We start from the raw sequence: 69700 nt of genomic DNA on the forward strand, positions 1-69700 counted from the left end.
TGTCATAATGATATGACATTTTTGTCACATTTTGGACGACATACTAACCAATGTTCCCTCTAATTTTTCGTGACTCTGAGCAATCACACAAACTCCCTGAGCGTCCCTTGGACCACTGTGAGCAACATCAGACGTGTGCACTGTGGTCACACCAGCATCACATCCATTCAAGTTACATGGTTCATTAAAAGAATCAAATTACAGCATTTACATTTCTGTAAAAAAACACTTTGTCAACAGGAGCCAGTTGAAGGCTGCAGTGATTTTAGTGACACTACAATGTATAAGAGTGAAGTTATTGAATATTTGATTCTCTTTACTGTTGCAGCGATTTTGCAAATTGCAGACGGACCCTGTTCACTCCACAGACACCAATGTTATTCCTGTAGCTTGAAAGACAGTTCTGTTAAAGTTTGTGTTCTTGTAAGTTTAACTCCAAGATTTTAAATACTTTTACTATTTACTGCAAATGAATATCGACTTCAAATGTCTCACTAATAATCATTATCAGCTTTAAAAACCCACAAAACACCCCTCTATACTCGACCACACTTAGTACAGTCCGGTTCCCCCTTCTATAAATCTGCTTGGAATCCTCCACTTCCTGTTTGTCAAAGCGGCCTTCTACCTGGACAGGTTTTGTTGGAGCTCATGCAACAAACATTTTGGGTAACTGCACTTTAATATGGATGGATGACACTGAATTAGAGTCTGTTTTAATGAGACTGAGTTAAGATGTGTAGCTCTGTCGTTAAATAGGAAATTATTTCTCAGAATTCACAGAGAAAAGTCTGAAATGTTTGCTAGGTTAGCGGCCCACATGTTCTTTGGCTCAGCTAACGCTAACTCTCTCCAACTTCTGGATCTCTTCAGTTGCTTGTTGTTAAAATATCTTGCTAGAGGTGCTGAAGCTCAGAAAGTCTGAAATGTTTGTTCAAAATAAGCTCATTCTCAAGTCTTATCTGAACTGTCCTCTTTTGTTTTAACTTTCCCTAAACTTAGGAGTTAATGGAAGAGCAGCACATCCAGACTCAGTCTCATTTATGTAGAGATTAAACGTCAGTGTCATTCATTGATGTTAAAGTGCAGTTTTTCAAATGTTTGTTGCACATGCTCCCGACCAAACCAGTCCAGGTGGAAGACGATGTGAAGAGAAAGCTCCAGAGGATGAATATCACACATTTACGTTGGAAATAAATGTCCTTTAATTTGACATTGTCACGCAAATGATGTTCAAATCTTTGAGTGTTTTGTTGATGTTGGTTTCCAAATGTTTTTTGACACTCGGCCCCAAAGATTAAAACCTTCTACAGATCACAAGCTGCAACAATTCACATATTATTAACTATCTTTCTGACTAAACTAAGATAAAAAGTGAAAAACTGCCTGATTCATGCATCATGAATGTAAATCTTTTTGGTTTTTATGACAGTAAACTGAATATATTTGGGTTTGACATTTTATAAACCAAAACAAGAAATGAATTACTGGAGAAAACGACAGATTAATGGACGAAGAAAATGTGTTTTCCAACATATATGGCTGAATTACTCCAACATTACAAGATACATACAATTTAAATTCTATTTTATTTACGCCAGTTACAGGTCAAATTGTCTCAAGATGCTTTATTTTTATATTTTTTTTGTCATACTTAAAATATAACAAAGTAAGAAATTTAAAGCTCTTGACTAACCCAATGTATTATTTGGTTTTTAAGAGATTAATCGACAAATAACTTTCTCCACTAAAACTAATAAACATGAGGTCAAATAGAAGGAAGAGTTTTAAATACTGCAGTCCCACGACGACAAGAATAAAGTTTGTCAACAAAAAGTAAATCTGCTGGTGGATTCCATTAAAGTCCTAATAAATGATAATAAAGTGTGATACTAAAGGTTTGTGGTGCTAAAAATGTCCAAGTAAAGATATGAAGTTGAACATGTGGATGGAGGTTGATAAAAGTTGACCTCCCTCCATTTCTCTGGAGCGACTCCATGGATTTTATGGATGGTGGTCAAAGACCTGCTCTTCTAGTCGTCGTCCTTCTCGTCACTGTAAAAAGTCAGTCCATCCTGGCCGACTTCAACGCCTCTTCATGACAACTTGTTCTGCCTCCGACCTGGTGGAAACATCAGAAACTCGGGAAAACCCATGGAGACTCGAAGAACTCGCAGTGACTCGAAAAACTCGTCGGGCGGGGGAAGGTGTGGTGGGCGGTGGGGGGAGGTGGGGGAGTAGAGGGGGGAGGCCGCCACCCACCTCCCCACCTACTCTCCGCCCTGACTCCACCCAGACTCCGCCTTGGCTCCGCCCATGTGGTCACTTCAGGAACTACGATGCCAAAGGGACGACGAATTTATTTCTTTTCATCTGATCTGTAGCTCAGTGAGTTAAGGATTTACCTATGGAGCTGCAGGTCGCTGGTTCAAGACCAGACCCTTCTTAAATTTTCTCAAAATCCTGACAAAGACAAAGAAAGAAAAAGGCCAGTGGCTGGTCTTGAACCTGCGACCTTCCACTTGGGAGTCTGTCTTCTTATCCCCTGAGCTATTCGCTCAGATACTAATTCTTCTTTTTTTTGCGCATTTATCATCTATTTTTTGCTGTTTTCGAGTTTTTTTTTTAATTGAGTCTCGACTCGACCGTTTTTCTCAGGAGGTTGGACTTCAGCCTTTGGGCTGGAGGGTTGAACCCTCAGTTCCAAGACTTTCCAAGCCTCCACACCTCCTGAGTCCTCAGGACCTGAGCTTTCACACAGTCTGAGGGCTGAAATTTTCTAAGTCCCACAGTAGTTCTCTGTTAGTTTGAACCTTCAGACAGTCCAAGGACTGAAATCCTCTAAGTTCCTGAGTAGTTCTCTGTTAGTTTGAACCTTTAGACAGTCTGAGGACTGAAATCTTAAAAGTTTCTCAGTACTTCTGTTAGTTTGAACCTTCAGACAGTCTGAGGACTGAAATTTTAAAAGTTTCTCACTACTTCTCTGTTAGTTTGAACTTTATGGTTAACAGAAGCCTTAAAACTTGTGACCATGAGTCTTGATTTCACATTTAGACCATCCATCTGAGTTCTTCTCAGACCTTCACCTGTCGGTTTTTGAGAAATCCTCAACAAACTTTGATTCTCTTTACTGAACAGTAAAGTTTGTGGAGATCAGAAGGTAACATTAGTTTGATCAATGCCTTCAACTACTAGTAGACTTTATCTGGAAAGCAGTTTTCTGAAATGAGTTCTTAGTAAATCTGTCCACAATCAAACCAAGAACATAGAAAAAGGAAATGTTTGAAGAAACAACTTGATGTTTTCGTTTCAGACAAGAAAACGCTTTCAGACCTTTATCTGTTTTTGCTCTTTTTGATCGTTTTGTCTCTTCTGTTTAATTTGATCTTCTAAAGTCTAACTGGTGTCTTTTGACATGTTTTGTCTTTAGTTTGATTCTTCTTAAATGTTTAGTTTTGCTCTTTTCTCACCTTTTCTTCTTTTCTAATGTCTGATGTGATTTCGAAATGTTTTGTCTTTTTAATGTCTAATTGTTTTTTCAAATGTTTTATCGGCTTGTTTGAATTTTTTTTCTTTCCCAATATTAAATTTTTCGATTAAATCTTTGTTTTTCTTTTTAAATGTTTTACCACCTTTTAATGTTTAATTTTCTTTTAAAATGCTTCATTGTATTTTCTGTTTAATTCCTATTTGAAGTTTTATTGTCTTTAAGATGTAATTTTCTAATTAAACATTTAAATTTTTAATTAAATGTTTTGTCTTTTTAAAGCATTAACAATCTAATTAAATGTTTTGCATTTTTTAAAATGTTTAATATTCTTCTTGTTTAATTGTATTTTTTAAGTGTTTAATTATCGAAAATATTTTATCTGTGATTTTTAATATTTGTATTTTAAAAATTTTGTTTAATTTCATAATGACATGTATTGTATCTTGTTGAATTATCTAATTCAATATTTTGTCTGTTTAATATAGTTAAACATTAAATACAATTAAATTATATTAAACAGACAAAATATTGAATTAGATAATTCAACAAGATACAATACATGTCATTATGAAATTAAACAAAATTTTTAAAATACAAATATTAAAAATCACAGATAAAATATTTTCGATAATTAAATACTTAAAAAATACAATTAAACAAGAAGAATATTAAACATTTTTAAAAATGCAAAACATTTAATTAGATTATTAATGCTTTAAAAAGACAAAACGTTTAATTAAAAATTTAAATGTTTAATTAGAAAATTACATCTTAAATGTCTTAAATCTTTTTAATAATAAAACTTTTTAAAAGTTTTATTTTATTAATTTTTTTCCTTTGATTTAATTGCTTTTTGTTATGTAGTTTATTTCTTTAATCTTCTTTTTCTGTCAAAATTTTAACCCCAACCTTAAAAATGAAAGAAACCCTTAAATCACAATGAAAATACTTCTGTTGTCACAATCATGAGTTAGTCAATTATTCAGTTTATCAATTCAACTTTATTTGTTTAGCATCTTTTACACATGACAAAACTAAACAAGCAAAGAGAAAAAAACTATGCTAAAACTATGATTAAAACATTTTTTAAAAAAAGATTTAACATGGTAATAAAATATGTTGTGTCCAGGGGATGGAGGGAGTTTATTGAAGTCTTCTTGGGCTCACATGGTAAACCATTTAAAATATAAACTTGATATTCAGTCTAAGGAAGCTGCAGAGCGACAGAAGAACCAACAATGTCTCCTGTTTTCTCCTGTAATGAGTCGACTCTTCTTGTGCTTTCAGACCAAAGAGCTACAGATTCTTCACAACCTGCTCAAACTCTTGGTACAGGACCTCACCACACGGGTCAAGAAGGTTTCTGTCTCATTTCTACTCTGAAGCTCACCTTCTCCTGCTCAAACTGCTGACAAATGTTTCTGCTGCTCTAAAGTCTGGTCTCCAGAACTTCCTAAAAACTCTCAAAGTCTCTTCTGCTGCAGGTTGCTTTGTAGAACTGTTGCAGAAAACCTCACTAAACCACATGGAGGGGCCTCAAGATAGTCGTCCAAATGAAACCATACAAAAACCAAACTAGCACAACCCAAACGCTAAAGTCTCCTGCAGCCTACCAGAGAACCTCTGAGAACAGAGAATCAGGACAGGAACTCTTACCTTCTGGACAACCAACGTTGGTTCTCAAACAAGAATACAGAATGTGTCTGACCAAAAACCTCTAAAGACTCACTACAGCCAAGATAAAGACACAACTCAGCTGCACCAAATCCACTAATCACTGCACACATTAGCACCATGTGCTAACTGTGGCTAAAGAACCACATTTACCAAGACAACTATCCAGTACAAAGCCCTAAAACACACCAAGAAACACATTAAAGACGATTTTACTGCTGGAAGCTGCAAGCCAACGCCTAAAGAACAAACTAAAGCAATGGAGCCAAACCCGGTTCAGTGGTGAAGAGAAGCAGAGGAAATGTTTGTCTGCAGCTAAATAAAGCAGGAAGACACTGAGCTGCTCAGGTGTTCCTGATAACACCAAGCAGCCACCTGGACAGCCAATAGGAACACAGCTTACTGGAAGTCCAGAGGGCTGGGTTAGTGAAGGAAATTTAGTTTAAAGTTGAAGCAGAAAGTTAACAAAGAAAGTTGAAAACCACCTTCTGATACCTGAAATCTCTGAGTTTTCACACAAAGAACCTGAACATGTCAAACTGGTTCCATAGTAGAACCATCATTGTAAAAACGTCATAGTATGGTGTGTTGCTCAAAAAACATTACGACCCGGCTGTCTAGGGTCGCCGAGGAGCAACACAAAAACAGGACAAACGCTGGTTTCCAGGGGGTTAGGCGGCTATTTATTTGAAAGAGTAAGTTTACAACAACACAACATGTGAGCAGAAAAATCACAAAGTCTGTCTTTAGTTCAGCTGAAAATATTAGTTTTTGTCTTTTTTATTGACCAAACTTTTCAGGAAGTAGATGAAGAATAATTAAAGCTCTCATGTAGAAGTCCAACTTATTTTGGATCCTTGTGGAGAGTTTAATCTTAGAGTTTGTAAAGCTGTTGAGTTTTTAGAGTCACATGGATTGTTTTGACATTTAATAACCGAGTCCTGAAATAAAATTACAGTTGTGGATTTCTGTCATTTAGTCTGGACTAAACAAATAACAGCAGCATAAATCTCAAACGTCATTATGAGGAGTCTGGATTGAGGTTTCTCACTTGATAATGATCAAAACATGAAATTTAGGTTGGTTTAAAGGAATATTCCACCTTAAATCTTTGAATGTTGACCTAAAAGGTTGGTTTCAGGAAGTATTCCACCTACAAGGTCCTCAAACATCCACCTTAAAGGAACATTCCACCAAAAATCCTTGGACATGCACCTAAAATGTTGGTTTAACCGAGTATTCCATCCAAAATCCTCAAAGAGACCTGAGGGGCTGGTTAAAAGGAATATTCCACCTAAAACCTCAAATATAGACCCGAAAGGGTGGTTTAGAAAAAATCCTTCAATGTAGACCAAAAAAGTTAGTATGGAGGAATATTCCACCTGAAATGTAGACCTGAGAAGTTGGTTCGGAAGAATATACCATCCTAAACATCCTTAAATGTAGACTAAAAGACGGTTTGGAAGAAAATTCCACCTAAAATCCTCCAATGTAGACCTAAAAGGTGAGTTTAATGGTATATTCCACCTAAAATTCACTACTGTAGACCTTGGAGGTTGGTCTGATGGTATATTCCACCCAACATCCTTGAACATAAACTTAAAAAGTTCGTTCAAAGGAATATTCCACCTAAAATCCTTCAATGTAGACCAAAAAATCTTGGTGTAAAGGAGTATTCCACCTTAAATGTAGACCTAAAGGATGGTTTGGAGTAATATTCTACTCTAAAATCTTCCAATGTAGACCTAAAAGGTTGATCTGATGGTATATTCTACCCAACATCCTGGAACATTTACCTAAAAGGTTGGTTTAATGGTATATTCCCAGAAGAACCCTTGAACATCGGGCTTAATGGTATATTCCACCCAAAATACTTGTACATATACCAAGAAGTCAGTGTAAAGGAAATGTAGACCTAAAAGGATTGTTTAAAGGAATATTTAAACGATTATTTTCATTATTTAATAATCTGTTATCAGTCAGAACCCTGGCAAACTTATTTTCATCAGTTTTTTTAGTGGAAGTCACAAATAAAGGAGCTCTTGGTTTTTACCGGCGTTACTGAGTCAAAGCTGCTGTTTCAACACAGAACGTTCACATGCATCCACAAACCTCTCAGCACTCAAACACCCACAGACAGGAGGCCGGCTGGACCGAGGCTCGGCGGCGTCCTCAGACCCACGAGTCGGGGAGTCGCTGAACTTGTTGGTCCGGTTTGAAGGCCTCCATGTGGTCCAGTAGAAGTCCACGTAGTCGGTGTTGGCTTTGAACCGCAGCGACTGGCCACCATCAGGTGGACCGGCTCGTCCTCGTAGGGCTCCTCCTGTAGCCTTGAGGGACCACAGGAACATTCAGTAGCTGTTGGAGTTCTTCCTGTCAGGCTCGTGGTAGAACGGCTCTGAAGAATCTTGTACTTGTCTTATCTGGAACAATCTAACAGCCTAAACTGTTAACAGCGTGTAAAGAAGCAAACACACAGGCATAGATTAGGACTCAAACTAGATTTATTTTAGAAAACAAATCAGCTTAGAGGCATTTGTTCACCATGTGGCTGAATAGGAGGCCGTCCAATCAGATTTGAGGTCTTCACTCTGTAGGTTGTTTGTTTGGTGAGACTCTTGGACCTCCATCAGCTGACGTGGATGTTTGATGGTCTTCTCTCTAGTGCCAGATGATTCATCCATGAATTCAGCAGCTACAGACTGAAATGAAGCTCATGCTGCCGTTATTGAATTCCTGTTCCAGATCAAATGTTCAGAGCTCACCTTGAATGCAGCCGTCTGCTGTCTGATAGTTTTTCTCATTGTAGTCTTCAATAAAGTCTTTTTCCTCATGTCAGGATGTGGTGAGACTCTTTCTCAGTCTCTGCAGACGTCCCTCATTGTGCATCTCCAGAGAAGAAACAGAAAAACTGTCACTGCTTCAGCATCACAAACGCTCTCCAGCATTGAGAGTGTTTTAGGAATTCATTCATTGTGTTGTGAACTTTGAAGGAGCAGAAACTTTACAGCTGCCAAAGATATGAGCTCCAATTCTGGATGTTTTAGGAAATGAAGTTCATCAAATGAACACTTGATTATTGCTGATAACTCATTAAATTACTGAAGAAATCCAACATAAAAACCTGTAAACTCTCAGGCAGCTTTTGTTAAAGTTTGTCTATAATTCTATCATCATGTTCTGGAACCAGGACTCTGCAGAAGTTCCTTCAATCAGATACTTGTGTGTTTCTATTTAAGGCCTCAGGTTTGAACGTACAGCAGAGGATTAGAAAGGAGTGATTTTAATATTTAAATCAGTCCAGTAAATGTTTGGTGTGAAAATTATTAAAATTTTGATTTAGATAGATTTGTGTCAAATAATATTGTAGAGTCTCACTTAAATATATCCAAATGAGTTCAGTGTATTTACATTTTATAGAATATTTGATTTCTTAATCTCAATACTGTAGGGTCTGACCCTAAATATTATAATAATGATGTCAATTTAAATAATATTTTAGTGCAGAGTCATAAACTTTAATCAGCTAAACATAATAAATATCACTGTACAATCTTAACCTGAACATTCATATTATTGAGGTAAATTTACATAAATCATGATATTCTAGAGTCTTAACTGGAATATTTCTAACATTAATCTTTTTGTATTGTGCTGATAAACAACAATAACCCGACTTTCAGATAATATTTGTTGTCTGTGATTGTGAGACTAAATTCCTCCACATTCTGGAACTGGACTGCATTTCCCAAAATGGAAACATGGACAGAATTTAACACTCATGTATCCATGGCAACGCTAACGTTTCTGCTTCTTACCAAAGTTCACAACACAAGTAAAGATTTTAATGTAAAACTTCAGGGATGACTGCTAACCATAAGTATTCTGATCAATACTTCATGATCAATATCAGGACAGATGTTACAACTCCAGCTGTTGCATTAGACTGCAGTTATTCACAGAGAAATTAAAACATCACATTCCTCATAAAAACTAGATGGGACTTTTATTAAATAAAGTGTTGGTGAATAAACAGTGTAAAAAGTGCAAAGCAGCTCCATTAAATCAGGAGATGTGAGACTTCCACAGCATGGATCACCATCTGCTGTGTTGATTCATAGCTGAATGTCAGAATGAACTGAGATAGAAAAGCTGCTTTGAGCTGCAACATTACGGTCTGACAATCCAACACCATCACAGTTTTCATCTGGTTGTTTTGCTCCAACATGCTGTGAAGTTCAGTTTTTACCTGAATCAATACAGAGATTCTATTTCCAACCAAGACTGGAATAAAAATTAGAATGTTATGAGGTTATTAATGCAACTAAATCCTTTCAGATGGAAGGATTTACTTCTAAGTTCTAATTCAAGTTTCAGTTGGAGCACATTGCATTCACAAAGAAAAACAGCGATACCTTCATAGCAACATTTAATAAACCTAAAGCTTCCCTGTTGGCTCATTGGTGGAGTTTGTTACTGAGCATCTGAACCTTAAATCCAGTGAGACGACCATCTTCAGTCGAGGCCAGTCAGAGAACTTCAAGACCTTCCATCAGCTGGACCAGATGTGGCATCATCTCCCTCTGAACATCTGGATGACAGGAGAAAAGACAGAAATCAAACACAGATCACAGAAATACAATTTATTCACTTTCATCATTTTATAAAAGTAGCATGAACTTTATTAAAACTTGACAATATCAGTAATGAAAGTAAATGTTTTTATCTCGTGTTGAAGCTAAATTTAAAGTCAATTTTAATGACAGTTTATCCTGAGAGGAGTGAGAATGGAGCTTTTCTTTCCTTTTTAGAATATTCCCTCAAAATATTCTGTTTATTATTGGCTTTAGAAGCATTTTTCTTTATTTTTAGATACCTCAGACTGATACACTTTGCTGGTTTGCAGATAATTTCATGTACAATGACAATAAAGATCTTCTATTATAACATATTTTGCTAAAACAAGAACTGCAAACCTTCTCAACCATCTCTCAGGCTGCAAAATTCCAACTGCGACCAAGAATTATCTGATGTAGTTATTATTATAATCTTTACTGAACCAGCCCTGGAATTAATAAAAATCTGTATATGGATATGATTTTCTCTGATGGGACCACTATGGAAGCCGTAGTAACAATTAACTATCCTTTGAAGGGAAAGATTAGGTCTTCTTCAGGTGGATAAAAAAAATGCTCTCCCTTAAAAAAAAAAAAAAAATGCATACAATAAAGTAAATCTCTTCTGCACTGCACACATACTACACTTTTGTATAACTCTGGATGTCAGAGTAAAGGCAGACAGATCCACCGATCAGCCACAACATTCTGACCACTGACAGCTGAAGAGAACAACATCCATCATCTTGTTCTAATGCAAACGTTCTGCTGGGAAACCTTGACGTTCATGTGGATGTTTGACATGTACCACCACCTAAACACTGCAGGACAAACAACCCCCTAGTCTCCATGGCAACAGCAGTACTTGATGCCAGCTGCCACCCTCAGCAGGACAAATTAAAACTGCTCAGGAGTGGTCCAAGGAACACGACAGAGCTAAGCTGTTCACCTGGGTTCCACACTCCCCACATCCAGATCTGATGGAGCATCTGTGGGATGGTCCAGGATCAGCCTGGTCTAGGTAGGACCCACCCTGCAACCCACAGGATCCACAGAATCCACAGGACATCCCCAGAGGTTCTGATGAACCACTGGGTCAGAGGAGTTTTAGCAGCATAAAGGGACCAACACATTATTAGTCAGGTGGTCAGAATGTTATACTATTATATTGTCATGCTGATTATATGATCAGTAAATGTTACCATCAATTATAACGTCCACATTGATCGGGAAAAAAAACAAACTATCAGTTCATTCAGAAACTGTGGGGTTAAACCTAAAAACACAGACCTCAACAGCAGTTTGTTTCAAAGCAGAACACCAGCTGGTTTTCACTAAAGAAACTTTCAGAGAAACAATTAAATGACAATTTTGTTCTCATTAAGTTCAGAGTCAGCCAAAATAATGTACACACATCAGGAAAAGAAAAACTTGTATAAATATTTCATTTGTATAAGTACTTCTACACATATAGATTCCTCTTTCTAAGTTTGATCAGATCACGATAACTCTGTGTCCTGTTGTACGATGTTTTCCCAACAGATGGCGCTACCCTCATGAATGGAGCATCAACAAGTGACGTCTACAACACAGCAGAAATGTCTGGAAGCCAGTGGCCACCACTTTGAGCACCTCTTGTAATTGTAGAGGCCAAAGATTACTTTTATTAATCTCGTGATGTCTGAATAAATTTGGTATTGAAATATTTCTGCAAGTTTTTCTTTTCCTGATGTGTGTAAACATTATTTTGGCTGACTCTGTATAATGGGTTTCTGACAGGTCACCAGGCAACATCTTTTTATAATAATGACAAACATACCTGCATTCTACAGGAGTGATTTTCCTCATGTGCAGGTAAAGATGTGTGAGGAGCTTAGAGATGACAGGAGCAAGAGTCATCCTCACTAATTCAGCTTCCACCTAGAAACAGAAAGACCACAAACAAACACACTGATGTACTCTCAAACGTTCAACCTCACAGCCTCAAAATATCTGTTTAGGAAGTGTTGTGTTTCTAAATTCTGCTGAAAGCATTGACAGACATTCTCTTACAAGGTTGTGTAAAAAGCAGCCTGTCCTCTGAGCTACTGAGAAATTTTCCTGAACAAAGTTTCTATGTGTAAATCAGCTCAACAAAAACTAAAGCCTCAGTCAGAGATAACAGGTATCACAAATTATAAACAACTTTCTTTGTTAACTCAGACTTTCTGCTTCAACCTCACATAAAAAGGGGAGTTTAACTCATCAGGTGACTGAAAATGAACGGCTTGTGCAGTTCTAGATCCAAAAGTAGGTTTCAACTCATGTTTTACTACAAACACATACAGTAATAAATAAATACAATGGCTGGTTGTTAGTTTATTCATTATTAATGTCATTTTATATACTGGATTGAACTTGAGCAGTGGAAGAGAGAAGGAATTTAATGAAATTATGGAGATTCAGAGAGGTAATGTTGCGCAATGTTAAGTTAAGCACGGTTTAATTCAAACCAGCTGAATGTTAAACTTCAGTGCAGCTCAACAGGTTTCAGTTAACCTTAAAGTAAAATAACTTTTTTTAAAGCTAAAATACACAGCAGAGAAATACAGGTTGAGAAGGTCATTCTAATAATGAGGACAGCTGCTGCAGCAACTAACACAGGTGTTCAGCGGTAAGTTAGCCACCTGTGTTAATTAGCCCGCTAGCTAACTTAGCCGCTTAGCTAGCTAACGCGTCCGGACCAACTGCTCAAACACGACAAAACACAACTCTTCACAAGTCGCTGACTTAACGTACAACAAAACAACGCTACTGGTTAAGAAATATTTATCTTCTTACCGTGTTTTACTCCAAAAACAAGATCAACAGCAGCCAGAGATGCTACCAGACGTGCCGACCATAGATATACATAGACTAGATACGCTAGCGTGCTGTCTTCTATATTATCTATGGTCTGACCAATCGCTGCTCTCTGGCTCCGCCCTCTGAGAGTCTTGTTGTCGTTTGGCTCCACACTTGCTGATGACCACTTCCGGTCTCAGAAAATGAAAAAACGGACCTTTTTTCGTTTCTGTCTCTTACTGATTTTACTTTCTTGTTATTCTACATATAAAACGAAAATCAAAGCATTTTAAAAAAAAATCGTATATCCCTTTTTGATCATGAAAAGGAAAAACGCCTTGTATTTCAATTTTAATTTTTGTATTTTAAAACGAAAATCAAATAACCACTCGTTTTTTCTTTTTCAATACCCGTTTCAGAACGGAAAATCCAATTACCAGATCACACATCTTTGACACACTTCCACACATTAGTTGAGGAGTCGCGAAAACCTGGTCGCGCCAAACTATTTTACATCTGGCGTGAAGCTCTCCAGCAAACTACAGCGTCGGATGAAGAGTCCAGCCACTCGTCTGGCCCGGATTCTGCCACCAGCGCGGATGAAGCCGATCTTATCGAAGGAATTGATCATTCCAGTGACATGTAAGTCTGTATTCATGAGAAGTTGTTTGTTTTGAGTTGGAGAAAAGTAAAGAAAGTATAATATACATGGAACGCCGCCGAAAGCATTCCGCGCAAAATACGCATCATTTTTACAAGTCATGTGCTGCGTACAGCTAACGTACCACGTAACTTTTTCTGTGTGCAGCATTTACAATGTTGGGAAGGAGGAGGAGGAGGAAGAGGAGAGAATGGAGGTCTCCTGCTGTCCTGGTACCCAGCGAGAGGTAGAGGGACAGACCGTCCTCCAGCCAGGAGACGCTGCAGCAGCCGCTCCACCAGCGAGCGCTCCGGGCCAGAGGCGCTCCCTACAGCTGGCTGGAAAACTGAGAAGGAACCTGACAGCTTACCTTCTCTGCCACATTTCCTGCCGAAAAGGAGGCCAGGTGTCCAGCCACCTCTGTCAGAATATGTGGACAGCCCTTCTCCATCAGACCTGTCCAAGTATTCGGACCAGGAGACCATCAAAATACTGTTTCTGATTCAACTCAGTAAAAACGATTTTCTTTTATTTTCAAATGCACTTTTTATGGTCTGACCATGGTTTTGTACATAAAGTATGTGTGTTCATAAGTATCTGGCACATTTAGAAATTTGATTGCGCTATTGTAAATAATTTGTTTTGATGTCTCTTTGCAAATTTTGCAGTTTTGTTTATTTTCGTTTTTTTTTTTTACAGGTTACAAAATTGACCATATCTCAAAAAGCAAATTATGTACAGACTCCAAATAAATTTCCTGTGGTTCCAAAGGATATTGTGCAACTTTTTTACATTTATAAATTTGAGGGATACAGCTTTGCAATTTCTGTATTTTGAAATATATGTGAAAAAAACAAAAACGATTTTCATTTTTTTTAAGGTTTATTGCACCTTTAAGCAATTTTTTGTACTAGTTACGACATAAGTCAATACATATTATTAAAATTTGGGATATCAGGGTTATTTTGATGTAAATCAAATAAAAATACTCCAAAAAATGGCACTACAGCATGTAAAAATGTAAAAATATGTCCTGGCGGACTTGCACAATGGTGGGTCTTAAAGGGTTAAAAGAAGTTGCTGGGTAAGGTTAGAGGACCTTCATTGTCACAGTTACAGTAATAAAGTTACATTTATAAAATAGCTATAGGTAAGCAAGACAATGTGTGGCACATTTGCAGCTTTGTCAGTATGTCACCCAGGTCCACCGCTGGTTCCTGTCATTTATATGTATGAACACTAGACAGCATGGTCATTTGATCAAAAAACATGTTCTCACTATTGATTGTACATATGGGTAAATAATTACATATTTAAAATCCAATATCAACAACTGCAGACTTCTTTGTCTTACTAGCTCAGACGAGAAAGCAGAGAGGGTCAGTGTCTGTGTCAGTTTTATGATGAGTTGGTTTTATGGTTGAAATGAGGTAATTACAGCGCAGGAGAAGTGCTGACGCTCTGTCTCACACCAGTTAATGACCAACACTGGGGACAGGCGTTCTGCAGAGTTTATATGGCGACTGTTAAAAGGCACTTCAAATGAATAATGGTCATGAGACAGTCTAGCATGGTTCTCCAGGTGTTCTTAGGACACCCCCACACCAATTTGTCATCACCATCCATAAAAAAGAAGAATGACTGCTTGCTTCAAAGCCATATTTTGTTTTAATAGATACTCCTAGCCCTGCTCACATACTAGTTTCTTTTTGTTTAATTTAGAATGGCTTTTTCTATCAAAAGAAACACCCATTTTTTTTTAAATGAAAGCATCGAACAAGTACACAATTGAAATTTCAAAAAAATCAATTTAGAAACCAAAATATATTTTAAAATTTTGACTCATCAAAGGAGCCGTCTTTGGTTGATAGAACAGCTGAACACACTCGTGGCATTCTTTCCACAATGGAAATGAAATATTCTTCAGAAAGTTCTTCCCAACTCTGTTGCAGAAATTATGATTTCAAACTTTGATTCATCAGTCCACAATACCTTCTTCTAGTCTTCAGTAGTCCATTGGTGGTGTTTCATGGCCCAGGCAAGTCTCTTTTTTCTTACTCTGATGTCTTAGCAATGGCTTTCTTGATGCAGCTTCACCAGTCAATCCTGCAACTCCAAGTCTTCTCTACACAGTTGAAACTGAGACTTCTTACTACGACTATGATTAAGCTGTGCTTGAAGCTGTTGTCCTGTGAGCTGCCTATCACCAAGCTGGTGACTCTCAGAAACTTGTCCTCTGATTCTGTTGTGGCTTTAGGTCTTCCAGACCTCTTCCTGTCAGAGTTTCCTCCAGTTTCTGAGCCTTTTGATGGTGAAGAAAACTGTACTCACTGACTCCTTGCCTTTCCTTACAATTTCTCTGTAGAAAAGACCTACATTTTTAAGTGTTATGTTGGCCTGTCTCTCTTCTATTGTTAATCACATTTTCCTCATCATTTTTACAGCAACACACTACTTTCTGTAGTACAACACTGTTCAAATAATGCTCTGGAGGGTATGGTACTACAGTGTGTTCCAGCACTACTTTATGCAGACAGAGGGGGTTGTAAGTCATCAAGAAAAGTTGGAACACCTGTAGGATTTGGTAGCACCAGCTTTCAATCCTTGATCAACCTCCATTGCTACAGAAGTTGTTAAGTTGTTAACCGATTTCTTGTTCCCTGAAAAAGGCCTTTTTGAATAATTCTGAAAAGTACATTATTTTCAGTTTGGGAACCTTACTTTTTTTGTTTGTTTTGCCTCTGGCAGTTCACCACTTTACATTTGTACCATTTCAAGCTATTCATCGGACTTGAACTACTTGAATTTCAGTTTTTTTAAAAAATGGAAAAATTGGGGCATTCTAAAACTTGTGAATGATACTTTATATGTCAGATGAACAGAACAGTGTTGATGATAATATATAGTATATATATTTTACTTATAATTCCAGTTACAACATGACAATGTGACGGGAATGTACAGTCGTCATGCATTTTTATTTTTTTATTTAACATACGTGTGCAGTTTGAAGTATAAAATAGTTGTGGCACACAAAATAGAACTGAACAAACAAAGCGTGACATATATTAATACTACATATCATATACACACTTTTGTCAGTCCTGCTGCTGACATGGCTTGTGTTCCAGCCGTGTGTTCAGCATCTGCTATGTCACAGATGTGAAAAAGACTTCATCGAGGACGCAGGAAGGATTCTGTGGATCCTTGCTCATCGCGCCTCCTCGTTCCTCCATCCTTCCTGCACAATATGCATTTATGAACTGAGGCATCCTTTGTTATGATGTACCAAGTTTGACTTTCAGGTCACGAGCTGGAAGACAACATTGAGAAGTCGAGGAGGTTGAAATTATTGAAATGAGATGAACATTCTGTCCAGTGAGTGCAAGAGGATCCCAGAGGAGGAGGAGCCACAGTGGTAGATAAAGATGTGTGACTTTACCATAAGTTTTTAGTGTTTATCATTGATATTTAATTCTATTTAATGTGGCAGATCTGTCAGTGGGATCTTTGCTGCTGAGTTGTTGATACTGATGTGGGAGGTTATGAGGTTCAAGTTATTTGTGCAGCCCTGATCCTCTGAATGGTGGCTGGAAGAAAGATTAGGAAATAGAAAGAAATCTCATTAGTGGCTAGATTTGCCTCTAATTCCCATACATATATCCCATAAAATCCTCTTTCACCAGTGCAGTGTTGTTCTCAATACAGACCAGAATGAGGGACTGCCCAGTGTAAAATTCTCCCCACCAAGCCATCACTTCTTCTACATTGCTTTTAATATATATATATATATATATATATATATATATATATATATACAGTCATGGAAAAGATTGTCAGACCACCCTTGTTTTCTTCAAATTCTTTTTCATTTTAATGCCTGGTACAACTAAAGGTACATTTGTTTGGACAAATATCATGACAACAACATAAATAGCCCATATGAGTTTAATTTAAGAGCTGATATCTAGTCATTTTCCATGATTTTCTTGATAATAACCAAAATCACTTAAGTTCTTATATCAATAGCTATGGTATTGTACTGCCAAAACCAGTGCTTTTAGGCATTCCATGTTTTCTTTTCTGTCTGTTTTAGTCACATACACAAGAGTTAATACTTCATTGCATAACCATTGTTATTGATGACTACAGTCATGCATCTTGACATGCTCTCCACCAGCTTCTGACATTGTTCTGCTGTCACAGCAGCCCATTCCTGTTGCACAAATTCAGACAAATTTGCTTTGTTTTTGGACTTGGAGTTCTCCATTTTGCATTTGATGAATTTCCACAGGTTTTCAATTGGATGTAGATCCAGTGATTGAGCAGGCCAAGGCATGGTTCAAATGTTGTGGTTCTCCATCCAGGCTTTAACTGACCTTGCTGTGTGGCAAGAGGCATTGTCTTGTTGGAAAATCCAGTCCTTGGAGGCAGGAAAGAGTTTTCCAGCTGATGGAAGAAGACTGGTTTCAAGAGTAGCCCTGTACATGACCTGGTTCATTCACACTTCACACAATTGCATTTGCCCTGTTCCACCCAGACTGAAACAACCCCAGATCATCACTGATCCACTCCCGTGTTTTATTGGAGGGGCAAGACAGTCTGGTTTGTAGCTTCTCCAGGCTTCCTCCTCACCAGTAAGTTGGCTGGAGTGGGATTGAACTGAAAATTGGATTCACCTCTGAAGAGAACCTTAGCCCAGTCATCAACAGTCCAATCGTTGTGATCCCCAGCAAAGAGTAACCAGGCTTTCCTCTGCCTTTCATTGGTGAAGGGCTTCTTCTGTGCCCTGTGTGACTTCAGACCAGCTTCAAGAAGTCGGTTTCGAACTGTCCTTGCTAAACAAGTCACATTTCTTCACAGTGTCCACTCATTTTTAAGGTTGCTGGATTCCTGACACAAGGACAGATGAGTGCACAGTCATCTCGTGACCAGAAAGATGTTTCCTGCCGTGACCAGCTAGCAATTTGGTAGAACCATGTTGGGCTTGTTTTTTCTTGGTGTAATGAACAGCTGTCTTGGAGATCTTCAGTTTTTTCGCTACCTGTCTCTCACTCATGCCAATTTTCAGCAGTGCCAAGATGGCTGTCTTTGTGGCTTCACAGAATTATTTTGTTTTAGGCATTTTGTGAGAGCTGACAACTTCTGAGTTGTGCTAAGCCTTGAATGTAAGCAGGAAACCACTCTAGGTCTTTGCATGTGCAGTGCTGCTGATGACATGAAATGGCTTCTTATATACCCTGGGAATACAGTTAATCTTAAGCATGTCAAATAGGACATAAAGTACTATGCAATCAGCTGCATTTTTGTCATGTTCATTATATTCTTCAGTTAATATACCTTTAGTGGTACCAGCCATTGAAAGAGGAATTGAAGAAAACTAATAATAATTATCTTACAATTATCTTACTTCCATGATTGTATATATTGTTGGTACCTTCAGTTAAAGAAAGAAAAACCCACAAAGGTCACCCGCAATTAATGAAAATCAGACATTGTTTTTGAATTATGGTTCAACGAAATCATTAAAAAAAAACAAACTAATGAAAAAGGCAAAAATGATGATGCCCCCAAAAAAGATTGAAAATAATGTGACCATAGGGACATGTTAAACTGAGGTGTGTCCTGTAATCAGCATCACAGGTGTCCTCAAACTTGTAATCAGTTAGTGGTGTGTACCACACTGAACATGGGCCACAGAAAGCTAAGAGTTGTCTTAGGCGATTAGAAAGAAAAACTGATAAACCAGCATGTTAAAGGTAAAGGCTGTAAGACCATCTCCAAGCAGCTTGATCCTGTGACTACAGTTGCACATATTATTCAGAAGATTAAGGTCCACGGTAATGTAGCCCACCTCGCTGGACGTGGCAGCGAGAGGAAAATTGATGACAAATTGAAGAGACAGACAATACGAATGGTAACCAAAGGGCCCAGAACAATTTCCAAAGGGATTAGAGGTGAATTCCAAGGTCAAGGTACATCAATGTCAGATCATACCATCCGTCGCTGTTTCAGTCAAAGTGGACTTCATGGGAGACAACTGAGAAGGACAACACTGTTGAAAGCAAATCATAAGAAAGTGAGACTGGAATTTGCCAAAATGCATATTGACAATTCACAAAGCTTCTGGGAGAATGTCCTATGGACAGATGAGACAAAACTGGAGCTTTTCAGCAAGTCACACCAGCTCTATATTAAATGAAGCATAGAAAGAAAAGAACACTGTCCCTACTGTGAAACATGGAGGAGGTTCTGTTATGTTCTGGGGCTGCTTTGCTGCATCTGGTACAGGGTGTCTTGAATCTGTGCAGGGTACAATGAAATCTCAAGACTATCAAGGTATTCTAGAGAGAAATGTGCTGCCCAGTGTCAGAAAGCTTGGTCTCAGTCGCAGGTCATGACACAGCTAAAAACACCTAACCATGGCTAAGAACAAAACAGCTGACTTTTCTGAAGTAGCCTTCTGTGAGCCCTGATCTAAATCCTATTGAACATCTATGGAAAGAGCTGAAACATCCCATCTGGAGAAGGCACCCTTCAAACCTGAGACAGCTGGAGCAGTCTGCTCATGAGGAGTGGACCAGAATACTATTAAAAAGACTGTAACTTCGTGTGTAAATTAATGTAGGTCTTGCCAGTCAACCTAAGCTTTTGCCTAGATTTAAGTAGCTTTTCTCAAAATAGCACAATCTTGGCTCAGCATTGCACAACAGGAAACTATTGTAAATCAGGTTATAACATGAGCTGAAAGTGAAATAGTCATGATGATGATGATGATGTCCCAGAAGTATGCAGGTTGTTGTACTGTTAGTAACTGAGTAAAGGCTTGTCTTATCACAGCCACTACTAAAAACAGCATGACATATATAATGTACTTTTTGTGTTAAATGGTAGTTTCTGCATAACTGACAACCCTCCAGTCTATACTGCATCAAGACGTTATTTAGCGGCCCATCTGAAAGTGTCCTCCCCGTCCCTGTTAGTTCCAGGAAACTTCATTGCTCTTCAAACAACGCTGAGCAATATCAAGTAGAATAAATAAACATGACGTTAACAAAAAATCAGTGGGTGCTTCTGTGTATCTGACAGATTATATTGTTTAATCTGTTTGAATTTCTATTTTTATTTTGAAAAAAAGGTATACTATTATCTTCAATAGTACAATGCAAGCTTTATGCATTGTGATATAGCCAAAGTTTTATATTTGGTATCATTGTACTTGAGGTCTTTGCTATATCAATGAAAACACTGTGGCACTGATAAATGTGCATGACTGTCATGCATTTCTGTCCCAATGCGCCTCATCACATCACAGTCACTTGCTCGAGGAACATGGCCAAGAGCTCCAAATCTGGTAGAACATCTGCAGGACACATCAGAATAAGCCAGATCCACAAAAGCCTCAACCTGAAACCAACAGCTCCAAAGCATCAAACATCCCAGTGTTTTGTGGAATGTGGTTCATCGGTGTGTATATTATGTTCAGTCAGGTAACCAAAGGATCAAACCTCCAGCAGGTTCATCTGCAGCTCTGGACTATAATGACTTCTCCATAAGAATAGCAACCTGTGTCAGCAAATATTGCCGTCGTATCATTAATACTGCATCGAAGAATATTGTATCATCACATTATAGGCTATGCAATCATTGACTTTGATTTCTGCTTTTATTACATTATAGTGCAGTATTTTATTGTGTAGTGTGTGCATGCTGTTACATATATTATCTATATTTATATAACACTAAAACATGCTCAATGTTATTCTACATATTGGAATTATTCATAACCACTTATAGTGGTATTTGTTTGCACAAAAAACTAACGTGGTTCAAGGCATTGTCTTTAATTCAATTTATTTTGTTAAAATAACTCCTTTCTTAGCTATCTAAGTCTTGCTGGAGCATTCCAGTGGAATCTGACATCAACTAAACAGGACATGCGTTTCTTCATTCTTTGAGTGGAAGAGAATTCCTGCTCACAGGGCAGGTGTGTCAAACATATGGCCCGTGGGCCAAAAGTGGGCCCACCAGAGGGTCCAATCTGGCCTGTGGGATAACTTTGAAATGTAAAGATCGCAGAGAAGACATGAACTGCAAATTGTAAAATTGTACAACTGTAAATTTCAAATACTTTTTAGATCTACTATGTCGTTCAGTTCTAGATACCTGAGACTAAATGTTTTGTGCCTTTTTTAGACACACTGTGATCTGTAAGTTGTAATATGTAAATGTTAAACTGAGGCATAATTAATTATAATTAATTAATAATTTTCAGGGTGTTCAAAATGTTTTCTACAATGACAGTTCATTCAATGCTAACATTTTCAGAATTTACTTTTTTGCACTAAAACAAAGGGAAATATTTGGAGTTGTCGTTATTTATGGGTTAGTATGTTATGAATTTACCGCTGTAAATGAATTTAACAACCCTGTCATAGGAAATTCAAAAGCAGCTTTGGATTGTTGGATTCTCTGTTACTTGTTTAAAATTCGTAACCTCTGTACATCCATCCATCCATCCATCCATCCATTACAAGAGGCATCAATGAAAAAAAAGATTTAAATTGCATTTTAACGGTTTTATTTTAGATTCAATTTGGTCATTGGGGGGTGGGACAAGAGGTAAAATAGCATTTTAGGGGGAACTCCAGACCTATTTGGTATTTTAGAAATATTTTCAAACATTCTTTTGTCTTAGTTTTTTTTTAGATTTGGTCTCAGGACAAGAAAATTGACACAACAGCTGCATGTTTTAGTATTTTGTACATGGATTATTTGAAATGTGATGGGTGGGATGTAAAATGTCCTCCAGTTCTGGAATGACCCTAGTTCTTTTGCAGACTGCCTGATGTTCTCCTCTAGAATCCTAATGTTTCCCCCATTTTCTCATAAGGTTATTTACTTACTGAAAATATTCCCTGATCTATCGTCTAAAAAAACACTTTCAAAGCGTTATGGTCCCACCACCATGTTTGACTGTGGGGATGGTGTTCTTGGGATTGAACGTTGAATTGTTCTTGGCATCTCACACAACTGTTTTTGCTAGTGATGACTTCTGACTTCCATCGATGCCCTTTGACACGGTGTGGAACTCCATGTATTTTTTGATGATACTTGAAGACACCTGCATGAGGCCTTATGGCCCTTCCTGTGACCAACCACGGTGTTTAATGCTCTCTCAGTGATAGGCCCTAACAACAAACACAAATTCTTTGGTTTTAGCCATGACTTTCAATTGACTAGTAACTGAGTGGAGAGCTACTGCACCACATGTTCTCAGTTTAGAGTGGAATAGAACCTACAACATGGCATGCATTATCAGCAGCATTTGGATTTAAAGAATATGAATAATTTTGGATATAGCATCTTAAATGTTGTGATTCCCAAACGGAGAATACCAGGCAGGCTGAATAGGTCCTGTGTGTGTTTTAAGACAGCAGAGTGCAAAATTCCACACTGTCTCCTTATTAGCAGGTCAGGCATGTTAAGCAGTTTCCTTGTTGTTTTTCCCCTATTATATGGCAAGTCATTGTAATCCCTATCGGTTTAAGTTGCACTCCCAAGTAAATAGAGGGTGGCTGCAGGTCATGGAGGAGTGGAGGAATGTATTTGAAAGAAAAATGCTGAAATTTGGGAATATTTTGTTATTTTTCTGTCTTATCATGGCTCAAGTGGGAAGGTCAATTATCTCTTTATCTCTGTGGGACCACACCAAACATAATTCAGAACATGTTTAGGTTAGCAAAAGTGCAGTTGTACATTTGCATGTACTTTCAGTATTCCATTCATTTTGAATATCACATCCTGATTATCCTGATTTTAACAATGTAGACAAGCAAATTTTTCAGTTTTGAAAAAATTGAGTGTGCTGTTACTTTAAAAACGTATTTATTTTGCTACAGTAACACACAAAGTACTCAACAGCATGTAACATAACTATTGGTCATTAGTGGATGTATACTAAGGTTGCTCACGTGTTCAGTCCCAAGCAGTACGTACACACACACACACACACACACACACACACACACACACACACACACACACACACACACACACACACACACACACACACACACACACACACTGTGCAAAAAATTTGCATAATGTCAACAGTCTTTATTTGTCCATAGTATTATTATTATTACATTACTTGCCTTCTTAATTCCCCAACTTGTTAGAGGCACACTGCTTCATTTAAACAGTGTTGTCTGTCTAAGTAATGCAGAGCAGTAATACAAAAATTACAGTTTGTGTTCTCTGACTGACTGGATTAAAGCTACAGGTACAAGCCAGCCACTGGCCAACAATTTCAGTCACCATTCCCCCAAATCAACAGCAACCTACCACAAAAAATAAAACTGAAACTAAAAGTTTTCCTAAAGATTTTGATTATGCAGTAAGGTGACCCTGCTAGTGTTTTCATTGTTGATGTTGTTTGTTGTTTGTTTGTTTTGTTTCCTTGGATTATCCATTTAGCGCATGCCTGAAAATTCCAGCCTTCTATATTCTGAAGGAACACCGAAGCTGCATACTTTGTGTATCCCAGCCCACAATGACTGTGATTGGTTGAAAGAAATACAAACAAGCTGGAGCACTGAACAAATAAGAGTGATCCACCCTGTCAAATGCCTTCTCCTGATCTAGTGACAGTATCAAAATCCAGCCATTCATCCATCCAATATCTATACACCACTTAATCCTCATTGGGGTCGCAGGGGGGCTGGAGTCTATCCCAGCTGACATAGGGTGAAGGCAGAGGACATCCTGGACACGTCGCAGCGTATTGACCAGGCTACATTGTATCTTAAAGGCCTTACTGAGTCACATCATCCTAAAAGAACACTTTACTCTCCGACTGGTGGTTTGCTTGTGGTTCCCAGAGTTTCCAGAAGCAAAATGGGAATCAGAGGCTTCAGTTATCAGCTCCTCTATTGTGGAATCAGCTCCCAGTTTGGGTTCAGGAGGCAGACATGCTCTCTACTATTACGATTAGGCTTAAAACTTTCCTTTTTGATAAAACTTATCATCTCTCCATAAATGTTGTGCCACCAGTGTATGTCACTAACTTTGCATCATCTCCCTTCTGCAGTTTGAGTTTTTTGTCCACTCTGCAGGTATCCAACTTGCTCAGAGATTGCTGTTCTCTTGTTGTCTCTTGCTATCCCCTGATCTGAAATGGTTGAGGCAGATGCCCACCCTCCCTGAGCCTGATGGAGTTGTTTGGATTTGTTGAGTTTCTCTTTATAATACAAGACTGTAAAGTAAGCTTACCATGTAAAGTGCCCTGTGATGACTTATGTTGTGGATTTAAAGTGTTTTTTTTAAACCCAAAGATCATTCTTTGGGTGAAAACGTTTTAAGGTTAGGACAAAAAAAGATATATATGATTTGGAATGCAAGGGCCGTTTTTAGAGCATTGGTTGAAATTAATAACCACTAATGTTCAACTTGGAGAGACAGTCTTATTTGTTTATGGCAATTCATAAAGGGATAGTCTGCTCTTGGCAATGTATTTCAGCTGCTGTAATATTTAGAAACTTTATCTTCCCTCAATATAATGTTGTTATCAGGAATAAATACAATTAACATAAAGATAGTCTGACTCCAGAACCCTGCAACCTAATAAGGATTAAGTGGTGTATAGATAATGAACAGATGGATGTTTGACTATTCAACTTGACAATTCAAGCAGGTAAGTATGTTAGCCAACAATAAAGATCTGCTTCCCTATCCGGTTTTTGCTTTATTTCATCATAAAATTGCTATTACACACCATAAGGCATTATTACATTTAACAGATTGTAATTATATATAGAATAAAAAAGCCAAAATTATCATATTATTGGTAATATAAATACAAAAAAAATATACTTTTTTGCCAATCATAGACAACACTAGGCATCTTGCAGAAACAGATTCAAGATTATAATGAATTAATTGCCCATCAATTCATCAAAAACTGAAAATATAAAAAATAAATTTAGGATTTTATCTGTTTGATGCTTTTTATTTCCAATTCATTCATTCATAGATAATATTAAAATAAATAGTGTGTGCGCTGGGGTTTTACTGTGTCACCATAGTTCCTTTAGACAGCAGCTAATGTTTTCAGACATGAGAAAACTGATAGACAACTGTTTGATTGCAGGGGACTGATGTCATCCATCAATTACAAAATTGTACTCCTGTTTACTCAAGTGAGTGCAGCTGCACTGAATTGGAATACAGCCTAACATTGAACTTGAAAAAGATATACAACTCTGGATGGGTCCAATCCACAATTGCAGTTCCTTTTGATTCATTTGTACCATATGTTTATTCTTAATTGACGCAGTTGGTCTGGGAGACCTCTGTCCTACATGTATTTGTACATATCAGTCCAGCGTGTCGGCCCCAAAGTGACTGTTCCCGATGAAAAGCATTAACCGGGCTGATTTCCCACCTAAGACTCTTAACATAGTTTGAGGATCAGGATTACAAGAAATACTAATTCTACTTCCAGCATTTGAACAATTCATGCCTGGAGGCTCTGTATTTGCTGGTAATTGATGTAGGGTCTAGTTTACTACAGCAAAAGAAAGTAACCAGCAAGCTACACTGGAGACCACTTTCCAAAATACTGAAACAAAATGACTTCTCATATTTTTGGTTGAAATAGTTCATCATTCATTTAAATGACATTTCTATAACCTTTCTGAACTGTATTGTCAACAGCACTCCCATAACAGTCCACGCAGAGCAGTTCTCAAAGATAGAAAAGGTGGTCCAGTTTCAGAATAAACTGCAGAATGAACTCACCATGTCAGCTGCAATGAAAAAACACGTACTACACTACCGTTCAAAAATTTGAGGTCACTTAGAAATGTCCTTATTTTTGAGAGTAAAGCCATTTTTTCAATGAATGAAGACAATATTAAATGAATCAGAAATCCAGTCTACACATTGTTAATGTGGTAAATGACTGTTCTAGCAAGAAACAGCTGATTTTTTAAATGAAATATCTACATAGAGGGACAGAGGAACATTTCCAGCAACCATCACTCCTGTGTTCTAATGCTACATTGTGTTAGCTAATAGTGTTAAAAGGCTAATTGATAATTAGAAACCCTTGTGCAATTATGTTAGCACATTAATGAAAGTGTGAGTCTTCATGGAAAACATGATATTGTCTGTGTGACCCCAGACTTTTGAACAGCAGCGTATGTTTCAAATGTCACAGTACAGCTGTTTATGTGTGTTTGAAATCTACACTCTTCATTATCTATGTTAACAATGGGTAAAATGAGTAATGTGAACAGTGCCACACAGAAGGTTGCCATGGCGCTGAGAATGTGCTATATATGTAGATGCGTGTCACACAGTTAGATTGTTGCATTATTATTGTGAATTTGTTTAAACAGGATTTTTATTGTCTTTGTCTTTTGGGAAATTGGCTTCAACTTAAACTAGTGCTGGTTGAAATCTAGAACAAAAATCCTGTTCTCTGTAAAATGTACAGAGTCTTTCTGTTCTCTTCAAACATCACAAATTGTGTGATGTTGCTGATAAAGCAATTCTATTGTGTGCCTTTTATGTTTCTCGGTAATATCATTTTATCTCAACTAAAGCGTTTTTTTAGAATCCTATTGTATGTGATTTAGCAAAAAACCCAGAGTCTGAGTGAGGTACCCAGTCTCCACATGACCAGTCCATAGCGGGGCAAAACAATCATGAGCAGACTAGGCACAAAATGTATTTAAGAACTCTACTGGCAATTTGTTTTCATTTGCAGCTTTTACTGCCACTGGTATTTCACTTTGCACTGCTTTTCCTCCATTGATTGATATACTTTTTTTTTCTTTCCTGTAAACTGAGGGTTTTAATTTTTTAATGAAAAGTAGTCAAGCTTGGGGGGAAGTCACTTAGAAAGAAAGAGCAGTTAGAGAGAGAGAGAAAGAGAGAGAGAGAGAGAGAGAGAGAGAGAGAGAGAGAGAGAGAGGCAGATGGACCTACAGTAGTTATGGCTCCTGAACTGCTCGAATTTTAGTGAGAAAAATCCTCGAAAGGAAGGAAGGACCGCATATTGACATCTATCCGAGGCACCGTGACTTCATCCTGCATGGATCCTCCACGTCAGTCAAAGATGGTCCTGATGAGAGCGATGCTGTCCACGCTGCTCTGCCTGCTGCTGGCTTCCGCCTCCTGGGGCTGTGGACCGGGCAGGGGATACGGGAAGCGGAGGCACCCTAAGAAGCTGACACCACTAGCTCTGAAACAGTTCATCCCCAACGTGGCTGAGAAAACCCTGGGAGCCAGCGGCAAGTACGAAGGAAAGATCATCCGCAACTCGGAAAGGTTCAAGGACCTGACTCCCAACTATAACCCCGATATTATTTTTAAAGATGAGGAGAACACCAACGCAGATCGGCTCATGACACAAGTAGGTAACAATATTTGAGTTTTTGTCATATTGTGGGACGTTTACTATGGACCAAATAAATGACCGCGGGATGTGAAGCAGCACAAATGCGCACTGGTCTCTGTTTTATCTGATATATTTTAGACATCCTCAGCTGCCACCAGAACCACGACGATAAATGAACCCCTGTAGCACTCTTTACACTGTATATATATATATATATATATATATATATATAGGTGACAGTATACACTACCGTTCAAAAGTTTGGGGTCACTTAGAAATGTCCTTATTTTTGAGAGAAAAGCAGTTTTTTTCAATGAAGATAACATTAAATGAATCAGAAATACAGTCTAGATATTTCTAATGTGGTAAATGACTATTCTAGCTGGAAACGACTGATATTTATTGGAATATCTCCATAGGGGTACAGAGGAACATTTCCAGCAACCATCACTCCTGTGTTCTAATGCTACATTGTGTTAGCTAATGGTGTTGAAAGGCTCATTGATGATTAGAAAACCCTTGTACAGTTATGTTAACACATGACATGTAAAACATGATATTATCTGGATGACCCCAAACTTTTGAACAGTAGTAAATATATATATATATATATATATATATACCCATATATTATGGTCACAGGGTGACGGCAGAGGACACCCTAGACAGGTCACCAATCTATCACAGGGCTACATATAGAGACAAACAATCACATTCAGATAGATAGATAGATAGATAGATAGATAGATAGATAGATACACATGTGGACAAAATTGACTCAAAGGACAATCAGACCTGCAAATGCTGTTCCATATCCTGTTCATTTTTCGCCTTGTATAAATAATTGTGTATCTATATATCTATACACGTGGACAAAATTGTTGGTACCCCTCAGTTAATGAAAGAAAAACCCACAATGGTCACAGAAATAATTGAATCTGACAAAAGTAATAATAAATAAAAATTCTCTGAAAATTAACCAATGAAAATCAGACATTGCTTTTGAACCGTGGTTCAACAGAATTATTTCAAAAAATAAACTCATGAAATAGGCCTGGACAAAATGATGGTACCCCTAGAAAAGACTGAAAATAATGTGACCATATGGACATGTTCAATCAAGGTGTGTCCTCTAATTAGCATCACAGGTGTCTACAAACTTGTAATCAGTCAGTCTGCCTGTTTATAGGGTTACAGTAGTCACTGTGCTGTTTGGTGACATGGTGTGTACCACACTAAACATGGACCAGAGGAAGCCAAGGAGAGAGTTGTCTCAGGAGATTAGAAAGAAAATTATAGACCAGCATGTTAAAGGTAAAGGCTATAAGACCATCTCCAAGCAGCTTGATGTTCCTGTGACAACAGTTGCACATATTATTCAGAAATTTAAGATCCATGGGACTGTAGCCAACCTCCCTGGATGTGGCTGCAGGAGGAAAATTGATGACAAATGGAAGAGACGGATAATACAAATGGTAAGAAAAGAGCCCAAAACAACCTCTAAAGACATTAAAGGTGAACTCCAAGGTCAAGGTACATCAGTGTCAGATCGCACCATCCATCGTTGTTTGAGCCAAAGTGGACTTCATGGGAGACGACCAAGAAGGACACCATTGTTGAAAACAAATCATAAAAAAGTCAGACTGGAATTTGCCAAACTGCATGTTGACAAGCCACAAAGCTTCTGGGAGAATGTCCTATGGACAGACCAGACAAAACTGGAACTTTTTGGCAAGGCACATCAGCTCTATGTTCACAGACGCAAAAATGAAGCATGTGAAGAAAAGAACACTGTCCCTACTGTGAAACATGGAGGAGGCTCTGTTATGTTCTGGGGCTGCTTTGCTGCATCTGGTACAGGGTGTCTTGAATCTGTGCAGGTTACAATGAAGTCTCATGACTATCAAGGTATTCTAGAGAGAAATGTGCTGCCCAGTGTCAGAAAGCTTGGTCTCAGTCGCAGGTCATGGGTCTTGCAACATGATAATGACCCAAAACACAGCTAAAAACAGCCAAGAATGGTTAAGAGGAAAACATTGGACTATTCTGAAGTAGCCTTCTATGAGCCCTGATCTAAATCCTATTGAACATCTGTGGAAGGAGCTGAAACGTGGCGTCTGGAGAAGGAACCCTTCAAACCTGAGACAAATGGAGCAATCTGCTCATGAGGAGTGGACCAGAATATCTGCTGAGAGGTGCAGAAGTCTCACTGACAGTTACACAAATGGTTTGATTGCAGTGATTGTCTCAAAAGGTTGTGCAACAAAATATTAAGTTAAGAGTATCATCATTTTTGTCCAGGCCTGATTCATGGGTTTATTTTTAAAAATAATTCTGTTAAACCATGTTTCAAAAGCAATGTCTGATTTTCATTTGTTAATTTTCATAGAATTTTTATTTATTATTACTTTTGTCAGATTCAAATAATTTCTGTGACCATTGTGGATTTTTCTTTCATTAACTGAGGGGTACCAACAATTTTGTCCACGTGTGTATAGATATATAGATATATAATTATTTATACAAGGCGAAAAATGAACAGGATATGGAACAGCATTTGCAGGTCTGATTGTCCTTTGAGTCAGTTGTTTCATGATCAGCAGACAGTCAGTCTGTGGGAAGAAGCTCCTCTTCATCTTCTCTGTGTTTGCCTCAGGCAGTGGTAACGCCGCCCTGATGGCAGCAGAGAGAACAATCTGTGGCTGGGGTGGGTGGGCTCACTAGCAATCTTCTTGGCCATTAATGTGACAGGACCGCGTCAGGTCCTGCGTGATCTAACCACCCAGATATCTGAAGCTCCACTCTTTCCAGTGGATGGTATGTCCTCTGCTGCTTCTTGCTGTAATCCATAATTAGCTCCTTGGTTTGCTGACGTTCAGGAGGAGGCTGTTGTCTCTTCACCAGTCCTCCAGGTGGGTGATCTCCATCAAACAGTCCTCCTCGTTGTTGCTGGAGATCATCCTGGTCATTATTCTACTTTGCCATCCTGGAGAGTGATGATATGGTTACATTGAGTTAAGCAGATGTGTGGATTTGTGATAGCATGTCAGTGATAAGGGTATGCACAAAGTCTAGATCTAGTCAGGTGATTTATTCTATTTTAAATATAAGCTCTCTGAGACAACAAAGCGACAGTGTTCACTTCAAACATCTACCCAGTGCTGCTGAACATAGGACTAATGAGAGCAAAGAACAATTACGGTAAAGTTGTGTGATGGAAACCCAAACATGATGAAATAAAAGATGAGAAAAACTGATGAATGATAAATAATAAATCCAGGTTAATTTATCTTGGGTCTAACTTTCTTTTCTTTTTTTTTTTGCCCAACATTCCAAGTGGTAGCAATATTATTTAATGTAGGAGGTTAATAGATGAGACCTGGGAATACAGCAACATTGCTAATATTTATATTATTAGATGTTCACACAATTTAATCACAGTTTTTAAAGTAATATGTAATGACCTGAATGTGACATGTCTCTCCACTTTCAGAGGTGTAAGGACAAACTGAACTCTTTGGCTATTTCAGTCATGAATCAGTGGCCTGGGATTAAACTTCGGGTCACAGAAGGTTGGGATGAGGATGGCCATCATTCTGAAGAGTCTCTTCACTATGAGGGCCGCGCAGTCGATATCACCACCTCAGACAGGGATAAGAGCAAGTATGGCATGCTGTCCAGGCTGGCTGTGGAAGCGGGTTTTGACTGGGTCTACTATGAGTCCAAAGCCCACATCCATTGTTCTGTGAAAGCAGGTGGGTGAACTGTATTTGTCACTACATTAGTCTGACAGATGTAATTGTTGTCCGATTACAATTAGTGCAACTTTTAGTCGTAATCTAAAGGGGTCGGCATGCTTCAACCAAAGTGACTGTTGGATCCTCAAGCAACATCTGAAACCTGTCTGGCCTAATAGAAAGAAATACATTCAACAATATATATAATTTCCTAAACTGAAAAACTTACAGCCATGTCCCGTTCCGGCAGTGATTGGCCACTGGGAGGCAAGGAAGTGGGTAGGATTTGAACATCTCTCTCAAGCTCTCTTTTATTTCTGTAAACATCAAATTCACTTTTTGTTGCGGAGGAAAGATTGTCTGAAATGTGTTTCACGATTCCATTTTTTAAAAATTGTTGCATCTTACTCCTTTCAGCGACAGCAGGCTTTTGACTGCTACCTTTGAATTTGGAACAGCGACAGTACAAACAGATTTGCAGTCTTATGCAATCAGACCACAGCAAACTTTGTTCTCAGCATGTCCCTTACACTTTGTCTGCTTTTGTTCTGTCACAATACAGCAAACAATTTTCACTTTCACAATGTTTCTATCACCTCAACGGAATGTGTAATTTTTGAGTATCTCCGTCTCTATCGTCAGTCAGCCTCAACATTAAAATCACTAATAGGTGAAGTTTGATCATTTCATTACAGATGAATGTTCTGCTGGAAAGCCATGGGTCCAGGCATTCATGTGGGTGTTACTTTGACATGTGCTAACCACCTAAATTTGTTGCAGAGAAGGCATAATTTTGCATGTTACTGGCATTCCTCCAAGGCAGTGGCTTCTGCAGCAGGACAGTGGCTGCCACTACACTACAAAAACTGCTCAGGAACAGCGTGAGGAACACAACCAACAATCCAAGGTGTTGAATGTGCCTCCAAAGTACTCGCATCCAATCCCATGAAGTGTCCATGCGATATGCTATAACAAGCCTAATCCATGGCTGCCCCATCCTCAGCCCAAAGGATCCTCGACCAACATCCTAATGCCAGACACCACATGACACCACTAAGGGTCCCGTGTTCATGTCCCAAGGATCCAGAGTGGGTTAGGTGGCACAAGGGATTCAACACAATATTAGGAAGGTTGTTTTAATGTTGTGGCGGATGGATGTATAGCCCATGCTTGTGATGGTCTGGTGATTTACCTGCAGTGTTGAACTTTTGTCTCCCCCACTGGCAGTGAGAGTAATTACACAAACTCTGAGGTGTTTGCTCCCACTTCTTGTTGTCAGTACCTGATATGCTGCTACACCTGTGGTCTACTGCATCTCTGAGGCTATGGTTGCTCCCTTTGTCAACTCTGGCAGTCTCAATTATTGCTGGTTCACGTACTGTAAAACATTACTAACCAAAGAAATCAAACTGAAAACTCCATCATACTGTGACATGCACAGATATTTACTTGATACTGGCTAGCTTAACACAAATTAGGCAAATTTGTTTGGTAAGGCCTTGGATGTAAGAGACTTTGATGTCGTTTTGTAGCTTTAATCTACAACCACGTGAGCTGCTATACAAAGATGTTTATACTACAGTGCTTTAAATTTCACTGCATATCTGAAAAGTTTGACTTGCTGTAGTGCTAGAGTAACTGCCAAGGGCTGCCAAAACCATTAACATTATTCTCCTGGATATCTGTACAAAGTGTCAGACCAATCCAACTAGTAGTTGTAGAGGCATTTCACTCTGCACCTAATCACTGGACCACCCAACCTGCCATCTATTTGACATAATGGGCATGGATGATGTCATAGTGGCTCTTCTGAAATGAATAACTCTCATCTTGAAAATGTACTATAACTAGAACACAATTATTCAATCCTTATACAGAAAGAAAATTTATTGTATGTATCATATGTATCTATGTGTATATACACACAGATACATGGATAGATGCATAGATAACAAATACGTTATTAAGTTATTAATTGATAATGTTATGACTCTTCCAGAAAACTCTGTGGCTGCTAAGTCTGGAGGATGCTTCCCTGGTTCTTCTATGGTGATCCTAGCAGAAGGAAACACGAAACAACTGAAGGACCTCCAGGTGGGGGACAAGGTGCTGGCTGCTGATCAAAGAGGAAACCTGGTTCCCAGTGACTTCCTTATGTTCATAGACCAGGATCAACAGATTTCAAGAGAGTTCCATGTCCTGGAGACTGATGAGCCATGTCATAGACTGAAAATGACTCCAGCTCACCTTGTTTTTGTAATGAACAACAGTACCAACAGCAGCAGCATTCGTGCCGTGTTCGCGAGTAATGTAAAACCAGGACAGTGGCTTCTTGTTGTTGGGAATGACCAGTCGGAATACCTCATCCCTGCCAGAGTAACAAGGGTTTATGTGGAGAAGTATGAAGGATCTTATGCACCTATGACATCTCATGGAACCATCATAGTTGACCGGGTTTTGGCATCCTGCTATGCAGTAGTTGAGGATCATGACCTTGCACACTGGGTTTTCACACCAGTTAGACTGTGGCACTCATTCTTGTCACTATTTGGGATGGTAAAAGAACTCAGCAGTGTGCACCAAGCAGATGGTGTCCACTGGTACCCAGAGCTCCTCTACTATGTGGGAAGTTGGCTTCTGGATAGGAGCTCTTTTCACCCGCAAAGCTGAGATATACTGTATGCTTTAATAAATTGTACATTCACACAATGCAATCAAAGAGAGATGTATCGCATTTTAAAGAATTTCTTTAAAGGCCAAAACATGGTTTCCTCTGATACTGACTTTGAATGCAGACAGGGCATGCAGTTCCATTCATACAAATATAGGTTATGCATCAGCCTGCTTTTCACATGGTCACAGTAGCCACATGGCAAGTAAACAAAACACACACACAGACACACATGCACACACACAGAGGTTTCTGAAAGTTTGGCTGTGACTTTTAGAAGGTATTGCCGCTGGTTACAGACTGGCTTATAGCTCCACGTAAGTAAGATTATTCCTAAGGAGTGCAAATTCTATAGAACAGCCTGGGCTGGAGTTGGTTGCCCTTCTGTCCCATGCACAGTAGATGATTTCTGAAGATTTTTAAACCTTCTCAGCTGTTTCCAGGCACCGTTGATGGAAAGCACACTCCAAAGTCAGGTGGTGACACCTTCTATTAGAACTCTTCCAGTGACGAAGTATAGAGGTGTGGATGAGAGAAAATCTCTTTGCACAGCCTTTCCTAATAACAAGCGTTTTGTTTTGACAACCTTTTGTGGACGTAATAAGTATGCAGTTAGTGTGCTTGCAGTCCACACAATCTCAAATTTTGGGCCCCATGTGAACATCTGCAGAGGTGTCCACGCAGACACTCATGGACTTGAGTAGATGACAAAATTCACGTCATGCACACCACTGTGGACCTTGCAGGTACGTGGACGCAGAATGCATGAATTGGCCTTAAAGCAGCACACATGTTACTTTATAATCTGATTTTTTATATGCTATAGCTAGATTGCAATTTGTGAAAATTCTGTTTTTCAGGATTCAATTTGGGTCATCTTCACTTTTGTTTTCTCTTGCAAATAAATTTGCCTAAATTAGTTTGTTTAGAGGTGTTCTGCTAGTGACTTCTTGTTTCATTTCCTTAGAGTGACCTCACTCATTGACCATTTTTTTTTAATTTCAGCAAATACTTGAGTCTAGTGTTCATTTTATGGAGGAAAAAATGACAAAATCACAAAAATAACACCTAGATTGTAACATGAGTTACTATTTAAGCTCTATAAAAGGTTTAAGCCCATACTTTCATGCAAGTCATGTTTTAAGTACAATACAATTGTTTAATAATAAGAATGAATTTGAATAATTTCATTTGAACTTAGGTGTTGACAAATGCCATATGATCGTTCTTCTTTGTGAGAGACTGAAAAAGAAATCAGTATTTTACTTGAGTGAAAGAGTTTTTTCACATCAAGAAATTTAAAGTAAAATTACTGGAAACATGTGCTTAGATAAAAGTAAAAAGCAGATTAGTAAAATGTTACTGCATTGTTATGTACAGTGGTAAATCATCATACTGTTAACACTGGGCAGAATTGTGTAGGGGAAATATAGCATAAATTTAAAAGCATTATACAACCTTACTTTACTATTCAATAATTCATTAAGATTATCATTGCAACTCTACACCTGGAGCTAAAAAAAAATGAAAATTGTAAAAAAGTTTATTTTTGTAATTTAATTCAAAAAGATTGACTGTTGCATATTCTATATTCATTGCACATGAAGTGAAATATTTCAAGCCATATTTTTTTTCAATGTTATTGCTTATAGCTCTTGAAAATCAGAAATCAAGTATCTCAAAGTATGAGCATATTTCATTTCAGGTTTGTCTAAATTAGTATTCAAACAGTATGAATACTGTATCTCTTGGTCTAGTTCAGTACATGCAACCACAATCATGGGGAAGACTACTGACTTGGGAAATTTTCCAGAAGACGATCATCAACACCCTCCACAAGGAGGGTAGACTACAGAAGGTCATTACTGAAAAGGCTGGCTGTTGGCAGATTGCTGTATTGAAGTATATTAAAGGCAAGTTGACTGGAAGGGAAAAGTGTGGCAGGAGAAGGTGCACAAGCAACAGAGAAAGTTGCAAGAAAAGTAGATGCAAGACCTTGGGGGAAGTCCACAAGCAGTGGACTGAAGCTGGTGTCAAGAGCCACTTTAGAACCTAATATCAAGACATTCCTGAACCAGAGACATCAGAAGGTCCTACCTGGTCTGAGGAGAAAAACAGCCGGACTTCTGCTCAGTGGGCCAAAAACTTTTTTTTTTCAGATGAAAGTAAATTTTATATTTCATTTGGAATTTAAGATCCTAGATTCTGGAGGAAGAGTGAAGAGACACAGAATCCAAGGTATTTGAAGCCCAGTGTGAAGTTTCCACAGTCATGTCATCTGCTGGTGTTGGTCCACTGTGTTTTATCAAGTCCAAAGTCAACAGAGTGTCCACCAGGAGACTTTAGAGCACTTCACCTCCATCTGCTGACAATCTTTATGGAGATATTGGTTTCCCTTTCAAACATAGCACCTGCTCACAGAGCCAAAACTACTACCAAATGGTTTGCTGATTATGATATTACTGTGCTTGATTGGCCAGGCAACTCAACTGACCTGAAGATGACCTAAAAATACAGAAGAACTGAAGGCTATCAAAGCAGCCTAGACTTCAATAGCACCTAAGCAGTAACACAGGCTGGTGGCCTTCATGCCACACTGCATTGATACAGTAATTCATGGTTAAGGAGACAAAAGACCAAATTAGAGGAACAAATATAAAGAGTGTATAAAGAGTGTGTAAATGAGCAAACTTTTCAGAAGCTGGACTTTTCTGTATTGTTAATACTTTGTTGGATTGATCAAAGGACATGTTTTAAAATTATGAGACTGGATTTTTGATTTTTATTAGCGAAAAGTAATTACCATCAAAATTAAAATTTCAAATTACATGCAACTGATATGGAATAACAGAAATACATGAAGGTTTACCTTTTTGAATGAAATTACTTGTTTGGATTTCTATTAACCAGTCACAATTGTATTGGGCTGTTCTAAGCCAAGTTTGCAGCAACTAGCAACTGCAAACTAGTGACCAGGGAACTGTTTTATTTGAACATTTGCACATAATGAGACGAGCACTGTAACTGAAGTAGCTAATTCATCAAAATGACCAAGCATGCCTACGTTATTACATTAACCAAATCCTTGGCAAAACTTTCCATTTTCGGATATGTAGGATGCTGCTCTGAGGTTGTTGTTGTTTCCCATTGCTAAGAGGATTTTGAAAACAATAGATAGTAAAAGGGGAGGAGAAAGCCACGTGGTCTGAAACAGCAAGGCTTATTCCCAAAGTCTACGTTCAATGAGTCAGACTAGTGACTCTACGACCCATTCTATACCTCCTGATTACTTCTTGGTAAGTGATCATCCTTTTTTTTCTTTGTTTGTCAACTCACATGTCAGATTTTGTCAAACTTCTTGACATTTTTTTTTCATGAGCAGCCATGATGCAGACATGCAGAAAGACACAGCCCATAAGTTTGAAACTGAGAAACCTCTAGTTTTCACACGTTTCCTGATCAACATGTTAGTGCAGTCAGGCTGATTTAAAATCACATGTCATTTTGTTTCAAGAAAAACAAGATTTTAAACTTGTCTGTCAATGATCACTGCACACGGATGTATTCAGTTTTGTTGCAGTAAGTTATTATTGTTATTATTGTGATGCGTGTATTTTAGTGTAGTCTTTCTATAGTATTTGTTTTTGATTATTCATCAGAGGAAATGCTAAACTGTTCAACTTAGGAAAATGCAGTTATTGAGAGGTGACACTGTTATGAATAGTTTGACATTTAAGTAATGGTGCACTGGTTTGTGTTCACTTACACTACCGTTCAAAAGTTTGGGGTCACTTAGAAATGTTCTTATTTTTGAATGAAAAACATTTTTTTCTTTCTATGAAGATAACATTAAATGACTGAGAAATCCAGTCTAGACATTGTTAATGTGGTAAATGACTATTCTAGCTGGAAACAGCTGATTTTTAATGGAATATCTCCATAGGGATACAGAGGAACATTTCCAGCAACCATCACTCCTGTGTTCTAATGCTACATTGTGTTAGCTAATGGTATTGAAAGGCTAATTGATGATTAGAAAACTCTTGTGCAATTATGTTAGCACAAGAATAAAAGTGTGAGTTTTCATGAAAACTTGAAATTGTCTGGGCGACCCCAACTTTTTGAATGGTAGTGTATGTTGTACACCTTTCAGGCATAACATTATGACCACCTGCCTAATATTGTGTTGGTCCCCTTTATGCTGCTAAAACTCCTCTGACCCAGTGGGGCATGAACACAGGACCTCTGGGGATGTTCTGTGTCACCAGGATGGTGGCAGTGAATTCTGTGGGTTCTGTGGGTTGCAGGGGTGCATTGTCCTGCTGAGGGTGTCACCTGGCATCAAGGACCTGCTGTTGATATGGGGGGTCGAGGGGTCGAGGGGTTGCTTGACTTGCAATGTTTAGGTGGGTGGTACACGTCAAACATCCACATGAATGTCAGGACTCAAGGTTTCCCAGCAGAATGTTGCATTAAAACAAGATGATCGATGTTTTTCACTCCACCTGTCAGTGGTCATAATGTTGTGGCTGATCGGTGTATAATGTTCTATGTTTCTGAGTCCAGTTTGAGCATACAGTGTTTATCATTTAGTGAATTGGTCTGTCAGGAAGAGAGACAGGAATGAAGAATGCCAGTGGGTTGGAAAAGGATTTTGCTGTTCCAACACTGATAACATGTTTATTTATTATTTTTCTGTCTAACATCTTTGGCCTATGCGATATATGGACATGTTAGAACCGTCAGTGTTTCTGGGTCTAAAACCCATTCTGAATGATCAGTGTATTTAAGTGTAGTAAAAGACTGAGTTATTGTGATTGTTATGACTGACTGTTAGGATCAATTATATTTTCATTAATGGATATACAGTACGACATCAATAAATTATTTTTTTATACACTGGATATCGACCTTAAACTAATAACTGGTTGGACAAAACAATTCATAAGAATTACTTAATTTGGTTAATGTCTATCAGGAAGACAGCCCACAGTTCAGTCACCCTAAATGTAATATATTGCTGAATTAAGGGGTGTAAAGATTAATATAATACCAAGGTCATAACAATATTGACAGCATTCGAGCCAATTTTGGATTCTGAAATCCCGATGTATGTATGTATGGAACACCAAGCAGTGCCTGCTCAGGAGTATTGTGCAGATCAGTTAAGCAACCGCTCCTAAGTTTAGTCATTACAGGAACTTCACTTCCATGTCAGATACAGGATTCCTAATTTCGTTTCATTTTTTTGTTTGTCATGACTTAGTATTTATAGCCTTGGTTTATTAGGATTAAGAGGCAGAAAGGGTAGAATACCCTAAGACAGTTTCAGGGATAAAAATGTAAACAATCGCATAAAAAATGATACATCACACAATCAACAAATACATAATTAAAGCTTGTATCTGTAAAACTGTATTTGTATCTGTATCTTGCTTTATGGTTTGAACCCTATTGAGTTTGAGCTGGTTTCCTGTTATCATTATTAGGATTCAAACCATAAAGCAGTAGAACCTGGTGAGTTTGTGCTAATTTATTATTATTATTTTCCTTCCTTCAAATTGTCAAGAGCTATAATGAGCTTGAAATAACAAACTTGGCCCAGTGACTGGAAATGATGTGAAAATGCTTCCAAAGAAACACTGTCAGCCACAAGGTGGCACTATGATCAGACCACAAAATTCAGTTTGAGAAAAGCAATGCCCCTCATCCTGTAAGTCTGACTGACTGAAAGTTGACACTGAACTCCATCTCAATGTGCTTTAAAAAACTTTTGGAACAAAAAAGTCCACCATGATGGATTGTTGCTCATTTGCATAATTTGAAAAGCAGCAGAGCTACTTCTAATTTTTGGACTTTGACTGTATCAACATGAGATTTCTTATATAGTACTTATGAACCTCTGCAAATATACTACAAATGGACAAGATCAGCTTTAGGACTTGAGAAATCTGTGTGATCACTGACAGTATTAATGCAGATGTTTACAAAGTACAGGTGTTAGATATGTTTATCTACATTTCACAATTGAATCAGCTTCAACTGTAGTAAATGGGCAAAGGAGCGAATATTTGCTGGTGTCTAGTTTTGACAAATACAAATATCAGCATGAAATTCTTGGTACGATCATCACTGATATGTATGTAGCCACATTAATGCTGTGTACAGTTCATATGCAACTCTCTCTCTCTACAACAAGATATGGGGCTTGTTCAGTAACAGGGTCAGTAAATTCTGTAGAAGTTCGTCCACTGGACCAGCTGATTGGCTCGGTAAGCTCAGAGAACCGTGTGGTGTGCTTTCGAATTCAGTGACTACATACTTTGACACAATATGAAGCTGCTGGAGGACCACATACAAACACCCTTGTTGCATGGTAGGATAGCCAATAGATGGCGCTGTTTACTAGTCTTAGATGTGTGCTGATGTTGCTCCTCCTAGAAATGCAGACAAGAAAATGTCACAAAGGTTTGGGGGCTATTCATCCATCCTGCCAAATCAATATCTAATAAATATCTGGGAAAAAACCCAACAAAGACAAAATAATAGTAAAGAGTTTTACAGGATTAAAATGACCAATCTTGGAAAATAAAACATGGTACATTTATGACCAGACTAGAGTTGTCCTCACACCTGACCCAGTGCCCAAATCCCAGTCAAATATGTTAAGACTGTTTTTAATTTGAAATCCCCACCTGCATCTCACACACCAAATGTGAACACACACATGACACAGACCTGGATGATTGCAGACCAGCGCTCTGTTCCATAAAGCAGCCTTTTATCAGTTAGTCTGACTTACTGTCAACTTTTTTTTTTCAGTTCAAAAGGCAAATTCAACATAGTTGAAGGTCACTTATTGATCTTGGCTGAGAAACTAAATTATTCCAGGGCAAGTTAACTTTCTGGCTAAGCTGAAATTGCTCCTTTGACATTGAAACGATTCTGACTCTCTGGCATGACTTTATTAACCAGCATCAGTCCAAACATTCAAATTTTACAGAAAATAAGCTTAAAAAAAATAGTAACTTAAATAAATTGGACAATATATAAGACGCAGAGCTACACTCACTGGCCACTTTATTAGGTACACCTGTTCAACTGCTTGTTAATACAAATAGCTAATCAGCCGATCACATGGCCACAACTCAATGCATTTAGGCATGTAGACGTGGTCAAGACGACTGGTTGAAGTTCAAATCGAGCATCAGAATGGGGAAGAAAGGGGATTTAAATGACTTGAATGTGGCATGGCTGTTGGTGGCAGACGGGCTGGTATGAGTATTTTAGAAACTGCTGATCTACTGGGATTTTCACACACAACTATCTCTAGAGTTTACAGAAAATGGACCCAAAACCAGAAAATATCCTGTGAGCAGCAGCTATTTGGACCAAAATGCCTTGTTGATGTGAGAGGTCAGAGGACAATGGGCAGACTGGTTGGAGATGATAGAAAGGCAACAGTAACTCAAACAACCACTGGATACAACCAAGGAACTAGAAACTAGAGTATAAACATAATTTGCATTTCATGTTTCATGAAATCACAGAACAGATTGACTTAAGAACTGCTGGAGAACATAGCAGTATCCAAGCACTGTTACTGAGTAATGATCATAGACTTTACAGCTGAACTCAGCTAGATTTCCTGAAACTCTGCTTTTGGATGAACTACATTTATTAGACATGAAAATGAGTTTGTGAGCAAGACATGAGAGCCTGTGACTGGCTTGTTTATTACAGTATGATTGATGGTTAAAGAGTCGTTCAGCCTCCTTCAACATTAAAATTATTTAGTTAATCTCAGGTGGAGTGGAGTTTTCTCCTACTCAGACAAAAGTGTGAGCCTCAGAAGAAACAGAAATAGAACAGACTATTATTATTCTGCACTTTTTTATTTTTGATATTCAAATGCATTAAAATGCAAATGCATGCTTAAGCTGATTTTACTGAAGAATATCCACACAGTGGCAGTTTCACATTTATATTAGTGACAGACGTGATGTACCCTCTCTCTCTTTCTGTCTCTGTAACAACTTCAGTCACAGCTGGTGTTCATTGTATGTGTGTGAGTGAAACCTTAAACCTTCACCTTTAAACTGAATGCTGAGTGCAGTGAGACTATTAGAAAACACCATTCAGCTGTGCCTGTGGACACAACCATGTCAGGATGTTTAGTTTAAACCAGATCCGTGACCCTGCTGTGGATCTGTTCTGACTCATCCACAAGGTCTTCTGTTCATGCTGGTAGGGTTAATTCTGCTTTACGCCCCACAAGGTCAGTTTGACCTCCATCAATTTTTAGCTTGTTTTCCCCGTAACTACACATTTCATTCATTATTAAATTTCAGGCGTTATTCACCATGGACACTGAATAATGGAACACAACCCTTGGTACATGTTAGTATTTATTTGTCGAAAGACCAATTTTTGGAGTAAGGTGTCAAAACAACCTGAACTTGCTTCATTATTTTTGCATATTCAGAGGCTTGTTGCATTCAGTGTGATTAACCTACTCCAGAATTCTGCATCAATTAATTCTGACACATGCTGTTTGTAGGGAGATGCTGGTTTGTACCAGTAATTAATTTTGTAAATGGAATTTTTAATTGACAACCGAGTAGTGTCAGGTCAGGAGTAATACTGGGGTCACTCAAGAGTGAAATCTTTTAGTATTTATATTAAAATGGGAATAGAGAAATCGTACTTCTCTCTAATGGCAACTATATTCCACACAGAGCGCATTTTTAGACATTTTCTTCAATATACAACAATGACTAAATGACAATATAAGACTACTGCTCTGGGTCAAATACGTGTGTCATTGTTGGAGTTACTTTAGTTTAATCTTCAGCATTAAACCTGTTGAAGCACATTGTTGATTTTCTGATACATTGCTGTGCAGTGCTACCAGTTATCACCTACCTAATAATCTCCCAAACTGTCACACTACAAGGGAAAGTAATACATTCAAAATCCAGATACTACGGAACCTTCTGAATAACCAAAGCAGTTACAGATAATTGTGCTTTGTGTAATAAATCAGACCAAACTTGATGTCCACATCAAAACATGGTTAGAATATAACATTTCTGAAATACAGAGTTTATAGTAGTTAAGTAGTAGCTTTGTTGTCATTATATTGAGGTTAGACAAAAAATAATGAAATTTGATGTGTGCTCCTGAGGCAGAAAAACAGTTAAGACAACAAAAAAAAGAAAAAATATAAGACAAATAAAACATGAGAATTAAATAAACTAATATAAAACTAGAATAAGGAAAGTACAGATGCATCAGACAGACAGCAGCAATATTTGAAGCAGTGGGTCACGTATAAAAAGTTTTACAGTTTTCAAAGAACACGGGTTTATAAGAGATTGTTGGTGACTGAGTCGGTGGTTGTCTCATGAGCTGGGCTTCGATCATTAACTGCAGATAGAAGGTCAGCTTCTGTAGTACAATATTGACATGGTTAGCATACCACAGGCAAGGACAGGTTATGCAAAAGTTCAGGAATTTTACTGGTGTGCTGGTCTTGTTAGTTACACTATTTTTCCCCTAACCCTGGTGTTAATTGCTTACATGCCTACAAATATTCAGCTGGTAATTTCAGCTGCTGTAAAACACTAGGTTGGTTAAATCCATACCAGGTAGAATAGAATAGAATAGAAGAGAAGAGAAGAGAAGAGAATAGAATAGAATAGAATAGAATATCCTTTATCTGTCCCCACAAGGGGGAAATTTGCACAGCAGCAAAGTGACTGTAAGAAAAATCAAGAGAACACATCTATAAATTCAAGACATAAGCTAAACACACTATATATATAATATAAATAAGAAGAAAAGAAGAAAAAAATATACACCAGGACATTAAAAACACAAAATTTAAGAATATACACACAAATGTGTGTAGCAACTGCCATCACAATATAAAGTATCTAACACTAGGGCAGTTAGCATACACCAGTCGTGTAAAGTGTCTGGCACTCTTGAAAAGTATTTGGCACTTGTTGAAACTATCTAACACTGCTTAAAAGTGTACAACACCAGTAAAAAGCATGTAGCGCCCCTTAAAAGTATGTAATACTTTACTGAAAGTGATTAGCACTTAGTTAGCATTTAACATTTGCTAAAAGTATTTGGCTCTTGTTTCAAGTATCTAGCACTCTTTCAAAATGTCTAATGTCTAATACTTGCTGAAAATATAGTTAGCATCTAACACTCATTAAAAGTATATAACACCTGTTTAAATCATGTAGCACTTATTAAAAGTATCTAATACTTGCTATAAGTAAATAGCACTCTGGCAGTTAGCATATAACACTAATTAAAAGTATCTAACACCTGCTCAAAGTATCTAGCACTTGTTAAAGGTATCTAACACTTATGAAAAGTATCTAGCAAGCACTAGAGGTATCTAAAAGTCTTTAAAAGTATATAACTCCTGTTAAAAGCATGTAGCACTTATTAAAAGTATCTAATACTTCCTAAGAGTAAGTAGCACTCTGGCAATTAGAATATAACTCTCATTAAAAGTATCTAACATTTGTGAAAAACATCTAGCATGTTTTTGTAGTAAACTCCTTAAACCCTGAACCCTATGTAACTCCTATTAAAAGCATGTAGAACTCGTTAAAGGTATCTAATACTTGCTAAGAGTAATTAGCACTTAGGCAGGTAGTGTGTAACTCTTGTTTAAAATGTCTAGCAATAGTTAAAGATATCGAACACGAAGGTAAGTATTCATTAAAAGTACCAAGCTTTAGTTTAAAGCATCTCGCACTGGTTAAAAGTAGATAACACTGACTAAAAGTAAATAGTTCTCCGGCAGCTAGCATCTAACACTTATATCTGGCACTTGTTAAGGTTATCTAACATTGAAGTATGTAAGTTCTGTTAAAAGCATGCAGCACTCGTTAAAAGTATCTAGTACTCATCTGAGAGAATTAAAAACAGAAACACTGAAGTGAAGTGAGCAGGTGCTTTGTCATACATACTCTATGCTGTGAACTAGCTAAAGGAACTAACTGAATCTTTTAGTAACCTTCAGGTTTCAATGCTAGAGTCCTCAAGTCTTTTCTGCATTGTAGCTTCCAAGCATATAATTGCCCAGCAACATAAATATTTGTTAAATTCCACTTTCTAAAGAAACAGGCAAAAATCAGGTTGTTCATACAACCTACAAATTCATACAACCAGGTTGGAATTCAATGAAATGTTTTATTGCTGCATTATAATAAATATAATGAAAGGCAAGTATGTGAAAATACTTTAAATAATACTGATAGTAAAAGCAGGCTGTGGAGTGATCAGGTGATCATTGCATTAAATCAGCTTTGAACTTTTCCTCTGTGCATATACAGATATCAGAAGGAAAACCTGGCAAATTCGTTTTATCATTTTACATTTTAGTCAAATAAAAAAAATAAATAAAAACTTCTTTACGTACAAAAAAAACCCTGAGGCTGTATTTGTAGTTATTTATGTAATCATAAATGTTTTTTTAAAATAAGTTTGAATTCAGCTGCAAAGGAACGCAAGCATTTATTTTGGAGTCACATTTCCAATGAGGAATAAATTCCAGCTGAACTTTCGGTCTGATTTGCTCTCCACCAACACCTGTCTCTTGAACTGCTGACTGATCCACTATGTTCACCAGCTACTTGCAAACTCCATCTGCTTTCGGGTGCTGAGAAAGTAGCACAGTTTGTCACAACACATAGAAAAAAAAAGTTGGCAGCTGGACCTGAACACCAAAACAATGATGCACAAGTGTATTAACCCTTAATCCCATCCATTACCTCAGTGATAAACTGGACTAGAGCCAAGGCTTATCGGCAACCTCACCTTAGCTTTATTGGAAGAATAGGAATGGCTCATTCCTAATCTTGGGGGGAGATTTTCCAAACATGTGGAGGGAATTATAGCAAAAAATTAATGCCCAGAATATTGAAAAGAAATGCTCAGCTATCACATATATGCTTTACAGATGGATGTCCACATATGTTTGGCCATTTAGTGTAACAGATACTGATTGCTTTAAACCCCAGAGCTGATTCTCATCCATCATACAGACCTATTGAATCACCTTCTGGTATCTAAATGAATGTGATGTGCTTGCCTTACTACTGGAAGACTGAACGTAACACATTTTTTTTTATTTTATAACTGATCCTATCAGCAACTGGAAACACAACCTTTTATTGCTCTAAATGTCTGATTTTCATTCAAAGCACACTTCTCCATATCAATGTCCCCTGCTCCTTTGTGTCTATGAATATGTTTACACTGATATAGTATTGTCTAATTCATGACTGGGGTCAGAGGTGATAAAAAAAGTCTCCCAAAAATGACCAGTATATTGATGAGCTTTGCAACAATATTTTCCCTTTTTTTTGAGTGGATTTTGTTTCAGATGGAGAAGTTGCTGGACAGAATGGGAAAACAAACACAGTGACCAATGCCTAATTAATCTGTGCAGTGTACTCAGTGATGCAGTTCATATTAGAGGAAGCACATAATGTTTGCACATGGTTTTCTCCCCCTTCCTCACACTTTGTTTCCATTACAAGGACACACTAAATACAGATGTCCCTTCTTAGGATGAGGACAAATGCTAAGGGTTAATCAAAGAGGCAGGACTGAAACCATAATGTTCCATTCAAAATCATCAAGCTCTATTAACAAAGCTCCACTGACTGTGTTTACGTGCACACTGATACCCTGTTATTCTCTGGGATGGGTTTTGCTTTTTTCAGTTGATACATTTATGGTGATCTTATGTAATCCTGATTAAGAAAAAAGAACGAGTTATGAGCTAGAATATGAATATTTCATGCAAGCACCACTGCAATAAGTTCCAATGTTTTCCTTAGTCTCCCATAATGAACTGAGAGATTTGTGTAAGAAAAGAACATACATTGACCTCGACTCTTATCAGGACGTACGTTTTCATGGAAACTGCGTGCACATAAATCACATAGCTCTGTGTAATAATCTCTCACTGACATCAGTGAGTCCATAATTCAGACTGTGGACGCTCCCTACACTGTTTCCTGTTGTACAACTAATAATATGTCCATGTACTCTCAGCCAAACAATTAACGATCTTTAGAAAAGTACACAGAGTCTTAATAATAAGCAGAAAAAAAAATGTTTTTGCAATAGTTACCAGCTCATCAACTGTGCTCACCCAAGTTTGCATTTCTAGGAATCATTCTGTTCAAATCTGGCTCTTTTGTTTGTTCATTCCCTGACTCCTCTGAGGGTAAACACATGGCGGAATGAGATTTGTTTTTCATTTTTCCTCACAAACGTTGTTTTCTCTGGGGTTAAGTGGCAAAGCACCATTACAAATACTTAATATTCTTTCACTAGTATTGCAAATGCATTTCCCTTAGCAAGTTATAACTTCTCCACCAGGAAGATGCATTTAAGATGTTGTAATGTCAAGCAGGGCTGTAGTAAAGAGCACTTCATGCATGACAAAGACAGGTCAGGAAAACAAAAACAAAAAAAAAAATACAGTGCATATCCATTTATTTTTCAATATGTTGCCCTACTGTTGCACATTGTGAAATTCAGCCGTGACGTAACTCTACCTAGAGTAATCTTTTAATTTGGAAAATTGTTTACATTTTGAATTACGTTATGTGATGTTATTACTAGTCCTGAGCAATGGAAGGACAAGATTTCAGAAGTTGAGGATGCCATTAAGAGAGTATAAGCCTTCATTTCAGTGTTCAGTGTCATGGACTTGTTAAAGATTTCTGTGCTGTTATGAGATAATGGCATGGCTTCACTGTTTCTATGACAAGAAGTGAACATCACATCAACTGCCTGCTGATGATCACATGATTGCTGCAACAACATCCTACTACAAATTAACCGCTGCAGACTTACTGGGACTTATCCATCGGGAATCATACAAGGAACAATTGATTAAATTGTGGTCGTGTTTCCGAGTCCCATCAATTCCCGCCGCCTGCTACATATTTAGGTCACACGATTCGGTATCCGTACATAACGCACACATGCATAACACACACCTGTGCTCAGTGCAAGGTCATTTAAGTTATGGGTACATCTATATTAATTGGTCACATTCCGTGTTGCCGTGATTTCTGATCATCAACAACTAATAAACAAATGGTGCATTTCTAAAAAAAAATGCTGCATTTCTGACAGTGCCATATGGGGGAATGAATAGCCTTAGCGAAGTACTACTATCTCTGAGTGCTTTTGCAACTGTGAAGAGAATTGTAAAGTCAAAACAAACAAATCCTTGAAAATGTATTGCACTTAAGCAGGATCTTTTTTTGAAACTGTCTGATGGATAATGTTAAATTCATATCTTTGTTACAAAGAGCGGTGTAATTTACTCCACATTTTCTTAGTATCATGTAGGACAAAGTTAACTGTAAAATTTGCCATTTGATTATATAACTCCTTACAATGCACAATAAAATTGACAAATGTCACTTAGTGTAGCTTAAATTCAAAATTGTGAATCTTTGATACAGCTCAGAAAACTCATTTATCTCAGCAATATATAATATATATATATATATATATATATATATATAAATATATATATATATATATATATATATATATATATATATATACACACTGTATTAGTGACTACTGAAGGATGAAGACTACAGTCTGGTCAAAATATATTACAGCTGATTTTATGAGCTCCGTCATTTAAATATAGAACTTACATTTTATACAGTAAAAAAATCACTCATATTGATCATTTCCACACCATAAATTATTCAAGACCTTACTTTAGTCGCTTCGATTCTTTGCTAACAGCCTTCTTATATGCCTGCTGTAGATGTAAGGACTGTAGGTGTCAAGTGAAACGGCATCTACTGACTATGAATGATGATGTTACAATAAAGCACCAAACCACCATCATAAACAAATCCTAAGGTAAAGACTACCGTGCATCAATTATAGATGTTTTCCAACAGAGTGTAATCAACATTTTGGTCCCTTCGTCTTGGATTCTGTTGCTCAATAGATCATCCACCTGAGTGCTGGTGTTTTGGAAAAGCAGGCAGGACAAGTGTGTTGTTATTGATCAGTCTGGGCTGGGCAGCCAATGCTAATGGTGCAATGATCCTGGTATTTTTATTCGTGCTGAATGGGTAATCTTTTGCATTTATGTCACTCCACGTTTTGTAAGTAATGCTATTCATGTGATTACAACCCTGCATGGTATCGTCATCAGTCATCACCTATCAACATTAATTTGAGTATTTTTGACCCTTAACAGCAGCCATATTTCATGAAGCAAATTTGTTTTACAGTAAATGTAGCCTATCATAAAGAGAAAATTTAATTCTAAGAGAATTAAAGGCTTGTTTGATTGACAGCGGAAGCTGAGATTTTCTGCTGAGAAACAGATAAAAACACAAAATGTTCATGACACAAGATCAGAAATTTGCTTGACACAGTCTATTGTCATTCTTTCCTTCTTCTTGCGCTTCTGAAACTGCAGGTTTCAGCAGGCAGCAGTGCTTTGACGCACTCATCAGTCATGATTGATTAAATAGACTTGATGAGCTTGAGTCATGATTTAAGCTTCCAGAGCCTGCTGAGAGACAAAAACACTGCTGTGTGCTGGCGACCACTTACAACAGTCACTAGCTGCCTCTAATCCGCCCAAAAATGGACTTACTTGACATTTCAAGGTCGTGTAAACTCACAAGTTTAAAAACGTACCATTTTTATGCCATCTGTGACTACCTGCTCATCTGCTCTACAATACATTTGAATCACATTCACTGTATGGGTAGTACACTGAGTTCATCTTTCAGGATTAATCACCAGTAAAAGCATTTCATCTGTTGTGTTAAATGTCTAGGCCAAACATTACTGAACATTTATACAGTTTCAGTGTGGTAATTATCAAAATTATGGAAGTATTACAGAGTGGGATGACGAAAGCGGGTCATGGACTTCTTTTAAAGTACTCCCAAATTAACTTTCCTATGCAACTAAATTGTATTCTCAGTTCCATCTACTGGGAAATGTGTTTTTTCCCGTTGTTTGCAATCTATCGCGAAGGCATTTCTAATAATAATACACCTTTGCTTTTCATCATATTGCTTTAATGTCACTCGGTTTCAGCCAACTAATCATATATTAGATGTGGTGGGACTTGTCACTGTAGCAACATAAAAAAAGGAGAGAAAGCTTTAAACGTTTTATGACAGGGTCAGTTTTAACTAAACACTACAGTTTTGGTGGCTAAATGTGACCAAGAGTTTTGTATTTGAGGAGAAGAATTTTAAATTCTATTCTGAATTTAGAGGGATTCAGTGAAGACTTACTGTTTGTTGTTTTCTGTCAGACATTTGGCTGCAGCATTTAAGACTGACTGGATATTTTTCAGCATTACTGGGAGATCTTGAAAGTAAGTACTTACAATAGTCCAGCCTACAAATAATGAATGTACAGACGCATTTTTCAGCATCACTGTGATTCAGAATGCTCCTAATTTTGATAATGTTGCACAGCTGAAAGAAGGTTGCCCTACAAACATGCTTTACATGTGAATTGAAGGACATATCCTGGTCAAAAATAACTCCAAGATTCATCACAGTAGGACTGCATGCCAAGGCAATGGCATCTGGAGTAACTATCTGGTTAGATAATGTGTTTCTGAGGTGTTTAGGGTCAAATACTGTGACTTCAGCTTTGTCTGAATTTAATGGAATAAACTTCCAGGCTATACGGGCCTTTTTGTCTTTAAGACATGCTTGAAGTTTTAGTAACTTTGCTTTATGTGACATTACGCAAATAGAGCCCAGTGTCATCTGCATAGCAGTGAAGGTTTATGCATATACAAGGTGAATAGCATTGTTCTTTGTACAGAACCTTGAGGAACTCCAGAACTAACTCTCGTCTATGGGGATGAACAGTTTCTGTCATGAAAAAGCCTGAATCTATCTGATAAATATAATCTAAACCAGCCTAGTATGGTTCCTTTAATCCTAATGAGCTGTTCCAGTCTCTCTAATATGTAATAATGCTGTGATTAGTTGTATCAGCCACAGGCCTTAGGTCTTTGGTGAATTTCACCGGTGTTGCTTCTGTGCTATGGTGCAACCTGCATTTATCACCAAAGCTGCATAAAATTCTCAAACATGACCCTCCTGTTTTCTGAGATGTTGTCACCTGCTATTTGATAATCCATCAAGCACTTCATCTGAGACATACTGAAGCCTGAAGGTCTAAGAGATATAAACAGCTAAGTTTTTATGTTAAGTTTGAATGGAATAGATCATTCCTTCCTGAATGCTGACAGGAACATAATAAACAATGAGAGTCAAGGCAGACAGCCTTGACTTTGTTAAAGCATAAAGCAGCCATTCAGCAGTTCAGTCTCAAGTTCATCTCTTTGTATTACTGATGGGCAATTATATTTCTCTTTTATGTATGCTTTGTACAGAGCTATTGATCACTGGGTTCTTAGTCCATAGTGTACCTATATCATGCAACATCCAGACAACAGGATGTAACAAAGATCTGAGCTGCCTTCATTGACAAACTCAGTACAAATCAATGTTTCCCAGCAGAACATTGCATTATAACAAGATGAACAGTGTTACTCACTTTACCTGTCAGTGGTCATAATGTTGTGGCTGATTGGTGTATAGTCTACCAACAACTGTTAAATCTCACAGCAACAAATAGTAAAGCAGTTTTTTTTTTAAATCATTTTTTAATGTGATTCTTCATACATGTACTACTCTGAGATGTACAGTATTATAGAAACCTTATCCCTCAAAGACTGATTAGTTAAATCAGAACGATTACATTCATATTTCAAGAGAAAAGTAGTGTGAGGTGACATACCTCATACTTCAATACATACCTGTGAGCTGGATTTAAAGGAGTGCTTTGGAGAAAGGTTTACAGCACTGGTGCTGAGGGGAGCTGTGCTGCTCAGAGGAGGAGTGCTTCGCAGGGTCTCTATGACAGGAGCTGGACCAGAGGTAAGACCGGATAGAGCAGGTAGCACAGCCACAGCACCTGGAAGCGTAACTGCAGACTTTTTCCTTTTAGCAGGAGGGATGAGGGAAGCAGGTAAGCTAGTTGGAACAGGCTCCTTCTCCATGGCACGATACACAAGATGCATGGCCTAGAAAATTGGAAATCAGATAATTTATTAACTTTGCTTTTAAATCTATACTATCCTCTTTCTTATAAAATCCATTATTGCGATCCCAGAATTACTCTTGTGACAATGAAACTTAAAAAATGCAGTTAACAGCCCAGCTTACCACTGTAAATTCTTCTTTATCCAAGTGTCCATCTTTGTCAACATCACTTAGATCCCATATCTACAGAAACAACGAGTAAATGCTCAGGATTTGTTTGTTCTGAATTCATAAAATTACAGAGTGAGGAAGGACTGTGCAGTATTGTATAGTACATTACCCTTCCTAACACATCCAGAGGTAGTTTGGAGTTTACCAAAACTGGCCTGACTTTATCACCAGAGAGGAGTCCATTTACAGGGGATAGACTCTCAAAAATTCCCTTAAACTTCCCTTTTTCATCATGCTGCAAAAGAAAAAAAAATGTTAGGTTTAGGTGGTAAGCTTGACTTTCTTACATCCTCAACAATGTTCATGAAATATTGCATTGACTCACCCTAATTGCCCACCATTGTGAGTCAAATGTCATCATTGAAGCACTTAATAAAAGACAGTTTGTGTCTTTCTGCAAAAAATAAGGTGCAGATATGACTAAATCAAGCGGAGCAGAAAATACACTTACAGACTGTATGAAGAGGAGGAAAAGACGGTAAAAAACGCAACTTCTTCATCACTTTCTGAGACACTTAATGTCCATTAATAACAGCAATTTTAACACTTACAAATTTAGGTGCAGCAAAGTTTTGGTTGAGGTTGTTAAGACTGATATGATTTCCACCCTGTGCTGATGCCACCAGCCTCAAAGCTATGAAGAAACCCTGCGAAAGAGGAAGAAAGCAGAGCAAATCTGATGATTTTGTGCATACATCAGCATCTCCAACAATGACAAATTTACAAGGAAATTCTCTGTTACCCGTTTACCTAAATAGCTTTTTCTTTCTGAATCTGCCAAATCCCAAATCAAACAAAAGTGAATAAAAAGGAAACACAGTTTAGATTCTTTTAACTGAATATATGAGAATACATTCTGTTTGAATGTAGGTGAATTTGTGACCCACCTTCCCCAGTGTGCTGTCTGACAGCCCAGACTTTTTAAGGAATTGAGCTGCATCGCCAGCTGATATTTTGCCCGTATTTCCTGGATCCAACTGCGAAGATTAAAAATATAATAATAGGTACAAGGTCAAGACAGCAGAGATAACTATGTTAACTGAGCAGTATTGCATGAACTGTTTCAAACACATATTGTACAAATTTACTACGGATCTTACATCTGGTTTGACCGTCATATGCAAAACTTTGTTTATAGTCACTCAGAAAATCCTGATCAAAAGTTTCGCCTTTGTTATTTGTGTTTTTTTGTTTGTTTTCATGCACAATATTTGTTAATTCTATAAAATTAGTCATTAGAATGACTGTGGATTGAACATGTGCAGTATTATTGACGTAATGTCTTCAGGTCTTTTTACTGACAAGAACGCTCTTTAGAAAAAAACAATAACTGTAAAATCACATCTTTACAAAGATACTATATTTGTACATGTAGGTTCTGTTTTATAGAAGTATTAAGGTATTTTCCAGGTATTTTAAGGAAACTTGGTAGTTTTTTCTTTTTTTACTACACATCATCATACACTGACAGTATTTTATCTTATTCTATCAGTATCTATATTTATATATCTGCTTCTGTATGTAGGGAAACCTGTTAAAAAGCAAGATGTTAAACCACAACAGATGTTCTCTGTTTTTCTTTAAGGATGCTCAGATTGTGTACTTGGAGGAACTGTAGTTACCATCCAAGATGATGAGCACTGTTGGAAAACTTCCGTCTAAACTAAAGGGAAAAGAATGGAGAAGTTAATTGTTCTGGAGTAAGAAAGGCTGTCCAGCAACCAACCCAAATATCCTGCAAACTAGGAAAACATGCATCAGTGACTCTTTGATTAAAATGAGTTTAATTTGGTCAAACAGTAACTACATTTTACTACTTACATTTTAAATTTATTTACACATTTATTGCCTCTGTTCTGTGTATTTAAAAACTATGAATTTTTGTCACTTGTTCACAGCCAAGTCAGTCACCAGAATGCTCAGATTTATTTTCATGTTTTTTGCAGAATTTTGGTACAAATGCTTTATTTTGGAAAATTTTTAAATGGGACGTGTAGAAAAAAGCATTGAATAGAAGTTATACAGAACAAAATGTGAGTAAACTGTAGGAATTATTTTAAGTTGAATTTATTAATTTATTGAAAATTGATTATATAAATTTACATTTTTAAAAAAATTATATAAAAAATTATATAAAAAATTCTTTATATATATATATATATATATATATATATATATATATATATATACACACGTAAACTTTCAAATCAAATTACCAGTGATTTTCCTAAATATTAACTAAATGAACCCATCCTGTGATGAACTCTGTTTTCAGTCATCATCAACTCCTCGGCAGCAACAAGTGGAGCACTTAAACACCCTGGAGAGGAATTTTCGAAATCTTCTGCAACGTTTCTTTTTTGTTGTTACTTTGATGACATCTGAGGGATCTTCTTGCATGTTTTGGTTTGTTTTATCCATGATATTTTTTGCAGGTTCTATATTTGTGACAGTCACTTCTTGAGGTGGTCTGTCTTCACGGATGTTAAGGCTTGCTGCTGTAATTCTTTTGTCCTTGGTGACACCATCAGATACAGATGGGTTCTCCAGAGGAGCCGTCAATTCGCTCATTTTTTCTTCTTGATGAGTGACTGCAATAATTTGATCTTTTGTTCCACCTTGATCCAATGAAACTTCTGTCGAGCCTTCAGTGTCATCATCTGAGGTGGATGCTTCTGAAGCTTCTGTCGAGCCTTCAGTGTCATCACCTGAGGTGGATGCTTCGTTCGAACTTAGAACTTTACTTGAAGTAAATATGTCCCCCATGTCTGCCACCCTCGGGTCGCATCGAGCCATCAGCAAAAGTGCTTGTTCCCTGTATTGTATGAAAAAACGGTTGTTGACAAACAAGTGCTTCATTGTAATGAACCGGTGGCGAAGAGCTGCGCTGGGGGTGATCCTTTTTTTTGGATCCATGTGCAGCATCTGCTTGAGGAGACTTAGGAAGGCCTTGGTGTCTGCTTCCTCTGCGGGGTCCATGTTCTTTTTGAAATGGTGCAGCATGTCATCGATTCTGCTGAACTTCTCACCAGCGGCAAGACACTGGGTGTCTTCCTTCTCTGTTTCCTGTTCATATTCATCAGGTGTTTTCATCCTCCATGCCTGACCAGAGGAGTCATGAGACTTTGTGAAAAACCGTCTCGCTTTTTGTCCAGCCTTCAAAAGATGGTCTTTGGGTTGCCCCTGCATATGAACCATTACCCTTAATTGCTCATATTCTGACTCCGTTGGATACAGGAGTTCACCAAGGAACATGTATGCCAGGACATCGCCGAGAGACCACATATCTACAGCTTCTGTGAGGGGGAGGCCCATGATGACCTCAGGAGCTCTGTAGCCAATGTTCTGAATAGTGTCATATTCCGCCAGTTCAGACACCTCAATCGCGCAGCCAAAATCAATTAACTTAACTTTAAAGAACTCTGAGAAACAAAGATCAACAAACACTATGTTTTCTGGCTTCATGTCAGCATGAACTAGACCAATGTTTTTTAGTCCTTCAAGAGCCACCAACATCTGCTGAGCGATGGGTCTGATTTCAGCCGCATTTAGTGGCCTCCAGTTCCTCGATTCCAGAAAGTCAAAGACGTCTAAATCGAGCATTTCAAAAATCAGACAAAACCGACCCTTGTACTCAAAATGCTCAATAAACTTTACCACGTTGTGCGTGTCTGCATCAAGTTGTTTCAGTTTACATAAGCACTCAATCTCGCGTTCAGCGTGTTCTTTGTCAATATGTTTGCGGAACATTTTTAGAGCAACCACCTCTTCTGTGTCAACGTTCATGCATCTAGCCACTACCCCGAAGCCTCCCTCTCCCAGGAGCTTTTCAACGTAATAGGAGTTTGTGCTCCCGAGAATAACAGTGTCTGGTATCAACCCAGATTCCAGCTCGTATGCCATTTTGGGCAAAAAAATCTGAAGTTGATATATATTATAACGATAATATAATTTTAAATACCGCGCGTGAAACTTGTGTGTATGTAGTTCTACGTACCACGAGTGAAATCGTCAGAAGAATAGCGATACTTTCCCACAGTCCTTCAATCCTAGAACGGCACTTCTCGTCTGAGCGGCATCTAAACTTTCGAGCTTAATTTATAAGCTGTGCTCACTGTGATGTCACCACGACGTCACCAGCCTGAGTCCACATATGGGCTATGCGTGAGTCACGTGTGATGACGTTATCACGTTCTGATCAGAACGTGACTTCACAGTCTGAGCATTTGTTGAACATTATTGATTTTCACTGTTTTGTTTTAAGTAAAAACCCCTGGCATAATAAATGTAATGTTATTATGAACATTCAACTTAAAAAAAAAAAAAAAAAACACAGTCTGAGCGTTCTGAGCAGAATGTGGCTGTCATTTTCACTGAAAACAACTTCTACATGTAACATTGATACGCAAATGATTTTTTTATGGGTTTAATGAATGATTGAAGAGGAATTCTAAGTTAGTGTAGACAGATAATGCATGGAACTGAATAAATACCATCTCTAATACCAACAGGAGAAAATGTGAGAATGTGTCAAGCCTTTGAGTGAACCCAGATGTGATCAAGTGAAACCTGACAAACTCTGCAAAGTGCCCCTACACCAAGGATGTTTCAAGTTCCTTGAAAATGTGGGAACGTCAAAACAGTGCTCACCTCCGTCATATTCATGATGCATCTGCGATCCCCAGAGCTAAGAAGGTGCACAACTGCAGACAAATGTGGAGCATCTCAGACACTATTATTAGAATCAAAATGACATAAAGATGCAGGTTGATTTTTAAACTGACATGGAGAATAGGTTTATAGATACACAAAATGCACATATAAGCACTTGGCTATAGGAAAGAGTCGCATGTGAGAGCACGCTGCTCGAACTGCAAAGTATCTCCTTTATTACGAGTTTGTAGGAATAGAAAGGCATTCCTTTTTTAATTTTGAATTATTCATTCCTCTTAAGTGGGTTATCAACCATTTAAAGAGGCCCCTGTGTGTGTATTTTGTGTGTTAGTGCAAAGAAAACCCAAAATAGGAAAAAAAAAATCAACATTTGTGTTCCATTAAACCCAATATTTAAAATTTTAACATAATGCAGATATGAGTTCTTGCATTTTTGATGTTTTAAAGTAAGTTTGGTTCCAATGTTTCAAATCTCCTCCACACATCACTGTATGCAACATGATGTAGGTTGACGTTGCTCTCATTTGACCAAGGTTTAGCACTGGAGGTGAATGTCCAGAGAGAGATCATCTACATGCACTGTTCATACAATTACAAACCATGTTTCAAACCTTCAAGGAACCTAAGAAGCAATACAAAAAATAACAATAGTGTGGATCAAAGCATCTACCAAGCAGATGTTATCAAATCTGTGCCCGTTGTTTAAATCAAGGTGAAAAAATGAGTTTTTATGGATACGTGGTTAATTTGAACTCATTACTGACATGTTCTAGAATTATAGCCCTCCCCTGCTCCTAGTCCCTCCCACCAGAGATTCAAGCAAAGGAGGCGAGGAAGAGATGTGATATTTAACACACAAGAGCAGTGTAAAGTATTTAATAGTTGTGGCACACAAAATAATGCCACACTAAAAAAGAGTGGCATATGTTAATATTCAGTATCATACATGTCAGTCCTTCTTCCGACCTGTTTTCTATGTTCCAGCTGTGTTTCACAATGATTTTATGTCATATAGGTGCAGAAAAGACTTAAGGACTCAGTGAAGACACACCTGTGCATCTTCACTCACAGCTCCTCAAGCAGCCTCCTCGATCCTCCAGAGTCATTTTAGGAATTGAGATGTTCTTTTTTATGATGCACCGAGATTGATTTCTGGGTCACTGGCCAGAGGACTGAGGATCGAGGAGGCTGAAATTAATGAAACGAGATGAGCATGAGTGCTTCTCGTTTACAGCAACCACTGATCTGTTGTGTTCTCTTGTGTTCTTCACCAGCAGCTAATTCCACTCAGCTGTGCTCCAGCCTTCTGCCTTCAGTCAGTGGATCATCTCCTCCAGCCTGCCGGCCCTCAGCCTCCTCTGCTCTTTTTCAGCAGCTGGTTTACACGTGCAGTTTCTAAATATTCAGGGACACAACCTTGTAGAGAAGAGATCTCATATGGAAAAGAAAGAGAAAAAACTTATAAGAAGTAACATCAATTCCAGTAATACATTTTTATGCTTTATATGTGTTGTGCTTATAAGTCTCATACTATGATTTACTCCTGAAAGTGGAAACTTTCGCATTCTTGTCATACAGCATGGTTAAAAGAATTAAGTATGAAACAGGTAAAAACTATGTATGTGTTATATAAAGAAAGTGCATGACAAATGATATTTTCCATACATGCTTCATATAAGCTTTTTAGTTTTAAACTATATGTCTGTTTTAAAGACATATATATTTCATATATGAATATATACAATGATATATAGGTTTTCTGCATGTAAAGTGTATAGAATTTGCAGGGAAATTATGCTGTTTTTATGTGCTTTATATAAGTTAATTATATGTCATGAAATTTAAATTACCTGAAACAGGTGTAATATACCATTACATACAGTTTTTGTACACAGCAGTATATGTCAGCCTATGAAATCTACAATAGCAGCATAAAAAACTCATACTTTTAGTGTATGAATTTATAGAAGTTTTATATAAAGTTCTTATAGTCAAAAACATATGAATTAAGTGATATTTGACCCTATACTGACACAGTATTGATACTGATAGATGGAATTTAATACCTTTTTTGAGTATTACCTCGAGTGGATACCATAAAAATGAATGTTCTTCCAAGAATATTGTATTTATTCCAATCAATCCCTATTGAGAAACCAGATCATTATTTTATAGAATGGGACAAAATTATTTCCAGATTTGTATGGGCAGGCGAAAAGCCAAGAGTAAAATTTAAGACCTTGGAACTCTCAAAAGAAAGTGGAGGACTTGCTCTGCATGTCTTTTGGATTATTACATGGCAGCACAACTGCGTCCATTAGTGGACTGGTGCAAATTGAAATTTAAGGTGTGGTGTAACTCGGGTCTTACAATGCATTATACTTTATTCAAAGAAGGGAAAATGATGAGCTTCCAGGATCTTAAAGACAAATTTAGATTGTCCCACCAGGATCATTTTAGATACCTACAAATTAGAGATTTTGTCACTAAAACATTCCAACAGCAACCAAATTTTAGTAAGGGTGAAATTCTTGAAATATTTCACAGTGCATATAAAGATGTTTCTTACCAAAAAATAACATCAAAGATATAAATCGGAATACAAAATCATAAAGCTCGTAGCTCATTACACATTAAAACAAGATGGGAAGCAGAGGGCAACCTTACTCTTACAACAGAGGACTGGGAAAGAATTTGTAGACAACAGTGGTGTGTTACAAGCGCTCCTTCCTGGAGGGAGTTTGTTGGAAAAATCTGACTCGTTATTTTTGTACACCAGCTCAAAAATCTAAATATTCACACCAAACCAGTTGTTGGAGGTTGTGTGGACAAAGCATGGCAAACCATCTTCATATCTTTTGGGGTTGCCCTTATGTTGCTTTTGACTATTTTTTAAAATACATGATTTAATTGTTCTAAACACACGATATCTTTCAGAAACACATTTCTGCCCAGTACCCACATTTTTGAACAATGACAAGCTTTGGAGAGGACAGAATTAAAATTCAAAGGCTTCAGTTCATTTTAGTTCCAGAAACTGCTGTGCAAAAAAACACTTGACTGATTTTAATCACATTTTTATTTATTTCAGCTTAGAGCTAGATGTGATGTTTTAAAAGCCAATGGTGTTTTCACAGTGTGGTAGCACCATCTAGCAGGTTTCTGGAGGTATTAATCTTGCACACACAGACTATTAGATATATTCCTCTATAAGCCTTGCCTTCACAGTTCTGCTGGAACAGCAAACATTTGTTTGCAGAATAGGCCTATAATGGGAGTACTTTATCACAGTGTCTGTTATACACTCTATAGAGTCAGGATTATTGTCTACATGTGTCTGCACTGTTCAGCTATAAGATTGCCAAAACAAAGAGAATGAGTCATAGATATGATTGGCATTTGGCAAATACAACAACATTTCTGTTTGAGAACCATTTCACTATTCTTCTCAAAAACAGAAACTAGAGTATAAACAAAATTTGCATTAAAAAAAAGCTTGTGTCCTTGTGTCCTACAGTTATAATGCAGTGGCTTGTTTTATGTAAGTCTGAGATAAAATTCTTGAAAATAAAATGAGAAATAACCCATACAGTTAAGCACTTTGTTACATGAAATCACAGAACAGATCGATTTAAGAACTGCTGAAGAACATAGCAGTATCCAAGCACTGTTACTGAGTAATGATCATAGACTTTACAGCTGAACTCAGCTAGATTTCCTGAAACTCTGCTTTTGGCTGAACTACATTTATTAGACATGAAAATGAGTTTGTGAGCAAGACATGAGAGCCTGTGACTGGCTTGTTTATTACAGTATGATTGATGGTTAAAGAGTCGTTCAGCCTCCTTCAACATTAAAATTATTTAGTTAATCTCAGGTGGAGTGGAGTTTTCTCCTACTCAAACAAAAGTGTGAGCCTCAGAAGAAACAGAAATAGAACAGACTATTATTATTCTGCACTTTTTTATTTTTGATATTCAAATGCATTAAAATGCAAATGCATGCTTAAGCTGATTTTCCTCAAGAATATCCACACAGTGGCAGTTTCACATTTATATTAGTGACAGACGTGATGTACCCTCTCTCTCTTTCTGTCTCTGTAACAACTTCAGTCACAGCTGGTGTTCATTGTATGTGTGTGAGTGAAACCTTAAACCTTCACCTTTAAACTGAATGCTGAGTGAAAAATGTCAGTGAAAAATCATTTTGCTGTTTGCAGTAAATAGAGGATTTTCATAAAAATGCTTCTCCATCTTGTGGTTTCTTAACTCTATTGGATGAGTGATTGGGTGTTGGCATTTATAGGAAGTGTCTTCCTCAGTGGTCACTTAGTATATCATAACATTGACTTTTAACCATTTAATTGTGTACATTCATAAATATCTTTTAGATTTAACAATCCAAACTATCTGTTTTGTGTGAAGCAGAACTGTGAGTTTGTAGCAGGTGTATTTTCAAGAAAACCGACACTGACGGCGATGGTCCTGTGGGTTTGTGAGTTAGATCTCTGTGGATCAGACTTGTTCTTGCGCATCGTGTCAGTGGTTCAGGAATAGTTTAAGGACTACAACAACAACTTTGGGGTGTTTAATTGGCCTCCAAATTCCCCAAATCTCAATCCAATGGTGCATCTGTAGGGTGTGCTGGACAAACAAGTACCACATACCACAGCACACCTTCAGGGGTCTAGTGGAGCCCATGCCTCAACAGGTCAGGGCTGTTTTTGCAGCAAAAGGGGGGACCAACACAATATTAGGCAGCTGTGCTCAATATTAGGCAGGTGGTCGTATGTATGTATGTCCCTCTGCACATCTTTGTACCTATTAACTATGTGAATCTAAGTATAAACTGTTGTAATCCTTAGCACAGCATAACAGTCAAATGGTGATATCAGCTTTTTTTTTTTGCTTTTACAACCATGTCAAGAAAAGCAGCTACACCAAATGTTATTGTTTCCACAACATGGAAACAATACAAATGGTTGATGATACCTGTTTTGATAATTTATTAGAGATATCTGAGTAAAAAAAAAAAAAAAGACTTTCACTGTATGTATCACGTCCTTGATTTTAGAATCAGACCTTTTCTCTGGTGACAAATGTGATGGAGAAATGAGCAACTTGCGGAAAGACGGGGATGATGCTGAGGGCTCTCCAGAGATGGTTAAGGAGGAGGAGCACACTAAAAAGAAACACAGAAGGAACCGGACCACATTCACCACCTATCAGCTCCATGAGCTGGAGCGAGCCTTCGAGAAATCACACTATCCAGATGTCTACAGTCGTGAGGAGTTGGCAATGAAGGTCAATCTGCCTGAGGTTCGAGTTCAGGTAAGCACTATGAAATACAGTTGTGTGAAAGTAAGCAGATCCCATGAAAATTGGTGACTTATTTGATTTATCTGGAAGAGCAAACTTTGGATCCTCTTTATACTTGTGCCAACAGCTAAGGGTGATATATGTAAACACAACCACAAGTAAATAAGCTTTGTCTTTCTTCTGTGGCCTCAAAAACTAGAACTATCCCCTTTAGCAGACATAACTTCTTGTACGTGTTTTGCATAATTATCCATTAGTCTCTGACATCAGCTTGATAAATTTTTTGACCAGTTTTTCCATACAAAATTTCATTTGTTGCAGAATGTTTGGGGTTTTTCTTGCATGCACTGCTCACTTCAAATTCCCCCACAACATTTTAAATGTATTAAAATCTTAACTTCCTCTAAGTGTTTAACATCTGACAGATGTCCTCACATTATTTTCAAGCACCCTTTAATATGATTTTGATTTCACAGTTGAATAAATGATTGCAAATGTCCCAGTCCCTGAGGCTGTGAAGCAACTCCAAGCCATAACGTTTCCACCACAATGCTTCATAGTTGGCATGAGGTTGTTCTCCTGAAAAGCTGTCTTTGATCTGCACCAAACATGTCTACTTTCATCATGACCCCAAAACTCTATCTGTGTTTGTCCAGAGCACATGTTTCCAAAACGCATATGTGTTCACTGGCACAGTGTAGTTTTGCACTGAGGTTCTTTTTGGACAGGAAAGACATTTTCTTGACATGCTTTCCACACAGGTCAACTTTGTACAATCTCTGTGATTATGGATGCAGCACTATGAAAACAACGATTGTGAGGAAAATTTTGGGGTTCTTTTTGCAATATAGGGTTTGTTCTTGGATTGGATTTACTTTCATAAATGCCTTTATTTTCGTTGGTGTAACTTTTTTTTTTACAGTTATGAGAATGACTATACAGTATGTGTTGATTTTATGCATCACTTGTTTGAGAATATCACCCTATGTATCGTAATAATAGACACTGTTTTAAAGAGGATAAAATGTTTTCTCATCCAAATATTTTAAAAAGCCAACAATTTTCATTATTTTTTCACATGACTGCATATTCTTGTCCAAGTGCCAAATTTAGGCATTTTATAATGCCTTTTATTTTCAACTAGCTGCAAACACATCAGTCCATTTTAAAGAGATACATTTTAACTGCAAGCATGAAACCAATGTTGCACTACATTGTGGTTTCACCTTAAAATACTGTATTTATATTCCCAGATATGTTTTTCTGATAACACATATCTCAGTGTTTCCATGTCACTTCACAATGTCATTGTAAGCCATTTCTGTCTGTTTAGGTTTGGTTCCAGAATTGAAGGGCTCCAGCATTGCAGCACTCAGGATGAAGGCCAAAGAGCACATTCAGTCAATGGATAAAACCTGGCAGCACATGTGAATGTGGGTGGATTTTTGAGCTGCTCTTATGAATGTTTACAAACTGCTTTTACATTGTTTGATTCATGTAGCGATGAAGAGGATGCATGACACCAAAGAAATCTGAAAGGTATTTTATCACTAATACGGAACTCTCAGAACTCTTTAAACTGCATTTAATTTTTAACAAACTGTTTTTTAGCCCTGAGGAGAACGATCAACAGAAGTGCTGACTCACTCGTACAAGGGATTTTCTCGTCAGCATTAATTTTGTACATCTCAGATAAATTTTAGACAGTACTGACAAACTGCAATACAACATAGAGAGGCTACGTAGAGCCATGTTGTCAGAAGTAGCAGTGTTTTTGTATTACTTGACGACACACTTCAACAAATTTATACAAGTTTGCTGTCTTAACTGTGTTCTGATTCCTTTTTGTGTGGCACAGATTGTCTACAGGTACCCAGATGTAACAGATGTTCCTAGTTCCCTTGAAGCAATAACATTTTTATGAGGATTACTGACCAATGAGGTGTTGGTATCTTGATCTTTAGAACGCCACTGTTTTAGTACAAATAAATAAATCTTTATGTTTTTTTCCAAGAAGGTTTTCCATATGTCTGTTTGGTTGGGTTGTGTCTTTTTAAATTTTACTGTGTTATGTAGTGGAATATTGCCCAGCATTTTTAAAAATATGTTTTCAGCTATTTGGTTTTTGCTATAAAGTGAGTAAAAATGTGTATTTAAAACAACTTTTCCACTCAAAGTTAACTGATTTGAGTTAAAGGGAATGTAAGAGTTTATATTTAAGCAATTAAAATGGCCTTTTGAAGAACACTTAGTTCTAATGGGGGATGTTATCGGAAGTCACAGAGCATAATCTGACTTGGAGGCTAATTTAAACAGACAAGCATACCTCTTAACACCTAATTACTGCGTTTAAAGCGATTAACCCCAGATTCTCAGCCATAGACAGAATGCCCTCAGATGGTCCTGAAAAACCCTTTCAAGACCCGATTAACTTTGCCCCTCCCCTAAAACTTGCAAATTTGTAATATTTCCAAGTTACTGCTTCGGTACTACATATGAATCTTGTTCTTTTTTATACACTGTCTTAATCTTCATCTTTACTGGTAAAGCATGCTCCTTGTTGCATTGTTGACAAAATATTCACTTAAGTCAGGTGGATTTAAGGTGAGAAAGTCAGTGTTTGCTGGCAGCCTCTCTTATCTCTTGATGTAACTGTTGGTCCACAAGAAGATGACACTGCTCAGAGGCATAAGGTCATTGTGATATGGGGTGTGTGTTTTATTCTCTATGTGCATTTGCTGTGTGTGCATTAAATTAATGCAGAAAGGTGCTGGGCTTGCAAAGGAAATCGTATTTCTTCTTTCATACTTCTTTCTGTGGCTGTAAGTACATCTCATGTCATGGATCAAGTGACCAGAAACTTACAAAGCATCACACTCATCTTTTCCTCTATTCGTCAAAACCACTGTCATTAAGTTGATGTTGTGAATACATATCTAAAGGTAAAATTTATTACACTGGCAATGTCTGATGGTGATTTTATCTGGCAAAACATTATATATGATGGTCTCTAAAAATGGCAGCACCTATACTATCACTTTCACAAGTTTTGTTGCTCATTGTGATAATCCCTGCTGTCTACAGTGGATGAAAAAGCCAAAGAAATAAGAATTAACATTTAATTTTACTAGAAGAAACACTTTTTTCCCCATCAGTTTTAATATAATTATGTACTAATTTCTAGTCTTTTTAAGGTTTTAGAATGTGGCTTTCATTTTCCATGTGAAAAACAAAGAATAAAGTTACAGAGCAGTACTGTAGAAGCACTTTGATTGTGGATCTTGTTTTTCTTTCCACACATCCATTAGTGAGCCACCAACATGACTTTGTGCTGTTAATGAGTGCTGGTGTACAATAGGCCATGTAAGCTGTGACAGAGAGAGCTGGCCTGATGGAGGCCTGTTGTGTTCGTCCAGGCCTGTGGAGCTTTGCCAGGCCGTTAGGCAGATGAAGCTCCACTCCATCAGGCCCAACCTGGGGTGTCAGGGGCCCTGCCTGCAAGGCTATGAGGCCACAAGGGCTCAAGATGTAATTGCCCTCCAGTAGCCTGTGTGGCTTAGCTGGCCCAGTTTATTTTGGGAGGGAGGATTGCACAGAGGTCTATTTTGCTTCCAAGCTCTTTGCAACATTGTATAAGTTGGTAGACAACCTATACTCTTTACCTACTACACTTTAAAAATTAACACAATTAACGTTTTTTTCAGTTTACATCAATCTGATACATCTGTGAGAAGTTTCACAACTTCATTCAATCAAGAAGTAGATCTGAAGGTTGTGCTCTGGAAATCTTGAATAATAAAACAACTCAGGTCACTCCTTTCACTCTTTGCAGAAAGTTTCTAAGTTATTAAATGTTCCATCTATACGATATAAAATGCACTGAATATACCTATTCTAAGTGTAGGATGAATACTCTGGATGTGATTCATAAGAAAGGATGTACACATCTTGATAAAGATAACACACATGTTTGTATGACCTTAGTGGAAAAATACATGCAAATGGATTTAAATTTAAAATGTTTCATACTCTCAAATATCATATCATTACCTCTAGTATTGTTTACTTGATGTGAGAACTCAATGGTAAGCTATGGACAACAAACGAATTACAATCACATTAAACTAAATGGAAGAAAGAGAAAAAGGAGTCTTTATTACCTTATACCACTCAGCGGAAGATCATCTATTATATCAGCATAGCATGAAATTTTTCATAGTATTTAAATTTCAGACAACTTTGTCATAAGAGAAATATTTATTTTCCATTTAATTGATACTGCACATGAATAAAAACTTGCAGCTATCTTTTATTTGATGTCACAGAGCAGTTCAACCCCCCGTAGGATCCAGTGGTCTGGCGACTGAGTAGTAGGTAACACCACTGCTGTGATGTAATTCTGGTCTGTGCATCTTGGTTTCTTGTAAGTAGGACAGAGATAAAGCTTAGGATCCACAGGGTCAGTGGAGTTGACAGCAAACACGTGGATGACATACAAAGGTGTGAACAGCTTTTTTGGTGAGGATTCGATGAGATGGATGTTCTTCCTGTCCCAGCCAGCACCATCAAGGTACAGACCATGGACATAAACTCCTTCCTGTTGAGGAAAGACAGTCCATGACAGAAAAACACATCTATTTTCTAAAAAATACTGAATTATTTTCATGCCTTCCTTAAAGAACAAACATCAACTGTTTCATCATCCACATTCATACACAATACTACTTTTTGACTGCCGGTTGGTGCGTCTGTGATGTCCTCCTGTGTCTGCTTCAGAACTTTGTTGTTTAGTGTGACTGTGTCCAGAGCCCAGCCTTTGTTTGCTCTGACTACTTCTAGTCTCATAGCTGTTAAAAGCCCTGAAAACATCCATATGGAAAATATATTAGCAGAAGTCTGATGCAGTTTATTCCCAAGTAGGAGATTTAAGTAACATGGCATGGGCTGCACAGTGGTGTAGTGGTTAGCACTTCTGCCTTGCAGTTAGAAGATCCCTGGTTCACGTCCCGGCTTTCCCGGGATCTTTCTGCATGGAGTTTGCATGTTCTCCCTGTGCATGTGTGGTTTTGTCCGGGTACTCTGGCTTCCTCCCAAAGTCCAAAAATATGCTGAGGTTAATTGATTATTCTAAATTGCCCGTAGGTGTGAATGTGAGAGTGATTGTTTGTCTCTATATGTAGCCCTGCGACAGACTGGTGAGCTGTTTAGGGTGTCCCCTGGCTTCACCCCAAGTCAGCTGGGCTAGACTCCAGCCCCCCTGTGACCCAAATGAGGATTAAGCGGTATAGATAATGGATGGATAGATGGATGAATGTGGCATGGTCGGTGGTGACAGACGGGCTGGTCTGAGTATTTCAGAAACTGCTGATCTACAAGATGGACAAAGAACAGAAGTAAAACACAAGCGAAACAGGAAGTAATGGAAGAGGGAGATGAAACCAACACATAGACAAAGAGAGACACAAGCAGAGACAGAAAAAGAAAACACAGGAATTAATCTTAAAAAATAAACCAAACTCAGAAACTGAAAACCAAGCCTATGACACTTTTGTTGGCCTGCAGCAACTTATCTGACTGCAAAGAACAAAATAAATAATATTATGAGATTCCAATGCTCCAAAAGTGTTCACACTGCGCTGTCACAACATATGTACTTTGGTTACATCAATTTTTGGGCCATGAAAATCAGATCAAAATGAAAAATTCATCTTCAAGCACATCCAGCACTACATCCACTCATGGCCAGTTTTTAGATTTGGACCACTGGCAAACTGCCTGCAGGAAACATGTGGAGGAGACTTTGACCCAGCTGAGAGGATCTTCCTGCCGTCAGCAGGTTTTGCTCTACAGGACACTGTCAGATCAAGGTAAAAGCCCTTCAACTGACATGGAACAACACAGACTGTCCAGATCTTATCTCAGCACTGTCCATCCTCCCTTATCCCCATAGCTTCTCTCCTTCACTGACTTTTCTGTCCTCCATGCTCTGCTTGTCCATTCTCCTCAGCTGTTTGGCTCTGTTCCCAGTGTTCTATGCTCCATGTTTAATAGATAACACATTTGCACCGTGAAAGGGAAGTGTGTTCCTGTAGGGCTTTGTTGTACCCAATAAATTCATATAAAAACAAAAAAATATTATTATTATTATTATTATTATTATTATTATTATTATTAGTATTAGTATTAGTATTAGTATTAGTATTAGTATTATTATTATTATTATTATTATTATTATCCATCCATCCATTATCTGTACATTGCGGAGGGGCTGGAGTCTATCCCAGCTGACTCAGGTGAAGGCAGGGGACACCCTGGACAGGTCACCAGTCTATCACAGGGCTACATATTGAGACAAACAATTAGACTTGCATTCACGCCTACTGTCAATTTAGAGTCACCAGTTAACCTCAGCATATTTTTGGACTGTGGAAGGAAGACAAAAAACCCGCTGAAAACGCACACATGCACAGGGAGAACATGCAAACTGCATGCAGAAAGATCCCAGGAAGGCTGGGACGAGAACTGGGGATCTTGTAGCTGCAAGGTGAAACTGCTGACCACTACACCTCTGTGTAGCCCAATGTTAATATTAGTTTTGTTCTATTCTTAGATAAGGAAGACTCATTTTAACATTTGCCAAGTTTTTATTGTTTGTATGGTTACCAAGTATTTATATGCATTGTTAATTCATACACTCCCCAGGATTTTATCATGTACATTTGGAAAATCAAAATGCAATCCAATAAACAAGCTCTGCCTTAAATTCTACTTCAGTAAAGCCTCTGCATTTTCAGTTCTTTTCTTTGTCAAAGACCTAATAATTCTACTTCATGTTTATTATTGAGATCATAGTGGGGTTGTACTGGACTGGATCACATTTAAAAGTATTCTTAATATTTTGCCCTCTGTGTATGTTAATGGGTGGACAAAATGTTAATTTCATAAATGTAGAATTTATGGTAGTGCCTTTGTGTTGGATTGCATTACACTAAGCATAATAAAATGACTGGTGATTGCAAGTACACAATTTTTGTAGCCCTTATGAACCCATGTGTAATTTTATTCTGTCATTCTCTTTGTTCAGATCTGGGGAAATCTTCAGAAAACGGAAATATTATAGACAATTGTGTTTTTCCAACTGATCGACTTCTCCTTCTGTCTACCCAAGGCTCTCTTCCCAGGTGGAAATGTCCAGAAGAATTCCAAAAAAAGGGACCCAGCAGGCATCCTAATCAGATTCTACTTTTGACATGACAGCCACTCTACTTCAACCTCTTCTCTAAGGCTGCACCATTGGGGC

General features: G+C 37.7%; 2 protein-coding genes and 2 long non-coding RNA genes across 6 annotated transcripts; 2 read left to right on the forward strand and 2 right to left on the reverse strand.

The window, feature by feature from the left end:
- Positions 1–4834: 4834 nt before the first annotated feature.
- On the reverse strand, positions 4835–12634 carry LOC129349753 (uncharacterized). The gene is made up of 5 exons (XR_008602865.1): positions 12601–12634; positions 11600–11700; positions 10730–10871; positions 7930–9755; positions 4835–7494 (listed from the first exon to the last, which is right to left on the reverse strand). It is a non-coding gene; the product is annotated as an uncharacterized LOC129349753 (long non-coding RNA).
- A 179-nt stretch (positions 12635–12813) lies between these two features.
- Positions 12814–14013, forward strand: LOC129349892 (uncharacterized). Its single transcript, XR_008603074.1, has 2 exons — positions 12814–13245; positions 13412–14013. It is a non-coding gene; the product is annotated as an uncharacterized LOC129349892 (long non-coding RNA).
- Positions 14014–27223: 13210 nt separating this feature from the next.
- shhb (sonic hedgehog signaling molecule b) lies at positions 27224–38955 on the forward strand. Its single transcript, XM_023261652.3, has 3 exons — positions 27224–27665; positions 31144–31405; positions 33387–38955. The coding sequence occupies exons 1-3, from the start codon at positions 27345–27347 to the stop codon at positions 34055–34057; spliced, it is 1254 nt and encodes a 417-aa protein (XP_023117420.2). The 5' UTR covers positions 27224–27344; the 3' UTR covers positions 34058–38955.
- On the reverse strand, positions 30219–56511 carry LOC111566816 (epidermal growth factor receptor substrate 15-like 1). 3 transcript variants are annotated; one of them, XM_055014615.1, is made up of 9 exons: positions 56406–56511; positions 53296–53385; positions 53159–53182; positions 52960–53055; positions 52734–52802; positions 52518–52643; positions 52361–52420; positions 51952–52218; positions 42449–43508 (listed from the first exon to the last, which is right to left on the reverse strand). In XM_055014615.1, exons 5-9 carry the CDS (start codon positions 52767–52769, stop codon positions 43386–43388), a joined length of 612 nt encoding a protein of 203 aa, XP_054870590.1. In that variant the 5' UTR covers positions 52770–52802; positions 52960–53055; positions 53159–53182; positions 53296–53385; positions 56406–56511; the 3' UTR covers positions 42449–43385. The 3 variants fall into 3 exon arrangements, with proteins under 3 accessions (XP_054870591.1, XP_054870590.1, XP_054870589.1); XM_055014616.1 differs by lacking the exons at positions 42449–43508; positions 53159–53182 and adding an exon at positions 30219–30636; XM_055014614.1 differs by lacking the exon at positions 53159–53182.
- Positions 56512–69700: the final 13189 nt, after the last annotated feature.

Source organism: Amphiprion ocellaris, chromosome 10, assembly GCF_022539595.1.
Source record: "Amphiprion ocellaris isolate individual 3 ecotype Okinawa chromosome 10, ASM2253959v1, whole genome shotgun sequence".
Classification (NCBI taxonomy): domain Eukaryota; kingdom Metazoa; phylum Chordata; class Actinopteri; family Pomacentridae; genus Amphiprion; species Amphiprion ocellaris.

Bases quoted from the DNA above. Each gene is read 5' to 3' on its own strand.
- shhb (XM_023261652.3), top strand. From the start codon at position 27,345: ATGGATCCTCCACGTCAGTCAAAGATGGTCCTGATGAGAGCGATGCTG. The intron at 27,666-31,143 runs GTAGGTAACAAT...CTCCACTTTCAG, and splicing joins CAGATCGGCTCATGACACAA to AGGTGTAAGGACAAACTGAA. The intron at 31,406-33,386 runs GTGGGTGAACTG...TGACTCTTCCAG, and splicing joins CCATTGTTCTGTGAAAGCAG to AAAACTCTGTGGCTGCTAAG.
- LOC111566816 (XM_055014614.1), bottom strand. From the start codon at position 52,769: ATGATGACATTTGACTCACAATGGTGGGCAATTAGG. The intron at 52,644-52,733 runs GTGAGTCAATGC...TTTCTTTTGCAG, and splicing joins CACAATGGTGGGCAATTAGG to CATGATGAAAAAGGGAAGTT. The intron at 52,219-52,360 runs GTAAGCTGGGCT...CCAATTTTCTAG, and splicing joins ATAAAGAAGAATTTACAGTG to GCCATGCATCTTGTGTATCG.